Genomic DNA, 72,089 nt, shown 5'->3' on the forward strand with positions numbered 1-72,089 from the left:
GCCATCGTTCAGGTCACTTTAACACACTATCTCCTGTGTTTTCTTTTCTGCTGTGCTGTTTCTCGTTCTCTTGCCTCCTCCTGACACAACCAATCCTACTTGACTGCAAAAGCTCCAAAAAACTTAATTACTTCCTAAACAATGTTTGTTATCTCCAGATAGGATTTTTTATTCAGTTGAAATTATCCCCATGTTGGAACTAGACTCTTAGTGCAGAAAACATTGAATCTGTGATCTTGCCAAATGAGTAAAACAAGAAATATTTGTTTGCTATTTTCAGATATTTTTCATCTCCAGAACTTTTTTAAAAATGGGTGTTTGTGCTCGTCGGGTATTGTATCTAAAATATTTTGAGGGAAAAGATTGAAGCATTCTGGAGGTAGCTAAAACTGATCTGGAAAAAGCAATGACAGCAAAAAGAACAAGAGTAATCACAGCTAGCGAGCCCAATAATGCATCAAACCTTAAGGATTTGTTTAGGGTTACTGATGAACAGAAAGTATCTGTACCATTATTACTAACATGTCCCTTTGCCCTGCTTGTGCTTCCCTTCCCCAACGAAAAACACAGGCAGCTCTACCACAGGGAATTGTCCCCTTTGTCTTCGCCAAGGAGTACAACGTGCATCCTGATATTCTCAGTACAGCGTGAGTATATTTTTCAAACAAAGCATCATAGCTTATACACCATTATTTATATTTATTTTTCTCTTTTTCATTTGCCATCTTTTTCCATTGTTTTCTCTTATTCTCATCACCTGATTTTGGGTTTTGAAATCGCAGTGTCATATTTGGGATGCTAATTGCACTGCCCATAACTCTTGTGTACTACATCTTAATGGGGCTATGAAGAGGAAAGCAAAAAACCTCGGATATTGGAATCCATGCAGACCCCGTCTCTGGGCTGCTAGCTAGTGCATGGAAAAACTGGAAGTCAAAACTTTGAAGGACAGAGAAAAGCAGCCATGGTGAATCTTTCTAGCGAAATGTCTTCTTTTGCCTAGAGAAGTTGTAAAATTAATGTTTGTAGTAAGATTATCAATGAAAAAAATGGTGCCCTAGTTAATTAGCTTTTCTTTAACCATGTTCCCAGACATTTATGTTAGAAGTGCAACACAAATTACAAATGAAAAGAAGGGAAGGGAATTGCTACTGTTTTTTTTTTTTTAATTAATGTGAGTTTTAGCGCTAGCTTTCACGTTTCTTGATTAATCTCATAAATTTTAAAATTAACAATTATATAAATTTTTAATAACTCTGAGAAGATTCAGACTAACATGCTAATTTTATATATTTTGAATAACGAGGTGTTTTTTTATTTTTTAAAAAATTAATTAAAACTCGAGGCCTTTACACACAAAAAAAAAAAAAAAGAGAGAATCCGAGTAGAAAAGAAATAAGAAATAGAGACCCAATATATCCTAGTAACTTACAGGTAAAGTTGGCAAAGGGTTTTTGAGCATCCCATTCAAGAAGTGCTTAAGCTCAAGAGTATACTAGTATATCAAAGTACTTTTTTGTTTAGAAATATATTAAATAATATATTTTTTTATTTTTAAAAAAATATTTTTTACATCAATATTAAAACGATTTAAATATATATATATATATATATATATTTTAATTCAAATTCTTAAAAAACATGATTTTTAAAAATTGTGTTTCCAAAACTATCTTTATTAAATGATGGGTTACTAGATGAGGTGATTAAGAGGGATTAGAGAAACATTAGTCATTGACCTCAAATTAAGATGATAATTAGGAGATACTTTATAGAGCCATATATGCTTTTGGATTGCATGTATATGAGATAGTGCAATTAGGGCCCCTCCATTACAAGATGGGGTTTCGAAATTGATGTGGACTTCCTGGAATAATGGGAGACAATAGTCACATCCAGAGTTTCTCCTTCTCCTCCTCCTCCTTCTTCAACCTCCTAATTCTTTAGTTACACACATGACCTTTTTCTTGACACCTTTCCCTTTCATCCTTGCCCTATGCTTAGTGCTACGAATAAATTAATTTTGAACAAGCATATATATTGTTGTGCTCTTAATTATACAGTAGAATAAAAAGGGTACCTCAAGAACATCATTCCAAATTCATCTTATTTTCGTCCTTCAAATCATTACATTCTTCCACAACTAGAGCATGAAATGCCCAAACCCAAGAGCTCCCCCATGAAAATACCTTCAAAAGGGATCACGTTAGAGACAAGTTTTCCTCCCTCATGAGGTGTAAAGTTTAGCTGCTTAAAGAGATAGATGTCGCTGGTGTCATGCATAATCATTGCTGTGAAATCATGTGCGCATCCAATTTCCTACATGATAATCCTCTTTTGGATGAGGTTTGCATTAAAACAATCTTTTATATATATATATTAGGACGAGATGGAAAAAGAAAAAGACTTCATGAATAATGAAATCATTTACTGTGTGAAAAATACTGTTCTTTTTCTTGAAATCATTGGATTGTCACCTAAGTCTTCGTTTTCTCAATTAATGCTTCAAGTTTAGGTATATGTCTTCATTAAATATAGTTATAAAATGTAATAGTTTTTCTGTATGCAATTTGGAGGTGCAATTAGTCCCATCTCGTTAATTAATAGGTGCTCAATTATTGTAATCACATATTAAAAAATCTATTTGTGTTCGTGAGAAAAAGACATTTTGGAAGCATACATATAGTGGAAACACAAGGATTTCTTTCCTTTTTTTTTTTTTAATAAAAAACCAATATTAATATATTATATAAAATGAATGAACTCATTTGACACGCATGGTTAAAAAAAATGGGAATTGACCCGGTAAAAATTTTAATTTATTAAAAAAAAAAAACATCATTTTTTAAACATGGGAATTGAAGTTTTGAATTTCAATAAATAAGTTGAAGCACCAACGCTCACTTTCGCTGACTCGGCTGCCAATAAATAGCATGGGTTTTGCCACAACAAGATGTCACCATATGCATTATGCATTTGTCAGTAAATTATTGAGCCGTTGGCTTAGAACACTTGCCCTCGTCTGTGGCCTGCTTGAAGAAACTTGCAGATTCTATTCAATGAGGTCAAGATGCCTCTCCATTGCTGTTTTCACCACATTTTTCTGTGCTCTAGTCGGCTCCCAGAAAGCGACTGTTGCTTCACCTTTTAGGATATTTTCTGCTTTTTATATATATATCGTTATCGATGAAAATCCTGGTGAACATTCATTTTCATGACCTTGAACTAGGAAAAACCTTTCCCCAAGAATTTAACTGTTTCCTAATGATAACTGCTACAGAAACAATGACAATATAAGCATATTAGTTTACCTTTTCATTTAAACATAATTGAAAAATACTTTCTAGTTAATTTTGAGATTTTGCAATTTAATGTATTTCATGAACGAACATATAAAAGTGTTAAAGTTGAGGACTAGTAATCCCGAGAGGTAACTCAATTAATCAGATTTTAAGTTTGCTTTCCAATGATCATGAGTTTAAGTTTTCTCAGAGCCATTAGAAACTTACATGCTCATTAACTTCATGGCCTGTAAGATTAGTTGAGATGCGCAAGTTGATTCGAACACTCATATTAATCAAAAAAAAAAAAGTTGAGGACCAATAAGATTTTGAGAAATAGATGATTTGGGTAATAGGAAAAAAAATTCCAATTTTCTTGAATTTTAGAAATTATATTATTTATTTATAAACTCTTAAAACTAGTTATTAGCTTGTATTTTTTCTTGAATCTAATTTATGTCAATCAATACTTTTCTTGGGTCTAATTTTAACTAGTTAATTATAATTTTCTTAGTATTTTAGGTTAAAAGAGAACTCAATGGTAGTGGGACAAATCAAATTCGAAATTTCTTAGTCATGAATTCGAGTAACATAAAAAAAAATTAGGTAAAAAAATTCATAAAATTTACTAAAATTAACAATTTTTATTTGAATTATAAAAAAAAAAAACCTCACCCCTATAAAATAGTAGGTGTTTTGAGATTTTATATTTAACTCTAAGTAGTGGATGTAGTGAGTACAAACACAAGTTCCTTTCATTGATTTTTTGGATTCAAACCTTAAGAGCAACACCCAGAAAAAAATGTATTAAATTTCTTTGAATGCCCGATATAGGGGATGCATTTTTATAATGGTTCACTGAGGAAATTAATCCTAGTTAACATGTAATTAAACTGGTTTAAAAACACATTTTATAGTCAAATAAAAAAAATTCTTAAATTTTATTGGACAACCACTCATAATTTTATCATCTTATTGTGAATCATTGGGTTTCTTTCTTTTTCTTAGTTTATTTGTTATTGTTGTTATTAATCTTTGAAAAAGATACGTTTGATAGAGAGTTTATATCAAACTCAATCATTTGCAGCCCCTAGCGAAAATGAACTTATCTTGTAATGCAGCTTCTTCTTCTTCTTCTTCTTCTTTTCATTTTTTTCCTACACAATTCTATTAAAACATGTGCTTAAATGACCTGGGCTTTGCTGTAAGTTAATTAATTTTATTTTTTTTAATAATATTCAACCAATGCAAGCATGCTTTAAAGAAAGGAAAAAAAAACAATATCAAATGAGAAAAAATCAATATCAAATTATAAAAACAAATGAAAAATAAGCAAAAAAAAACATGATGCCAATCCGTGTTAACCCATAAAACCAATGTCCTGAACCATTTGATTGGAAGCACCAAACATGAAAAAATCACGAAATCCAATTTCTAACAGATCAAATATTGATGGAAAAAGATTGATAAATGATATTTATATATACCAAACCAAGGGAATTGCTATGAAATTTTAAAAACCAGTTGCGAATCTCAAGAATGAGAGAGAAAAAACCAGCGATAATAAGTCCATCAAATCCAAACATGCGCCACCTATTAAAGAAAAGGACGTTGCAATGAATCGAATAACATTGCAAAGGCATATTTTCAATCTCCGTATGATGGCGTAAGCGCCACCGAAGCAATACAGCTTCACCCACGCGTCTGACAAAGTTTTTTTTTAATATTTTTTAATTATTGTAAAAGACTAATTTACCCCTCAAACAACTTTATTATAACAAAAAAGACCAATTTAAAATACAAAAATTCCACTAAATTTTTTATCTGTTCTTATTGCTTTTGATTTTGTTTAAATACAGAACATGTAACAAAAGAATTATATTTTTTATGGAAAAAATATTAAAAATAAAATGAGAAATAATATTCGCAAATTATTTTGTTTCGAAGGAATTTAACTTATTACTATTCATAAAAAATTTCCATATGATTAAATAGTTTTTTTAAGGGCTCTCTGTGTGACAAGATAAAAAAATCATAATCAATATGTATCTTTTAGCTTCGTGACTTGGTCTTTATGTATTTTTTTTCTTATTAAATGCACATATCAAATTTTCAGTTAACAATTATTATTTTTAGTGCTAAAAAACACATTGACATTGCCTTTTTTTATATGATTAAAAAGGCTTTTGATCTTACCTACAATAAACCATTTGCTAACTAACTACTATATATTTCATGCCTATTTTATGACAACCTAATAATTACAGGTTTGCACCTTATTAGCGATGTATGCCATATAAATTTGAGGGTGACAATTAACCCTTAAACTTTTATAATAGTAATAGTGGTGGTGATGGTAGTACAGGTTTGTTGTAGCACTAGGAGGAATAACAATAGCAGTAGTAGTAAGAGCAATAGTTGTGACAGTAGCAGGGGTAGCAATACAAGGAGGAGCAGTAACAGGAGTAGCAGTAGCAAAAGAAGCAATAGGAGTAGCAATAAAAAGGAGTAATAACAGGAGTAGCCGTAGCAAGAGAAGTAGTAGCAGTAACAATAGTAGCAACAACAGTTGTCACAATAACAATAGTAGAAGCAGTAGAAATAGTCACAATAGCAATAGTAGTAATAGTGGTTGAAGTAGTAGTCATAATAGTAGTATTAGTAGTAATGTTACAACAATGAGGATGGATATGGTGGTAGTGATTGTAGTAGTAATTGTAACAGCAACAACAACAATAACAATAGCAGTTGTAGAAGTAGTAGTAACAGTAGCAGTAGCAGTAGTAACAATAATAGCAGTAATAATAGTAGTGAGAGTAGTAGGAGGAGGAGAAACAATAGCAAGAGAAACGATATCAGTGGCAATAGTAGGAGGAGGAGCAGTAGTAGTAATCGTAATAGCAGTAGAAGTAGTAGTCGCAGTAGTTGCAGTAATAGTAAGAGTCGTCACAGTAGTAGTAGTGGTCGTAAGTAGTCGTAGTAGTAGTAGTGGTAATGTCTCAGCAACAAGGATGAATACGGTCTCTCAAGGGTTTTTTTATACTATAAAATTATTGTCCATATATCTTGTATTACAAGGCATATAATCAAAATCATACTTAATATATACATATAATTATTTTACATATGTGTCTTGTATTTATTAACCTAATAATGAAATTAGTTTATACTTAAAAACTAACTAAAGTCATTTGCATTAATAATAAATAAATAAATACTAGCAAATCATATATAAAAAGAGAGACGTTAAAAATTGTCAATAGAAGTGTTGTTACCCATTTTTGACTTCATAAAAACAAAAAAAATAAAACAATAGAAAAAGAAATCCAAAAATACAAGAGGATACACATGAAAAAAGTTTAGAAGATTACCCAAGTTGGTTGTGAAGAATCCAAATGACAAGTGGAAATGTTGGATGACTAAAATGTATATGATTTTGCTAATTGACGACCCAATTCTAATTGTTAAAAGACCTATTCGGTGAATATATTTTTATTTGGAGTAAAGAAAAATAAATTTAGATGAGTAAGGACTCAATAAAGATTTTAAAAGACTTAATTAATTTTACCGAGGACTTAATTGAAATAAAAATAAGTTGTTTTAGTCAATTTGGGTGTTAATTGGAAACAATTGAAGTTTGAGGACTGAAATTGGACTTTGAAAAGTTTAATTAGTCAAATCAGGGGCTTAATTGTGAAAAGATTAAAGTTTGTAGTCAATTAGGGGTTTGATTGAAGAAATTCAAAATCAATGACCAAATTGTAAAAGGCACGAGACTTCAAGGGCTAAAATTGACCAAATCAGAGGTTAAATTGAAGAAAATTAAAAGTTTGACGGTATTCACAAATTCAAAACCTAGGACCAAGATGAAAATTATGCTAAATTTTAGGGTTGATGATTGAGTTTGGCAGGGTGAAATTGCATAAAATTAAGAGTTTGTGGGACAATTATGAGTGAAATTAAAAGCAATTAGAAGAATAGGGTCTAAAATAAAATATGTCATATAATATATTAAAAACCCTAATTTCTAAAGGTTTAATCTAAAGAACACGTCGCTCACCCACTGTTCATCTTATTTCTTGGCAGTTTTGGATAATCGGGTTGACAGCTTTCAAGAGCTCGTTATGGAATTCTAGACCTCCAAATAGCAAGAGGTTTTTTAGGCGAATGGAAGAAGAATATCCCTTTTACAACCTCATTTCCATTTAATTGGATGTTTACATCTCAATTCTTCCATTGAAGTCTCCAACATCTTATCTCTAATCAACCACGATTACATTTTCAAATTCTATGCTGGTCAAGTTGGCACCTTTAAGCAATGAATGTGGAGTTACAGACCTCTAAATGGAGTAAGGATGGATCCAAATGAAAGGTGTGTATCTCTTTTACTAAGTTCAGGAGGTCCCCGATGATGTTTAGATCAGAATTTCATCAGTGAAGCCTCAAAAGTAGCTAACTCAGTCAACCTTGACTAAGATACCCATTTATGCAAAACCACCTAATTTTTCCATGCGTTCACACTTACAAATTCCCAGAGGATTCTTATCAAATACAATAATCTTTCATTTGAAATTATAAGGTGAGAAATGCATTTGTCTTCAAGAAAAAAAACCACATAGTCAAAACCACCATCCCTAAAAACCATTAAAAGACGAAGGTTTCAGCTGTTAACATTTATCTAGAGCTCTCTCATTGTGATCAAGAGACTAAGCTTTGATCAATCTTTGATGGAATTTAAAAAAAAAAAAATCTTAAAAAAACCCTATAAATACCTCTAGAAATCAAAGAAAGAAAAAGAGTGAGAAAAGAGTAAAAAAACATGAGAATATATTTTGTAAAAAAAAGACTACTTTTAAGGTTTAATGACCTAACATAGAAAGTTCTAGCAAGCTTTTGAAAGAATAGAAAATGAAAGCGATAGAAGGAATGAAAAGAGAAGGGAAATAGTAGTCTATAGCTAGTAAGCTTGGAGAATGTATAACCATGTGAAAACTCAAAGGTGGATTCCATGCGGCCTGCCTATTCATGCTTTTTCAATGTTTAATGATGTTTTTTAATCTTTTTGATATTATTTTATGCTTTACCATTTATATGGATTGATGAATGAAAATGTTGTTTTGATTGATTAATCTTGTTTTAAATTTGATGTTAATGTTGCTAGGATGTTTAAAAGGTGTTTATGTGTTTTGTTTTGATGAAGTATAGTGGTTTTGGAATCTGTTAAAGGTATTAATGTCTTTGATGGCTTTTTCTAGGTTGCTAATGCACATTCTTGGTTGTTGAGTCAGTTTTGGATTGAGTTTTGATATTTTTTTCGATGATAATAAAGCTATAGTTTTGGAATTTAAAATCATAAACATATTTTTGATGATTTGAGGTTTTTTGTTAGTGTTTTTTTTCAAACTTTTTTGTTTATGATAATGTGGCTTGTTAGGCCTAAAAGAGCTTGGTTTAGAGGCTTAAAATGTATTTTTTGGGTTTAACAATGTACACTAGATTTTCTAAGTAACTTGGATTTACGTTCTTCATGTTCATCCGAAGAATATTGTCTTGAGTGTTAGTTTTAGATTTTATTTTGATTTTAGTTTTTACAAGTTCTTATATCATCATCAATAAATAATATAGTGTTTTCGTGCATCAATAACATATTTTTATAGGTATTAATCATAGGGTTTTGGTTTTGAACTGAAATTTATTTTGATAAAAATCATGATGTTTGAGTAATAATTAAAGCAAATAGATACTTGAGTTTTTATATATGCTTGATTACAAACAAAACATTGCCTTTTATTGTTTGAAATCTGGTTGCTTTGATGTTTACGTTGTTGGGTTTGAGTTTGAATGTTTTGGTTTAAATCTATGTTCTGGTTTAGTTCTGGGTTAAACATTGGTTTTTGGTTCAGTTAATGGTTGAACGAGTGTTTTTTGGTCGACCCAGTCGGGTCAAAACCAGGTCAAATACGTAATGCTTTGTTTGGTTTGCCATTGCTTTGCTAAAAGAAATTTTGGTTTAAGGGCATGTTTAGCAAACACATCCTTATACTTGTTTTAACAATTTTATTTGGAACAAAAATATGGTTTTGCCAACCATGGTCCTAAAAAAATTCTTTTAAAAATAAAAAGAATGATTTTTACTTGTTACATATAGCTATATCCTTATAAAAATTGCATTTTTATTTGTAAAAATGAGAGAAGACTTTTTTTAACATGATTTTAGAAATATACTTGTGTTGATTTTTCTTTGTATCTTTTGGAATTTACAAAAAGTTTGTAAAATTCCTTAAGAATTTTATCAATATTTCAATAACTCTAAAACTTTAATTCATGAAAATTAATATTCAACATCTTAGTATAAAAGTTGGACCTATAAGTAGACTAATATTTAAATACTAGGAGTTGACTAGAAAATTTTCAGGATTATTTTAAATATTCATCAATTTTAATTTGAAGTATTTTTCACCACAATATATGAGTTGTGGAGAACCTTTTTGCTTTCCAAGATAGGTTAACCTTGTTAGGGCATTTACATTGACCCTTCCATAAGAATTTTATCTGGACATATAAGCCTATAATAAATTCAAAGTGCCAAATTTCTTAATGGGTGTAAATCTTTATTTTGAGCCATAGACAAACTATTGGTTAAAAACTCATTAAAACTTTTAAAGCATAACTAGACTGCAGAATGAAACTTATCTCATGTAAGGTGTGTTAAGAGTGATAATATATTTCCTAGCTATAATCAATTCTTTATTCTTAAAATTTCAGATAAAACTAATACACCTGGATCTCCTAATGATCCTAAACCAAATAATTGAATAACAACTTTTTAAGTCTAACTTTCCGTCATGCAACGCGCACAATTGCAACAAGAAATATGACATGTAACAAGTTATTGCCTTGTGTGAGTGTTTGTGTTTCTCATTTTATATTCAAAATGTCCCTTTATTATTTTTATTTTTAATATAAATATGGTACATCACATCTTCGTTATCATTATGCCCCTTCTTTAGTTAGTGTTATTAATATCATTAAAAATTTACATGCATCATGTGCTTACTGTCAAAAAATTATCTCAACCCAATAGCTTAAATTTTTAGATAAGGTCCCAAGATGTGATTTATATTATTCTCTAATACATTCCTAAAGTAAAAGTCATTTGAGCTTGAAACTTGCACAGGTCCCACACCACATTGTGCTTTTTTTTTTTATCAAATAAATAATGATGATGAGATTTGAACTCGTGACCACTTAGTCATCAAGGTTCTGATACCGTGTCAAGGAACCATTTCAACCCAATAGCTTAAGTTTTTAGATGAGATTGCAATATATGATTTATATTATTCTCTAATACTTCCACTATAAAATTTCTTATTATGCAAGTTTTTCTTCTTTTGAAAATTTACTTTGCTCGATGCATTTTATTTTTCTTAAAATAAGTCCTAAATGTTTTTCATAAATTGGTTTCTATTTATCAGATCATATTCGGTCAACAAAAAATTTTAATGGGTTTATACATAAGATATGAGTGAATTAGATTTAAATAAGTATATACATTTAAAAGAATTAAAAATTTGTTTCATATAATATCATGTATTATTACTGAATTTTTTATTTTATTTTATTTTATTTTTTACCCTAATTTAACCTAAGAAAATCAAAAACAAAACCAAAAAGCAAACATTCTTATAATAAATATGTGATATTATAGAAAAAACATATTTATTAAAAATTATATCTATTATAATATGAGGAAAAAATCAAAATCAATGTAAAAATACGATATTATAAAAACAAACTATCATAATTATTGTTGCTCTTTTATTTGAATTGATTTATTTATAATTTTATCTTTCAATATTGGATTAACTATGAAATGAGGTTCATAATTTATTTGGGTTTGCTTTCTATAATATTATCTTGGTCTCATGCCTTGGGTCACAAGTTTAATTGATTAACCCAAGTTGACTTATGTTATTTTTTATTATGTCCATTTTTTAATTTTTTTTTTCATTTTCATACTTCAAACTGGGTTGATTAGAAATTAGGTGACTTGGGTCGTTAGTTTGGCAGATTAAACAAATTGACTCGAGTTGTTTTTTTTGTTTTTTTTTTAATTATTTTTATTTTTTAATTTCATCCTTTAACATTACATTGATTGAGAATTTATTTTGATATTTTTCTATAGGGTTATCATAGTCTTATAACCTAGGTCATGAATTTAGTATATTAACCTTAGTTGACTTTGGCAGGTTGAAATTGAAATTTTTATGGAGTTAAACTACAATTTCACTAATTGTCTAGGTTTTTTTTTTTATCCATAAAATTGATTAAATCATATCAAGTTAATACTAGCATGGTTTAGATTTTCTTCTATTACAAAACACACTAGCAATTTTTAGATTTTTTTTTATATTAAAAAAAGTTAATTAAACCGGCAAATTAGCACAAATGAATGATTAGTAATAACTAACCTAGAATGATGTTTTTGTAAGTCAACATTAAGAAATTAGAATGGCCAGAACGGGAAAAACAACAAAAGATGATAAATGTATATATGCGTTGACGAAATGATTAGATAGATAATCATTATGTTTTATTTATATATCATATATTTATTAGTGTGATAAAAAAATAATAAAACTTCATCTACCCAACATGGTAGCGTGACCTGTCAAGAGGATGGGAAATATTTATAAGGATTGTATTTACCTTCCATAATATTATTGCAGCAGACATCTTGGTGAATCACAATGTAAAAAGAATAAAAATAGAAAAATAAATCAATCGTCATTTAATTTTATAGTTAGAAAATTCTAATTAGTTTTTAAAGGTTTTAGATAAAAAAAAAAATAGTTATATAATGTGTAACCTAATAATCACTATATATTTTTTACTTAAAGTAAGTTGATAAAATGAGTTCTAAAAAAAAGATAAAATTTCTTGACAAATATCAAGCATTTCCTCAATGTTCTTGAATTTGAAGCTCATAAAACAAAGGTAAATTTATTATGTACCTTCACTAAATATAAATCTCACATGCATAGGAGACTAAAGCACCTTTTTCCTAAAAATTGCCTTGGGAAATACAAGAAATTCAAAATAAATTTTTTTTAAGCTTACATCGGGTAAATTGCTATTTTTAAAATGCAAGACAATCAAGATTTTAGGAAATTCATTTTAGGCATAGATAGCCTCATTTTGATCTAACATTTCTTCTCGCCTTATACCTTGTCAATCATCAATAAAATACCTATAAAATAGTATCTTAGGTCCCGATCACATAAATACATTCCAATTTACTTCATCATGATTTCATGTCAACCATGAGATATACAACTACACAATCACTAAAATTAGTGAAGTGATCTCAAAACACGAAAAATAATTTCTTAAAGAATTTTCATTAATTGATTTTGCAAAGTTCTTAAATAAAAAAAAAATATTGATGCATGCATTATTTTTCTTGGTCACTAGAAAGACAAGCATATATAGGTCAAATGAGGGCGATACAACTTAAAGAATCACATTGTGATAACAATAGTCACATGATGTTGAAACATAAGTGCCTTTTGATAATTGTTAAAAGGAGCACACAACCAGAGCAGTCGTGGCCCAATTTAGTTTGAAATCATCCATGACACTAGTGACTTGATGAAAATCTTTCATAAATTAAAAGTTGTGGAGCATCGTTTCTCCATCAAAATAGATAAAGAGTAGGCAATGGTGCAAGAATACCATATTTGAGGGGAACAGTTAGGCTATATGACAAAGTCATGATTTAAAAAGGTTAGTTGATCCTTTCTGAATGGTCATTAGAGCTACAACTTCCTACAAAAAAAAATAAAGGCCTAATTAATTATAATACATGTTGAAGAATTAATATAAAATCATTCTTGAAGTTTTAGCTTTATTTTTTAGATTGAGATGATTTATAGTATAATATTGGAGTTTTAATAACCAAGCAATCAGAAACTCAAATCTAATCAACTTCATTTTCTTTTCAAATTAAATGAATACAATTAAGTACTTTAAATATATTTGTACAATTTCTAAATCTAAAAGGTTTTTATTTGAGATAGTATATTAAAAAATTAATATGGAATTAATATATAAAATTTCTTTTTAAATCTTAAAAAGTAGTTTGAAACTTTGCACTAACAAAAGCATGCCGTTATCCTCTAGTCTTGCTCACGTGGCAAGGGTGTTGTTAGCTATTTCAAATTGTTACGTAATCATGTTTTGAGAATCCATCGCTTTTGGAGAATGAAGATGAGGAACTCGTTCTAGAGGTTGAAGATTCAATCCCAAAGCTACAATCACTCAATTTGTGTTTAATGGGTCATTTTCTCATGGACAGAGGGATTAATTTCAATGCCATGAAAAACAAGGTGGCAAACCTATAACGTCCTAGGAAAGGAATGTCCATTAGGGAACTTATTGTAGGCAAGTATCTTTTCCATTTTTTTTCCACCAAATGGATATCAACAGTGTTTGATAGGGCTGAATGGACGTTTGATAACCAATTATTGCTTTCGCATTAGTTGAAGAAGGGTGAAGTCTCGAGCCAACTGGCGATAATGTTGAATTCTAGGTCCATATTCATGATCTACTAATAGGCTGCATGTCCATGGCTATTGGATAATAGTTGAGGAATTTTATTGGCGTGTTTTTGGATAATGACTAGAATAATAACAATGGAATATGAAGGAACTTTATGTGAATTCAAGTCCATGCTGATACTAGGAAACCTTTTAAGAGAAAGAAGAGAATATGTAAGAGTGAAGGGTATTAGTCCATGAAACAACTCATGATTGCTTATGAATCAATACATTTCATGATAAGGTGTATAAAGGGTAGGAAATGTTAGGCATCATTGATGATTAATTTTAGTAAAACCTATGACAAGATTTGTTAGGAGTATTTAAAGGAAATTATGTTAAAATTAGGTTTTGCTTCTGAATAGGTAAAGCTAGTGATACTCTGTGTGAAGTATGTTTTGTATTACATATGTTTTTATGGCACATAACTACGAACAATAAAACCTTCAAGTGGTTTATGTCAAGGGGATCCTTTGTCCCTATATTTATTTATCTTGTGCAGTGAAGGTTTTACAGCCCTTTTCAAGAATACAAAAGTATGTAAAAACATACATAGGTGCAAAGTCAGTCGAATAGCTCCATCAATTTCCCACTTATTGTTTGTAAATGATAATTTCTTATTCTTTAAAGTAAATGCATATGAAGGCATAATTGTCAATCATTAGTTACATTAGTATGAGGAAGCCTCAAGTCAAGACATTAATTTTTAGAAGTTGGACATATTGTCTAGTAGAAATATCAAAAATGAATGCATATACCACATATCAAATATCTTGGGTGTCTACTCTCCATTAAACCATGGGAGCTACTTGGGTTTGCCATCACTTATTTGAATGAATTAGATATTTGTATTTTCTTTTATTAGGGACAGAATTTGAAAACAAATTCAAATGGAAGACTCACATGTTATCTAAAATAGGCAAGACAGTTATGATAACTTCAGTTTCCCAAGCACTTTCAACTTATAGTATGAGAGTCTTTCTTATCCCATTGATATTATACAAGAAGTTGCAACAAATGATGAACGGTTATTGTGGAGGAATAATTAGGAGAATGGACGAGGCATGATATGACAAAGGTGGGAAAGACTTTGTAGTGGGAAAGACTGATGGGGGCATGGGCTTTCAACATCTGCATAACTTTAACTTGGCTTTGCTTGGCAAATTAAGATAGAAGTTAGTAGCCATACTTATTAGTGAATTGGATCATCAAAGCTAAATATTATTCAAGATGGGATTTTTTAAATGCCAATCTAGGACATGGACCAAGCTTTTTTTGGCATATCATTCTTAGTTCTCAAGAGGTTATAAGGAGAGGTTGTAGATGACATATTGGTAATGGTACAAAGGTGAATGTGTAAAAGGATCCATGGTTGTCTACAAGTCCTAACAAATTGTTGGAAACACCTATAATTGAAGGGCTAAAATCACTGTAGGTATGTCATTTGATGACCGGAGGGATAGCTTGTTGGGATGAAAATTTGGTAGAAGCATTGTTTTCTCTTGCAGATGCCATTGTCATCCTTAACATCACATTATCAACAAGACAAATAGAGGACAACGTCATGTGGCATTTACCAAAACAAGTGTTTACTCGTGTAAATTTGGCTATCACATTACCATTAACATCAATAGGCCTAATCTAGAAGATCACATAAATAGAGATTAGTATAAATTATGGAATTTAATTATCCCTCCAAGGATTAAACATTTCCTTTGGTGAGTGTGTCAACATTGCATTCCAACTTGCAACAAATTAATTGAAAAGAGAATGGAAGTTCCTGATATCTATGCTATTTGTGAAGGGGTAAGGGAATTTAGAGAACATGTCTTTTTTCATTGCCCATTCACAGTTGCATGTTGGAAGGAGATGTCTATGGTTTTTCATATGGTAGGCACAATCAACTTTCATCAGTAGTTCTTTAGTTTGTTTGCTAGATTAGATAAGGAGAAGATGGAAAATCCTACTACAATTATTTGGTCTCTATGGAATCAATGCAATGAGAAGCTATGGAATAACAAAATGGTGATGGTATTAAGTGCAGTAAGGAGGGGAATTGATTTTTTAAATTGATGGAAAGTAGCTCATGTGTGTCAAAATGGTTCTTTTGTCAATCATTCTTTTATGATACAATGAGAAAAACCAGCACTAGAAAAGTTATGAATGCAAATGCAATGTTTTTTTAGGACATCTCTATAATAGGAGCAGGATATAATGTTAGAGATCATGATGGGGCAATTATATATTATGGAAGCTAAACACTTAGAGGATTATTCACTTCAGCAATAAGAGAATCACTGGTATTGAAGGAGGTGTTGCAAAACCTAATTTCATTAAATATAAAATGTGTTATTGTGGAAATTGATTCAAAACTTTAGTGAGTTTGGTTTGGTGATGTCTTATTGGGTTATGATGAAAATTATCACGTGTTGTATATTAGAAGAACTACAAATATTGTTTCCTTGCCTTACCTATAAATTCTAAAAATCATGATTGTGATATAAGCTGGAGTTTTGTTCTAGTATTTCTTTCCAATGTGAAGTTGATTGATAGTTAATGAATCATACTTTTCCTTTAAAAAAAAAAAAACAAATGTAGTGCTTCGAGGGGGCTTTTATGCATTTTATTTCATTTGTGTTTTTTTTAATCACACTTATTTGATTCTCTACACTACAATATAGGATGAAGCATTTTTTTTTTCAACATAAAAAAAAAATGTTGGTGCTGTTAACGGTTTTTTCATTAAGAAAAATTTCAACTGCAAACTAAAAAGTTTATATTTACGTTTGATAAAAATAAATCAAGAATTATATATGTCAATAAATGATAACATATTTTTATTTCAATCAAAGATTGAGTTAGAAAGGTGGGATAAAAATTTATTTCTTAGAAAAAATAGGTTAAATATTTGTTTTAATTTGAAATTGGGTCCTTAAAGTTTTAATTGATTTGAATCAATAAAAATCAATTTTATTTTACTAAATTGAGTATTAACTCAACAGTGAAACTTATTTTTAACATCTCGAAAGCTCTATATAAAAACAATCAAAACAAAACCTCATGATATCTACATGAATATAAAGTTTAAAATTAAATTGTGTGAGAGTTGTCACGACTTGATTCAGTTAAATTGGTATGTTCAAAGACAACTTGGATAACTGGTAAAAATAATGTTATTTGACTTTTTTAAAAAAATCATGTTGATTTTTTTTATTTAATTTTGAAATTGTGATTTAATGGATCCCGGCTTGATCACTACAAGATTTAACAATTTTACCAATTGAATTTTACCGTCGGCGTAAGACACATATTCCGTCGGTAATTAATTTACTAACAGATTTATCGACGAAAATGCTCTATCGGTGAATCTTTCATCGGTAATTTTTTGTCCGTTGGTAAGAAAAAACATTCATTACTGACGGAACAGACGCATCGGTAATAATATTTTTTATTATCGACGAAATTCCAAAACATTTTAAAAAAAAAATTCATTTTATAAAATTATAAAATAATTTAATTAACATAAATCAACACTGTATAATATATACTCAAAATGATTGGAAAAAAGAATAAGAAAATCAACTCAAACAAATTTGCAACAAAAAAATAAATTCAACTAAAAAAAATTCATATGAAAAAAATGAAGTTGCAATTGCTAAAAATTTAAAAATCCTATAAATAAATCAACTAAAAATTGATCTCATATGAAAAAAAAAATCTCACAACAACATTTATACAATTATTAAGAACAAAAACAATTAAAAATAAAATAAAATAACAAATATAGTGAAAAAAATCATGAAAAAAGAAAAAAAATAAAAAGCTTACCTTAATGTAGTTGCAAGTGAAGCTAAGGAGAGAAAAAAATTTTCGTAAAGCATATTAGTTAAACAAAAAACTAAGAGGATAAAAGAAGAAAGAAGAAGAAGACATACCCGAGCATGGAGGAAAAGAGAAGGAGATAAGGAGAGAAAAGAAGAGAAAGAAATAGATGTTGATGTTTTTTACATATAGTAAAGAAGAAGAAGAAGAAGAAGAAATGAGTTTGTCTCTTGTGAAATAAGCGGATTCAGGTTTTTTATTGGGGCACGTTAGCGACGGATTTACCGATGGATAATTGAATATTAATATTTTTTAATTATTCCATCGGTAATTCTATTGGTAATATTTAATTTAAATTTTTAATTTCGTAAAAATTTTTCAGAAACCGCCAACAATTACCGACGATTTTTCAATCTGTTAGTGATTCCATCTGTAATATTTTAAATGAAAATTTTAAATCAATTAAATTTTTTTTAGAAACCCGCCAAATAACACCGACCATTTTTCAATCCTTCGATGATTTTGTCCGTAAAGAGCAACAATTAACAGTGTAATTGGAAAAATGAACAATTCTGGAGCTCTCTAGAAAATACCGACAAAAAATTCTGTCGGTGATTCCCTTTGTAATTGACATGATGAACAATGTTTACAGTTTACTACAGATTTAATGACGGATTTTGCTGACGGAATAAATTCCGTTGGTAAAAATGACACATCATCATTTTTTTTGCTTTGTTTTAAAAAAAATTCCCACTGTAATTCGCTTGGTATATATCGAGGGAATATTTTCGTCAGAAAAATCGCTTGAAAATTTACCAATAGAAATATTCCCTGGGTATTTCTATTTGTATTTATAGATTTTCTAGTAGTGAATCTCCAAACTCGTGACCCAGATAATGGACTGCATTAATGTGAAAAAAAATTTAATTTTTTTTTTTACTTTTATATAATAACAAAAATAAATGATTGTACAATTAAACATCAACTAAATATCTAAGTATACCAAAAAAGAAATCTGAAAACCAATCTTAAAGATGAGGATGAAAATTTAAAACAAAAAAGAGAGAAAAGAAGAAGAGATTTTATCACTTATTGAACTTTGTATATATATATACTGAACTTTGAACACCAGTCTTAAAGATTTTCGGGAACCTAAAACTAGAAGAATATATAAACAACGCGCGCACTTGTATGGGAGAAGCACATTGCTTCGGACATGACGAGTGGGGTATGTGAAAGGACGTCTATAGAGAGGGACATTAAGCAAAACAAAGCACTAAATATAGCAAAAGAAAAGGCCAGCAACGTCAGTTTTGTCTTCATTTTCAACAAAGTGTGCTGCTGAGAGAGTTGAGGGGCTAACATTTTGACGTCTGTCTCCCACTAACTTGTGTTGGGTCGGCCGTTTCCAAGACAATACTTTGTGGCTTTGTCACGTCCGTATTAGGATCGCTCTGCCCCCTCTATCTCACTTTATTTAGCCATCACTTCACTTCAAAGCTTATATTGTTAAGGGGAAAAAAAAAAGAAAAAAAAAAAAAAGAGTACTTTGAGGAGGAGGAGGAGGAAGAAATGGCAGCACAACGAAAGCATGCGTGTCAGTGAGCATGTTTTATTCCTAGCTGCAATATCTACATGAATAAAAAACAAGAATAAAAACTAAGAGGACCACAAATCACGAATGTGACCTTTGCATTTTTTTTTTTAAACAAAGTTCTGGTTCTCTGTACGTTGGATTCACCAACCTCTGCTGTCTTTTGAAGTTGAAAAAGGTAAGAATCTCTACATGCACGTGAAAAGTGAATTGATTTGAATCAAGAATCATTTGTTTTTCTTTACAGTTTAATACTCTAGATAGGTTGCCCTCCCTGCATCGCAGGCCACGTTTAGACATGTAAATGAATTTTTGTTCATCGTAAAGGAGCTAGCTAGCAGGATACAGCTACACAAAGCTATATTTTTTGTTCAAGTAGCAGGATTTACAGAACATGAAGATGCTTCTAGCAGGAAAAAAGCAAAGTAAAAGAGCTCATGATTTATGAACAAAGAGCATAGGCAAACAACTAAACAAAAGAGTAGATGACTGTCTTAAGATCACAATTCCAAATCATCCAAAGCCACAAAGGTTGAAGGAAAAAAAAAAGAGTGAAAAATGCAGAGAGGGCTGGCCAATTTTTTCTACAGATTTGAAGTCTGGATCATGCTGTCCACATCTTCAAGCAATGCATTATAAAAGGGTTCAAGGTGAGTGATCCTGTAGCAAATAAATGATGCATACGTTACATGCAAAGGTGATATAATTCAGCCTCGGGTTATATTCGGCCTAACCCTAATGAGGATGGTTTGGGCCAAAACACATCAGTTCACGTTAGGTTTGGATGATGGCAGCCAGGTATGTTTGAGTGTCAGTTATGGGCCTCAATTTTGGGTTTGGAAAGCATTGGATCCTGGTTTGGCAAGGCACTAACACAACTTTTAGATTTAGTAATTTTCTCTCGGTATATAAGCTCCCAGTTTGTCGGTAAGACTTTTATAGACGGGCTCATGAAAAGAAATGATCAATTAAAAAACTATTGTCGGTAATTTGGGATATATTAATGAGTTTTTTAATAATAATTTTACCGATAAATTTATTAACATTAATAGCGCACTAAAAGATAATTTACAAGCTTTATTTTATTGGTATTTTCATCAGCAAATATAACATATCACCAACAAAAAAAGGTTATATAACTCATTGATTATTGTTTTTATCTATCAGTATTCCCCTTGATGGATTTAACATTTAATTAACAAACAGGTAGTTTGTAATGTTGTTGGTCATTAAACAGTGGTATTTGCATTAATTTTTTGTCAACTCTCTGAAATATATTGACAAACTAAGCTCGTTCATAAATCTGTCAGTAATAATTCACACACACACACACACACACACACATATATATATATATATATCAAAAATCTATTAAACTAAAGTACAAAGTAATTAAAATCAAATAAATTAATATAAAAATCAATATTTATTGTAAATTTAAACATTTATAAGTTCAAATACAAATAATCTATAATAGAGGTGTTGGAGAAGAAGGAAAAGATGGGTTTTCGCTGGGATTGTTGTGACGTGCACAACATCAAATGACGAAGCTACCTCTTAAAAAAAAAAAGGTTTTTAATTTAATCATAAAATAATGATTTTAAGGTTCAAAAGTCATCACATAGTATTATGGTCATTAAAAAACCTAATGGTCTATGAGAGTCTAGGTAAGGCGACTAGTTATGCAAGGAGAAGATGTATGACCCCTAGTACATCCTGCCTGAGGTAAGCTACATTCTTGATTAATTGTTTTTTTTTTCTAGATCATTTTTCCATCTGTTGGTCTCATTTAAGGTTCAAGATATATTACCTTTCGTGAGAAATTTTTTATCTTATTGGGTTAAATCCTAATTGTTCTATGTCTCAGATTTAACATCGCATTTATTTTCTATTTTGTATCTTTAATACTTGAGGGTATAGTGTAATTTTATACTCCCAAATATTAAAGTCTACAGCTAAATCCTAATACTCTAAATAACAAACTAATTGTTATGAGATTTTTGGTATTTTGATCAAACCTTAATGAATAATCATAAACTCGGTTACAATACCTATTTTCCATTTTTAAAATATGATAAAAATACAATTTTATCCTTTTTAGAAAATTTGCTTGACAAAACCTTTAGGATTTTGTCATATGTATGAAAACAAAATTTTTTTTTTTCTGAAATGAAAGTTTATTTTTGAAATTTTTATTATTATTATTTTTGAAATTTTGGAGAAAAATCAGATATTTTTTATATCGGGTATGTATCTTACAGTGTAAATCTACATCCTAATATTAGATAAATTGTTGGAAAAACATGTGATTGGCTCATAAATAACTTTAAAATGATCCTTGAAATTTTCTAGTTTTTATTTTTATTTTTTTTTTGGATGGGTTGCTCGGGCCCGAAGCCCAAGCCTAGATCAGTCGAGTCAGGTTAGGCCGAAAAAAAGCCTGACAATCCCTTTTTTTTTTTTTTTTTTTTTAAATGAGCTAGACCTAGCCCAACCATATGGGTTGAGCTAAAAGGGGTTCGGCCTATCTTTTTCTCTGCTAGCAATAGTTGCAAGACGTGAATTAATTCACGTGCAAGAGGAAGGGGTGGTTACTTGGCGCAGAGGAGAAGCGTTGTTGCTGGTCTATTAACGTGGTTGAGATGCTGCTAGAGTTGCTTTTTATTTCGTTGTTGGAGGTTATCATGTAGAGGAAGAAGAAGTTTGCGATGGCACTGTTGTTCACAAATGAGGTGGAGAGGATGAGTTAGCGAAGGAGATGCACAGCTGTTAGTGGAGGAGTTGGTGAGGGTGTAGAGGCCACAGTTACGGCGGAGAGAGAGAAGAATAAGGTTGGCATATGCAAATGTAAAAAAACTGGTATTTTGCTCACTTTTAACTTTCCTTTCTTGTTCTTAAATGCCTGAAATTCACTTATATTTATAGAGGGTGAAAAAAAGATATTTTGTGTTTTTGAATGACAAATCTTGACCCTTAATTTAAGTGGGAATGATCTCAACTATTTACTCAAAATCATTATCCTGAGCTGCAAAAATTTGATTGTTAAAGTCATCATCTTGGGCATGATGCAATAACACTGTGAATCACCACTAAGCCAAATAAAGAATTGTTGGCCGCCCTCTCTTTCCAAGTCAAAATCCAACAATATTGTCTTCCATTTTGATATAGGATGTAAATTAAGGAGGTCTATACATAATAATTGACGAGCTTTGTGCCTCCACGCAAATTTCAACAAGTTATTTTGAAGACTTATTGTTAGGTGTAACGTGATATAATTTGCTATTAAAGAGAAGAAAAAACAAAAGAAAATGAATTTATCCTTAGAAAAAGAACATGTAGCTTTTCTCTTAAATTGGATATATACATGCCATTAGTTTAATGCCATAAAAAAGTGAAAATCACCATTCATAGAAAATATTTATGGAATTTTATGATGGGTACAGGCTAATATTAGCAGCCGGCTAGTTTCAAGAATTTATAAATATTATCATCGGAGAAATTGTTGAAAACCTCCTTTGTTGATTTTTCTTTAAGGATGTTTGTGAAAACCCTCTTAGCCATTACTAGTAGGAGTGATATATCCATTTCCTCTCTCAAATCACTAAGAACAAGATTGCAGTGTGCATTATTTTTTTTAAAAGCGTGGTGATGATTGTTTTTTAAAATATTTTTTATTTAAAAATATATTAAAATAATATATTTTTTTTATTTTTTAAAAATTATTTTTCACATTAGCACATCAAAAGTTAATGTCAAAAATAATTTGAAAACACTAAAAAAATATTAATTTAAAGTAAAAAAAAATTTTTAAAAATTAATTTATTTTAAAAACGCTTTTGAAATGCAAAAAGAAATAGAGTGTGATAATAATTAGGTACAATAAATTGTTATTTAAAAAAAAATTAATCATTCTCAATTTTATATTCCAAAAAATATTTAAGAAGTGAGAGTTCAGTATTTTCTTAAAAATTTTATATTCTTAATTGTTCACATAGAATTTCCATCCCAATTATGAAACTTGAGAGATCACTTGAGAAGATTTTACGTATTTTTTGCATAATTCCATTATAAGTTTACGTATTTTTGCTTAGAAAAGGGCAATCTTATATTTAAGTTTCGTTTTTGTAAATCCATAATTCGTGTAAAAAGAGAATTACTAATCTTATTGAGATTTTAAATTCTTAACAATATTTAAATTAAATATTATATAAACAAAATTTCAGAATTGAAAGCAAGCATGTGACGGTGAACATGTTTTATTCCTAGCCTGGATCCCCAACAGCAATGTCTAAAGTTCAAACACAAATAAAAATTAAGAGGACCACAGATCACAAATGTGACCTCTGCAATTTTTTAAACAAAGTTTTGGTTTTCTGTGCATTTTATTCACTTAGATGTAGTTTGGGAATGTGGCTTTTTATAAAATTTAATTTTTTAAAAAAATTATTATTTTTTATATTTTTAAATTTTTTTTGATGTACTATATCAAAAATAATTTTTTTAAAAATAAAAAAAAAAAATACTACTTTAATATACTTTTAAATAAAAAAAAACTTAAAAAAAACTATGCTAATTTTAAAATCCAAGCATGTGGCTATCTTTCCAAGATGATACAAGCACGTGAAAAGTGAATCGATTTGAATCAAGAATCATTTGTTTTTCCTTACAGTTTAATATATACTGTCCTCTTCATTATTTTTTTAAAAAAATTCATTTAAATATATATTAATTTTTTTAATTAATATGAATTCTAGATCAGCTTTTACTTATTTCGACTAATTCCACGAACTCTAAAATTAACAGCCATATAAGTCTCTGATAGTCTCAAAGTTTGTAAGACTCGAACTAATAACTTTTAAAAAACAAATTTAAAATCTAACAAGTTGAGTTATACTCCTCAAAAGTAATATATTACTTAAAATTTGAGTTGACCGGTTCTATTTGTGTCATTTCTCTCAAGATTTCTTGAAGAAATTATTTATCCTCTTAAATATTTAATAATTTTACGATATCTTCAACTTCAATTTGCTACCTTAATTTTACGATATCTTCAACTTCAAGGATGAGACCGTATTTCTTAGCATAATATAATTAATCTTAGCTCATTGACTTTAATGATATCAAAATTAGTGGAAGCCTGGATGGATTAGCCCTAAAACAGGGGGCATCGTCTCGGTTTAGCCATGGCTTTGCTGAAACACTACTCGAAAATACAAGATAGTATTGGATGAGAGTCCCCCAACTAATATGTTTTCTTTCCCACTTAATTAGTATATTCATGTTTTCCATAAAAAACTGATCTTAAAAATAATTTTATAATAATTAGAGAGTAATTAATAATATCATATTAGTTATTTTTAAAATTTAATTTCAAAAAATAGAAAGATAAGAGAAATTATTTGTCAATATATTCTTATTAATTTTTGTTGGTCGTGAATTTTATATTTTTCTCATTTCATTTGTGTTTATTTTTTCTTTTTTCAAAATAAATTTCAAAAATACCTAATAAAATATCACTAGTAATACTATGAAATACAACAAGATTTTCTAAGCTAACACCCAATTTGATTGGTCTTTTTATTTCTCTAATTCCATGCAAATTATTTGAGCATGTCAATTTTAAGTTTTTTAAAAAAAAAAGTAGTTGGGAAAGTCAATTTTATGTCTTTTTTTAAGTATTTTTGTTCAATTTTAAGTAAATGCGCACTCCGAGTTATCATTTAGGCATGTTAGTTTATATTAATTTTTTTAAAAAATTCCATCATAACTTTTTAGTAACCAATCTCGTTAAGTAATAAGGTAATTCAATTTTGGATCTTTAGTTTCCTGTTCTTCTTATAATAATAAAAACAGAGCACTATAAAAAAGGACCTTAATATCAAAGTCCAAAGCCCAAACTAAATTTCAAACTCCAAACTAATTCCAAAACTTCTAAACCGAAACCAAAGCCCACAAGCCTAAAGGCTTAACTGGAAACAAAACGGAAAACGTAAGAAAGGACTTGCTAAGAATTTTTCATCTTTATCTTAGATTTTGATATCTTTGTTTGGGTTTCGATATTTTTCAAATAATTTAATGAAATTAGTAGCAGTACATATTTTCCAAGGATCAAAATGAGAGCACAAAGGGTTTGAGAGTGTGGTAGTTATTATTTTTTAAATTGTGTGTTTGCTTGAAAAAGTATTAAAATAATATTTTTTTTTTATTTTTTAAAATTTAGATATTATCACATCAAAACTATAAAAAATAAGAAAAAAATTAATTTAAAGTAAGAAGAATTCAAATTTTGATAAAACAAAAAAAACAATATGTTAAAATTCACTTTCAAGTGGTGCCTAAAGAAAGGAAAATAAAAAACAAAAACAGAGAGAGGGAAAGCCCAAAACTTTAAACTAATGCAAAACTCCTGAAGCATAACCAAAGCCCAAAATAAATTATTAGATCGAAAATCAAAGCTCAAAGACCTAACCAAAACCAAACCCAAAATACCAAAACGGCCTTAGAACAAGGCATGAAGGATGAACTGATGCTCATTGCAGTAAACCCAGAATACTAAAACTGACACAGTGTTTTGATATGGTTTTCTCAAAGAGAGAGTAAAAAAAAAAGAGCAAGTCACCATGTTAGCTTTCTTCAACAAGGAGACATGCAGTGTTAGGTGCATCATTGCTCTTAAAGAAGCTAGAAGATGAAGACTACTTTCACCCTCCTTATATATGATCAAATATAGTTTCCTAGCCATGGATTACCGCTAATAAGCCCAGTGAGCCCTAACATCAAACTATATTTGAGCCCTTTTTTTTTTTTTTTTCTTCTTTAGAATCCAAACTGAAATTCCTTTGATCAAGCGTACGTAGGCAATGGTCTTGATAGGCTAGAAAAAAGAAACATGTTCTTATTTGTTTTGTTAGCACACATCACGACATCTTCTCTTATAAAGCAGTAGAGGCAGTGGAAATGGCTAAAACCAGCAAATCAAAACTGCTCTTACTTGACAAAGAAGCAGCTACGATGCTCTTTTTCCCTCTTTTTGTAAACAATTTTGTAATCCAACTCCAAGAGCTTTACTGATCAAGTACTGTTGCTGGGGAGAGGGAGAGGGAGAGAGATAATAAATGTGAACATCATCTTATAACCCTTTTCTGCAATTATTTTTCCATTCTCACTTATTCCATCATTTTAACCTCCGCATTACTGGTATTCATAAGCATAAATTTCTCATCTTCTACCATGAGTCTTATTAATGGTTAGTCATTGCACCCCCAATATAATAATTAATTACTTGTCTCGCATCTTGTATTTTTCCACAATAACCCTTTAACAGAAAGATCTTTCCTATCAATTTTTTTGACATTAATAAGATCCAAGGAACATAAGTTAACACTTTAGACTTTCAGCTATTTTGTCATTCATGAAGTTATATGTATTGCCCAAATTGATGAGGATGTACATGCTATTTGAACCCACCTTCCTATAGACCTTCATGGATTGAAAGTGATATTTCTAAATAATGCATGAGTGGGTATAAAAAGATTATTTCTTCAAAATAAGTTGCTACACCCTCTCCCTAACCATCCATCATATCCTTTTTTTTCTTTTTCTGCATAAAATTCATTTTTTTTTTTTGTATTTATGATTCGGAGTATAAGTTTCTTGTACTAGTAACATTGAGCTTTTTTTTGTTTCTGTCATTATTTCAAATTTCATTATTGTGTAAACGGCTTTAAAACAATTTATTTGTGACAAGTTGAATTAAGCTCTAGTTAAGTGTGCTGAGATTTAGGTAGAAAAATATTAAATATTTTGGTGTTAGGGTAGAGCATAAATGAGTTTTTTTATGGTTTATTCTAAAAACTCATACTTTGCCAGTTATATAACATTATTGAAATTGTTAGGCTTCCGTTTTTTCATAGCATATTGCAATTATGACTTAAACCTAATGAAGTTGTAAAAACTTTAGATTGGATTTGGTTTTAAAAACAGTTTAAATAAAGGAAAAATTTGTAAATAAGTATGAATTCAACTTTTAAAGGTTGTTTCCAATAGCAATGAATGTTTTTATAGAGAGAAAGCTTCTCTCCTTTATTTTTCTCAAAATTTCCTTAGGAAATTCACTAAAATGAAGGGATTAATTGAGATAATAGAAGAAAAGAGAGAAATGAAGGGATTTTTAGCTAGGGTTTGTGAGAAAAAGAGAGAGAAAGTTTTGGTTGGATAGAAAAAAAAAAAAATCTTGGAGAAGAATAAAAAACAGTAGACTAACTTGGTTCAAAATCTTTGATTTTTGTTTTGCTAAAAGAGGATGGATTTATCAATGTTGGTTGATGTGTTTGAATGTTTTGTTATGAATTATTGTGTTAATGAAGGAACATGTCTTAATTAAATGGTAGATTTGGACCCTATGATATTTGAAAAGTAAGGGTGTACATTAAATCTTATGAGTTTTTTTGTTATTGATTTATAAACATGAGTTAAATAGGATTTAAAATTAGATCCATAGGTTGTATTGGTATGGTTATGATGGATTATAATCTTGTTGATACATGGAAGGCTGTTAGAGTTGGACAACAAATGGGAGTATCGGGACATAATCAAGCTCCAAATAGGTCTCTATCACCTTAACTTTTAAAATTTAAAATATCATTTAAGTAGTTGATATTTCTTGTAGTATTATTTTTTAATAATCAAAATAATCATGTTGTGAAAAGAACAAGTTAATGAATATTGAGAAATCCAATATATGCATTAGTTATTATACAAGATATTAGAAGACAATATTTATATGGGTGTTTAATGTGAAAGGTTGGAACAAGATGATAAAGGTTGCAATTGAAATGGAATAAACAAGGTATGTTAGTGGAAGTGGAAAAAGGCATTGATTTATAAAATTAAAATGTATGTATATATGATGAAGTAAAATTTTGTATTTCCAAGAGTTAAATATCTCACTTAATAGTCCAAAAGTGGGTCTTTTGAATAGGTAATATTATATTTGGTAGTAAAAGACCGTTTTGAATGGATAGTATTGTATTTTGTTGAACAAGTGAGTATATATTAAAGAATGGATAATAAAAATATAATATTATGATTCATATTTGGATTTGAGACAAAGAAATTGTATAAATATAAATATAATAATATATTTGGGTCAATTGTAAGGTGAATATGAATGATTTCAGGTTAAGATAACCCAATGAAATATGTAAGGTGTTATATGAATATGATTTTGGTTAAAGTGGAATGATGTGTTGGGTTTGTTACTAAAAAACATGTGATGTTTAAGAGTAATGTTTAATTAGTTTGTCATTATGTGGAGACTAACTGGTGGTTACCGACGATCAATATTATTGGATTAGCATGTTAAGGTATGAAGACTAATGTCATTAATGGTTATTGATAACCGACATCATGGTTGTTAAAATCGCGAGTCAACTCGTAAAATCGTACGTTTTTACGAGTCAATATAGGCTTTACGTGCTAAATCGTTCATAAAACTCGGAAATGAGCAAAATCGGATTTTAAACAGTTAAAATCGTTAAAATCGGATGAAATCGCATAAAATCGCGATTTCACCACCGATTCCACGAGTTTGCCCGCAGGAGAACAAAATCCAGTGCATCTGACACGTGTCACCCGCCGATTGGCTTGAACAGACCGAAGGCAATTTATTCAGTAACCGTGACTCACCGAATCAGTCTTCTCTCTTCACTTTCTACTAAAAAGAATTTGCAACTTGAAGCATGCGTTGTCTTGTCTACGGCTTTTAATACTGCTTAATTAATACAATACAGTACACACTAGTTAATAAACTAATTTTTTTATGTCCTAAATGCCTTTATGATCTGAGATTTCTGAAATTAAATGAGCACTTCACGAGATTCTCTTCTTCTTTTTTCACTTATTAATTCATAAGGAAGTACTTAACCATAAAAAATATTTATTTTAATAGAAAAATATGAGAAACTTCATGGATCTTCATGTATTTACATGAACAGTCAAGTTGTTCAGTTTTTTCCCATACTTTTTTTAATTTTAAATAAACCGCCTAATTAAATAAAATTAAACTTTAATTTAGGATAAACATACCAAATTAAAAGAAAAATAACTAAAATATAAACACAAAGAAATATAGCTAAGAAACACAAGCATTTTTTTAAAGGTGCTTGAACTATATATGAATTTTTATTTGAAGCATGAATTTTTTTTTAATATATTTTAAAATTCCTTACGATTTTTTTACGATTTTACGATCCGTTTTTACGATCCGATTTTATGAGCGGCTTTCCGTGCCGTGTTAAAATCGCGATTTTAAACACCTTGACCGACATTATTTGGTTATTTTGTCATATTATGGAGATTAATGGCATCAATAATAAGTAATGACCGACATTGTTTGATTAGTCTATTATAGGTGGGCTAGCCCTTCATTTTTTTTTTTTTTGTACACTTCAAGACTTTTTTACTGGATTCACGTATTCTTAAGTTTTAACATAGTTTTTAAATAATATTATAGATTTTTATTTTAATATTCTTTATGTATATGATATGAAAATAATATTACTAATAATGATTGAAATAAGTTTTTTTTCTTTAAAATTTTTAAATGGATTAATGAACATAAAATTTATCACACTTATGTGTGGACATATTATTTTGATATTTTTTTGTTAGCTTATTAAAATTTATAAAATATTTTTTAAAATAAGAAAAATAATTCCAATAAAAAATATATTATTTATTAAATGAATTGAATTCAATAACAATATATCCCAGTATAATTTTAAGAAATAAAAGGATAAAACAACAAAGTCCCGTGACCCCAAATTTCATGAGAAAAAGATGAGTCATATACAAATAGTACAAAAATGGCGGCAACGTACGGTCCAAAACTCGTCGCCTTCTGTAGAATCTTTAAAACAGCAGTAGTATAGCGACAAAAGGAAACAGAATAGAAAAATAATTGGTGGAAGGTGGGCCATCAAGTGCACGTGGCAAGTGACCATAGGCTCACGTGACACATCCCCCTGCCAGATTTGCTTCGATCTCGAAGAAAAAACTAATCCTAATTTGGTATAAATTCTGAAGAGGTGGTCCCTCAAGTTTTCTGTCGGATCGAAAAAAGTTACAAATACTCCTTCAAATATCGAATATTCAATTATCTTAATTAATATTAATTTAATTAATAATCTTAAAACTATAATTTTGTAGATCCTAGACGACTTAGTTTCTTAATTCCACTCTCGTTTGTTTTATGCATATTTGTGAAATTGTAATTGGTGAAGATTTTTTGTTTGGTTTGGTTTTTATATAAAAAAAAAATTAAATTGATTTTTTTTTATATAAAAAACTGAAATCAGTTCAAATTTTGGTTTCGGTTTGGTTTGTTTTGTTTTTAGAATAAAACCGGTTTAAATTGGCTTGACTTGATTTTTTCGGTTTGGTTCAGTTTTTTCTGAATTGACTTGGTTTTTTTCGGTTTAGATCAGTTTTTTTCCGGCTTGGCTTGATTTGTTTTTTGGATTTTTTTGGTCTTTTCAGTTTTAAGATTATAAAACTGAAACTAAACCGAATCAATTGGTTTTTTTTTTTCACAATTCGGTTTTTTTATTTATTGTTTTTCTGGTTTTCATGGTTTTTTGGTTTTTTTATCACCTCTAATTTATATGGCTTATTTTTTTTTTTTTATGAATCATGGTTAAATTGTGTTTTTAATTTTTTTTATTAAATATTTTTTATATATTTTAAAATTATTTTGATGTAATGATATCAAAAATAAATTTAATAAATAAATAAATATTATTTTAATATATTATTAACTAAAAATTACTGTGAAAAATAATTTTTGCAGAAATCATAAAAGTTATTATTAACTATAAAATTATTGACTTTTCAAATTTAAATCTTAAGGTGAATATTCAAAGAATTCACAATTACGTATAAGATGATTCAAGAACATATTTTATAAGCACATAAAAGATTTTTTTATATCTGATAAAGACACGCAGATATAAATAAACCGACAAAAAAAATGGTTGTGGTAGGTGAGATCTAAAATAGTTATAGTAGTGGTATAATACTATAATAAAGAAAGATTAAAATAGTATAGTAGTGGTATAATACTATAATAAAGAAATACTAAAATAGTATAGTAGCGGTATAATACGATAATAAAGAAAAGAAAAGTTAGACATGCAGTCAACTCGGAAAAGGAAGGGGGCAAGGAGGAGGCAGCCACCTCATGACCGTTTATCTCTATAAAACCCCACACATACCTAGGTATCACCAGAACCAAAACAGAGTAAGTCCTGAGCGAGAGAGAGAGTTTGATTGCAGAGCAAATAGGTGGTGATGCAGCAGAAAGGCAGGGCTTGTAACCGTAGATCCAGGAGCTTTTCAAGATCTCGCATTGCCGTTGAGGGTTGTTAGTTAGCGTTTTCATCACCATCATCTCCTTTCAAAATCTTTTTCTTTTTGAGAGAGAGCCCCCTTCCTTTTCTTCATTATCTCTCTGCCTTGTTCAACAAAGTTCCTTTCAACAATGGCTGCTCATGGTAAAATGCCCTTCTTCTTTTTCTAATGTTTTTTCAAGAATCACTTCTTTTTTATTTTATCCGATTTCTTTGTTAGTCTTTCTGTCTTTGGAACTCGTTTTTTAGGATATTGTAGGTCTATATGTGTGTGCATTGTGTTGAGATTGGACTTATATTGGTTTTTGTTTGTGGGTTTGATAGTGGAAGAACGCGAGATTCAAAAGAAATATTGGATGGATAACATTTCTGATTTGAGTGTGAATGCGATGATGCTCGACTCCAAAGCATCTGAACTTGACAAGGAAGAAAGACCTGAGATACTTTCTCTGCTTCCACCCTATGAAGGAAAAACAGTTTTGGAACTTGGAGCTGGTATTGGCCGCTTCACTGGGGAATTGGCACAGAAGGCCAGCCAAGTTGTGGCTCTGGACTTCATTGAGAGTGCCATAAAAAAGGTGACAGTGGTCCTCCATATTCACAAAGAGCTTTTTGTTTGTGCTTGCTGAACTGGGCGTCTAATGTTTTTTGCAATATTTCTGTCTGAGTTTTATCTGATTTTTTTCCCCATCTGTCGAATCTTCTGTTTGCAGAATGAAAACATTAATGGACACTATAAGAATGTCAAGTTTATGTGCGCTGATGCGACATCCCCAGATCTGAATTTTTCAGAGGGATCGGTGGATTTGATATTCTCAAATTGGCTTCTCATGTATCTTTCCGACAAGGAGGTGAACAGACTTGATCCTTATTCCTGCTTGTCTTGCTTAGTTGTTGTATTGCTTACAGATTTGTTATTAATTCATCTTAAGGCTTCTTGGAATCAGTGGTCAGTGCTTTGATGATCTTATTGGTGTCTGTCACATACATTTGATGAAAGCTTGGTATGATTATGACTGTTGTTGCATCAATCTTTAAGTGAAATGCCCACAAATATCATGTGATTTTTCCCTGGCCTTTTATTTTCTCGATGCCTTCAACTGTTTGTTTTAAAACAATTATGAGAAATGCTTCCAAATCTTCTTTTACCAGACCTTGCTCTTCTGGGACCATAAATATGTAACACTCCTCCACCCTTGTATATTATGGAGATAATAGAATGCAGATATCTTCTTATTGACCTTTTGCAACGAAAATGGTGCTCCTAATGCAGATAATCATTACATATCAACAGTAAGATCTGACCTTTTTAGTTTTAAAAGTGGTGATATAAATGTTTCCTTCCCTTTCCTTTCCATTTTTTTTTAATGTTGGTTGGTCGTAAGGTTCATTGGGTCTTGGACTACAAAATAGGGCAGCCTTCTCATTTTCTTTAAATCCTAACCACCCATTCATGATTGGATGGAACCCAAAACCTGCAGGTAGAAGAAGTATCTAGTTAGATTTCCAAGATGTTTTCAAAGTTGTACTGGTCCATTGCTTCAATTTCTACTTACTAAGTATCAGAGTGTCCCTGCAGCGCTACTTTTTTTTTGGCAAATGATCTACTGGGTTGGTTCTGTTGGCACACAATTTTCATTGTTCTAATGCTGCATTTCTATGTCATAGCTTTTGTATGCCTAACCTAATCCATGCTTGCTAAGTATCTGGTGTATTCTTTGTGCTTGAAAGTTAGTGATCTCTAGTACTTTCTGCACTCTGATGGTGTCTTTATCTGTTGTATATTCTTAACATGGATTGCAGGTGGAGAATCTGGTTGAAAATGGCTAAAGCGGAGATTCCAAGCGAAAATACAACCCAACCCACTACCGTGAACCCAGATTCTACACAAAGGTTTGCTTCTTGTTCAAATTATTCCTTGAAAGGGCTCTTTTATTATCTGAATGTGTGATAAACTAGAAAATTATATTTATATCTGTTATAATGTGGTTTGGTGGCTGGATATCATTTTATTTTCAGTGTTAAATAATCACTCTAAAATGGAATTTTAGTGCCATGTCAGCATATAGCATAAATCTTTCTAGCATGTGAAAATTGGATTTGATTGATGATTGGACCCAAACTTGGGCTGTGTTAAATGATTTGATTTAAGTCATTCTGGTTGGACACATGGGTTTGATAACACCAGTCAGATTGGAATGTTTCTTGAACCAATACGATTCTTAGTTTCAGGAGGAAAATGAATGATGGATGATTCATCACGCCTGCTGTTCCAAAATTATATGTGATTCATGAATCATAATGCAGGGTTACTGCCACATGCAAGATCATTTTACAGTTAACATCTAGGTTTTAAGCAATAACTATCCAGATCTTCATCAAGTTTTGAAAGACTAATTATGAATACTTGGATAAAACATTATACATCTATGCATCATTCCATTTTCTTGGGATTGATTAATGCACACAAAAATGAATTGGTAGAACTATATAATATGTGATGGTAATTTATTTTTTAAAGTACCTGATACCTATTTATATTGTATTGCAGGTGTTTAAAGAATGCCATACATTTGATGGGTCTGGAAATTCTTTTGAGCTTTCTCTAATTAGCTGCAAATGCATTTCAGCTTATGTGAAAAACAAAAAGAACCAGAATCAGGCAATAAAACTGGATCCTTTTGGTTTTGTTTCCTTTGAGGCATAATTAAATGGGTTAATTGACAAGATGTTGTGCTTTGTCAGTGCAGATTTGTTGGATATGGCAGAAAGTCAGTTCACATGATGATAAGGGGTTCCAGCGATTCTTGGATAATGTCCAATATAAATCTAATGGCATATTACGTTATGAGCGCGTCTTTGGTCAAGGTTTTGTGAGCACAGGAGGAATGGGTATGCTGCCTTTCTATTCTTTTCTTTTTTTTCTCTTCCTGCCGGGGGGGGCTATAAGTTGCCCTTTTCCACTAATGCATTCATGCCCATAATGCACAAGGAAACTAAGTTTGAATTTGCAACCTGAAAGCCAAGAAGTTGAATAGACAACATGCTTCTATTATTTGCACTTTATTTATCCCTTCATTTATTGAGAAGACCAATGTAAATATCTTAAGTTTCTGGGAACTCTCTTAATTGTCTATTACACGAATATTTTTATTTTTCAAAGACTTCAATGCTGGAATTCTTCCTTGCACATGTTCTTTATCAACATTAAAAGATTTATCAGATTAGTGCAATGATCTCTTATTCCTATTTCTGCATTACCATTTCTAAATGAATCTTTGTATCTGAGCAGAGACAACCAAAGAATTTGTGGAAAAGCTGGATCTTAAGCCTGGCCAGAAAGTCCTAGATGTTGGCTGTGGGATTGGGGGAGGTGACTTTTACATGGCTGAGAACTTTGAAGCGGAGGTTGTAGGCATTGACCTCTCCATAAATATGATTTCATTTGCCCTTGAACGTGCCATTGGACTCAAATGCTCTGTTGAGTTTGAAGTTGCTGATTGCACTACGAAGACATATCCTGACAATACTTTTGATGTTATCTACAGCCGGGACACCATTTTGCACATTCAAGTAAGTTCTCAGATGTTTCTGCCAATTGGGTTTTGATATATTGAGATTGGAGAGTTGTGTCTTTCTTTGGAAGCGCATAGGTTTCGTTCTGTTTTGTTGGTATCGGTCAGTTTGTGGTGCTGCTTTGAGTGCTGTTTCCTGGAAATAATTTTTCCACTCCGTTATCTTTGTTCTTGAAAAATAGAAGCTCTTTGACCTGCAAAAAGCTGATTTATGTTGAAGCTTTTTATATTACCTGTGATATGAGAAATCCATTACAATTTTCACATGGTGCTTAACTAAGCTGTGTTGTCAGAAGCTGTCTATTTGGCTGTACAATCCCATCCTTATTTATTTTTACTTAATGGACTACCATGTTTCAGGACAAACCTGCATTATTTAGATCTTTCTTCAAGTGGCTGAAGCCTGGAGGTAAAGTACTCATCAGTGATTACTGCAAGTGTGCTGGAACTCCATCACCAGAATTTGCAGAGTACATTAAACAGAGAGGATATGATCTTCATGATGTGAAAGCATATGGCCAGGTCTGTTTGCATCTAAAATTGTTTTTCATTGCATGACATTGTGGTTTTTGGTTCCAAATCCTAAAAATGTCTATCTTGTTATTGATGATCTGCAGATGCTTAGGGATGCTGGTTTTGATGAGGTCATTGCAGAAGACCGAACTGATCAGGTGCTGCACAAATCAACCATAATCTTGTATCCTTTTTTATTTTTGCTGTGCTCTTTTGGCCTTTTAAATTTAACATAATTTATTATTTCTGCCTCAGTTCAACCAAGTTCTGCTAAGGGAATTAAATGCTATAGAAAAGGAGAAGGATGAATTTATCCTTGACTTCTCTGAAGTGAGTTTACTTCATTCTTTAGTCAGGAAGTCTTGGTTGATTTTTCTTTAATTTTATACATCTCATTTTATGCATCCTCTTGATCATTATCGATTCCAGGAAGACTATAATGATATAGTTGGTGGATGGAAGGCAAAGCTGATCAGGAGTTCATCTGGCGAGCAGCGATGGGGCCTGTTCATCGCCAAGAAAAAATAATTCTTGGCTCCCATAGCACGTTGCACTATCCATATTAAATAAGTGTCGAGGACACTAGTTGATCTTTTCTTCGCAGTTGAATGATCCCAGCCGATGGCTAATGTGTGAACTAGTTTATTTTACCTTTTTTTGTGTTGTCGTCATAATAATAATAGAACTTTCCCATCTTTTGTCACAGGAGTTTTAACTTGCAAGATGTTCAATAAGATTGGTTACCGTCTTTCCTGAGTCTATGAAGTTTATTTATACGAATGGTATCTTTTAGTTGCGGGATATGTTCCTATGTGTATTATTCATCCATTTCAAGCTTACCGGCAATGTAATTCAATTCGAGACAGTTTGGTCCACTTGGGCGAGGAAAATGAACATGCTTTAACCAGGATCATGGGGACGGCATGGATGCATCACACGTTACTGCCAAGAAATATCTGCAACTAAATTCATGTAATCAACCTTCAATAAGGAGCTAATTGTTTGCATGTATAATATGGAAAAGTTCTTGAACTTGTCAGTTATGTGATCTGACAACAACTGGAGAAGTTGAGAGACTGCCCTGTGGTTTTTTCTTGGCCAGAAGCAGGAGATCACCTTTCTGTTCTTTCTATCCAGCCTTCACAGATTTCTAAGGAGTTTAGGTAAACGAGGATTTAAGTATCTGGCCTGATGTGGGCTGGTGAACCTAGTAGGTCATCTATCAGTTTCTATACTGCTAAGGAAAACTGAAATAGATTGATATAGTTAGATGAAACACTCGACTTGAAATTGTTTGGTATCCATTCCACAAAATAAGAGGAGTTTTTGTTCTGCGCATTGATCATTTGCTCATCGACTTTTTTGGTGCTCATTTTGCCTCTAAACATAGCTGATGCTATGAGGTAATGCCCATGTCGAGAATCAGCTGTACACATCATGTTCTTGGCATCCCCATATTTGTTGGGTCAGCTTAGGGACAGTGATAGAAAGGTATTGCTGTGATCCTCTAGATGTTAGAGGAGCAAACCCCACCATGAAGAAGTGAAGCCTCGGGAACGGGATTAAGTTCACAGCTAGTTTTCTCAGGTCTGAGTTAAGCTGACTTGGAAAGCGCAAGCAACAAGTAACACCACTCATTGTTCCTGAAATCAGATGATTCAAGTCTCCAAATGTAAAAAAAAAAAAAAAAAAAAAAAAAAACTATTCATCAAAGGAAGTTTCAAAGAGAAATCATTGGGGTGTAAAATGGTCAAAAACCAAACCCAAGATTACAAGTCTTATTTGGTTGCATGAATTTCAAACCACTCTGTTGCTTGACCAGAGCAATATTGTAATCTACTCACAGCTTGGGGTAGTGAGCTTGAGAGTCATTAAGCAAATATCATAGAGTGCCTCATTATCAAGAACCATACATTCGTCAACATTCTCCACCAGTTGATGAACATAGAGGGTAGCATTGTATGGCTCCACAACCGTGTCTGACACTTTGGGAGATGGGAACATAGAGAATGTGAGCATCATTCTATCTGGATACTCTTCTCTGATTTTTTAGACAAGCAAAGTTCCCATTCCAGACCCAATGCCTCCTCTTAAGGAATGACATACTTGAAATCCTGTGTTGATAAGGAAAACGGTTAATATACTGAAAGAAAATCCTATGAATTTTTCAGGGAAAACGTTGTCTAATCTATCAGGATTATGAGCAATTTAGTATCCTAATAATCTTCGACAAACAGCAATATAGGATTATTAAACTACAAATTTGCTTCTGAATTTTTATGTCAAGCAACCTTACCTTGTAAACTGTCACAATTCTCAGCCTCTTTCCTGACAACATCAAGGACTGAATCAATCACATCAGCACCCTCAGTGTAATGGCCTTTAGCCCAATTGTTTCCTACCCCAGATTGCCCAAAAACAAAGTTATCAGGCCAGAAAATCTGTCCATATGGACCGGTCCTGATACTGTCTATAGTGCCAGGCTCCAGGTCCATAAGCACACCCCATGGCATATACCGGCTACTGCTAGCCTCATTGTAATATACATTCACTTTCTCTAGCTGTAACTCTGAATTTCCGACGTATTGGTCGGTGGGATCAATGCCATGCTCATCACAGACCACCTCTTAGAATTTTGATCCAATTTGGTTCCTGTATTGCCCTCATTGAATGTGAAGAATTTCACATATACTGGCCTAAGAGGATGTTTGCAGTCCAAGGGCAAAATGGGCACAAGATGTAGATATTATAACATAAAACTATCTCTCTCCAGGGGGGCTTGAAATGAAAAAGGGGCCATGGTAGGTATTTGTACTTGGACAACAAAACGATCCTCCTCGTGGATCTTTGAAAATTACATAATTGTCCCTGGCTTGTAATGTTGAGATGAAGGGCGGGGATTGAGTTTTTGGTACGTGATCGAATGGTTGAGGATTGTTCATCTGTCTAAAGATGACTTTCGTGTTGTCCACTAATATGGGGATCTATTGTGTGAATCACTGCTACTTGTTGGTGCAGCCTACAACGTTGCCACCTCATCTACGCAGTTCATCTTGTAGATAATGGCTTCGGTAACACTTATTGATCGTGTTTTATAATAATACCTTGAGGATCAATGATCTAATAAAAAAAAAATAACACTTCAATTGTTTTATAGAATTTAAAACTGACATGACTAAGGAAAATCCAAATGTAAATAGAAGAAGTAGTTAGAATTTGAAATAAATTAGAAAAATAATTAAAACGAAAAAAATATGCTTTGCGTTTAATTTGAAAGTCTTTAAACCATGACTAGTTATACCGAGATATCCTTCCTATATAATTAGGTCTGATCTAATAGTTGGATATTAAGTTGTGATTGTTTTGTTAAAACTATACGTTGGATGAACAACATATTAATTATCTTATTATAAATATATTCAGAGTAAAATACTATGTTACACATGACATTATTCAATATATTAAAAGAGCTCAGTGTTCTTATTATTATTTACCTTGACATAAAGTTTTCTGGATTAGCTCTATCATGCCCTGGACACTAAGACCAAACCAACGTGTCTAGCTGCAGATCTAGATATCTAGGTTTTATTAACTAATTATAACTAAAAATGATAAGTGTTTAACCTAGTTTCTTCAAAATTGTTTTTGCCCAGCATAATTTGAGGCCAACTTTATGGGGCTTGATGAGCACCTACGTTTAGGGCTGAGCATTTTCGGTTTGGTCCGGTTTTGGACCAAAATAAACAACCAAACCATTTTATTTTTTTTTAGTTTTTGAACCGAACCGAAAACCGGTTCAAACCGATTAATTTCGGTTCGGTTTTCCCCCCTTTCAAACCGGTTCAAATTGAACTGCAATGCCAAGATGCCATCCTATAAGAATCAACAACGTTGTTCTCGTTGTTACAACTTCTTGCAAAGGAAAAAATAATTGCAAAAAAACAGTATCAATTCGTAGCAATCTTCTGGACACTCTTTAGCTTCTAGACCCGAAATAATCCTTCTCTAGCAATCGAGGTGGGATCTGTTAAAAGCCATGACCCATGAAGGAGAATCAAGTAAATTAATGGAAGAATCATCAGTCATTCATCTTGACATAGCAAGTTTGAGAGATGAGAGATGAGAGACAAAAAGCATGGAAGATTGGAAGAGAAAAAGACAAATTTTACTCAAATATTAAAAGGAAATATTAAAGCTTTATGCCTTTACCTGTAATCTTTACCTTTCCTTCACGTTGAGAGATGAGAGAAAAAGAAAGCATTCAGGCTGTGAATGAAGGGACCCTTCAATGTGAAAGCATTTAAAGACTTAAGGAGGGGAGATGGCGGCTGTGTGCAAGGGAAAGAAATGATAAAGGTCTGCTAGGGTTGTTGGCAAATGGGAGGGAGGGGTGGCCCGCACTTGGTTTATTGCTTTTTTTTTTTTTTTTTCATTTTTAAACCGAACTGGTTCGGTTCGGGTTGGCCGGTTCTAGCACACCAAAACCAGAAATCGGACCGGACATTTTCCTAAATATTTTAACCGGTTCAATTGGTTTTTTGTACCGGTTCGGTTTTTTCGGTTAATTTTTTTCAGTTTCTCGGTTAAATCGGTTTTTCGATTTTTTTGCTCACCACTACCTACGTTTTTCATTCATTAAACATCAAACCATAGCATTTAAGAACAAGGTTAGCGAAAGCCAAGCATAAAACAGTTGTGCGTATTGCTAAGGAAGGGGACGAATTCACAAGCATAAAACATATTTTCTTTAAAATTTTCACCTTATACCAAACACAATCTTAAAAACTTCCAAAATAATCTCTACCATGGTTATAAAATCTAGACTAGTATGGCGGTTTAGTTTAAAATTTAGATTACTCTAGCTTTCATTAAAAAAAAAAAAAATTCAACATGTCAAGGTAACCATGATCCAATGATAAGAACTTAGAATCAAATGGTTTACTCTCTATGTGATTTCAGGATCGAGCCCTGTTGTTTCTAATATTGATGGTCATTCGAGGTTTACTTGGTCGTTAATTTTATGACTTGTAGAGATTAATCGAGATACATGCAAGTTAGCCTGAACACCCCATTAAAAAAAAAAATACTAGTTAACGTTTTTGCATTTAAGTTTTTTTAAACAATATCATTTTGATTTTCCCTCATTTCATTATTCGGCCTTATCTATAGGGCTACACTTTATTCAATATGAGAGTCCATATTAGCCACGGCTAGAGTCCAAGTTGCTCGTGTTGGGCTTCTAATATTTTAAAAATATTCAACGTAAGCCCACCTCATTCCTCATTCTTCAAGACCATACCATCAATCCACTAGATTTCGTCTCAAAGCCAACTTCCTTTTAATTACAATCCGTTTGGAACCTCGAGATTTGGCTAGAATTGATTTCATTTATTTGTTTTTAGTGTATGTTCTTTATTGTGATGGAAGAGTTTTCCAAAAGTAATTTTTAATAATTTTTTAAAATATTTTTTCCATCAATATATTAAAATCATAAAAAATATAATAAAAAACAAGAATTTGATATTGATTTTTAAAAACATTTAAATGCACTTGAAAACGAATTTAAAAATACTATTAAAATCTCAAACAACATTGCTAAATCTTATGTTTAAAGCTAACTCTTCATTGAAGAATTAATTTCAAAATTTTAAAAAATCCAAAATTTCAAAATCACACCCACACAGGTTCGATGATTTGCTTAGAATTCCAAACAATGAACTATGTCTCCATAATGTTACATATATAAAATTGTATGTCCTGATCAAAATATCTCCCCCACCATACAAAGTTCCTAAGGTGATCTAATAGAAAGGGATGCAAGTATGAATTTCAATTTTAAATTAATTTAATATTAAAAAATTAAATTAAAAAAAATTCAAGTAAACAAATGATTTGAGTCAATACGAGTTAATTTGTCAAACTTGAGTAAAGAAACAGAGATAAATCTATATAAAACAAATTAAAAAAATTATAAATTTTAATTTTAAATAAACTAAATATTAAATGATGAAATTGAAAAAAATAATATTCATTTAAAAAACAAAAAAAATCTAAGTTAACTTGACTAAACAACAAAACTTCACGATCCAAGTTATGAAAGTGATTAACCCTAAAGAAAGCAAAAAAAAATAATTATGAAATTCAATTATCAATAAACTCAATATTGAATGATCGAGTTGAAAAAAAAATATTTAAAAAAATAAAAAAATAACCCGAGTCAACACGCTTTAACTCGTAAAACTCGCAACTTGGGCTATAAAATTGAAAAGCTTTATAAAAAATAAATTAAAATAAATCATAGAACCAATACCCTATAAATCTATTGTTAGAGAATGAAATATATATAAGAGTTCTATTTTTTTTTTTTTTAATTTTGAGGATAAAAAAGGGCTTTTAACTATCCATTGCTACGTACAAAAGTCATTTCCTTTTAGTATATTTTAATAAAAGGCGGGTAGAAGAGAAAAATAAAAGAAATGCTAAATAAAAAAGGGAAGATAAGTGACCACACAAAGTTTCGGGCAGAGGAAGGAGTTGCAGCTTATCCCTGAATATCTGTCAGCCAGTAAGAAAATTAGTTCGAAGTTTTTTTCTTTTTTTGCAAATCTTATTATTACCTGTGATTTATACGACGGTAATATGATAATATTACAAAATTGTGTTTATCTTGTTATTTTGTGAATGTTAAGATTAAATTCAACCATTTCATGCAAATAAATTAAATTAGAAATCAAATAAATTAAACTTTAATTTTTACATAACATAGAATTGCTGGTTAATAATATATATAAATGTTGAAGAATACAGTTGAAATTATATTTTTTTAAAATTTATTTATTTATTTTTTTATATTTTTAAATTATTTTGATAGGTAGAATTTAAAAATAATTAAAATTTTATTATTGTAATAAATTTTTAATTAAAAAATATTTTAAACTGTAACCTTTATCAAAATTCTAAATATACTTAAAGTCACATAAGAATTAAAAAAAAAAAAAAAAGAATGGACCACACCGTCGTACAACATACGCGCCACCCCACGCTCACACGCCTTTCTTAGGTTTTATGCTTGAGACAGATAAAGCATGTACCATAGCATGGCCCATTAGCATGTACCTAGCTACTAGCTAGCCTATTGCCTAGAATTTGAAATTCCATTTGCAAGGATTAAAAATTAATAATTTGGGATTTAAAATAATCTTGTGACGGAATTAAAACAGAATATTCTACCAATAATTCCAGTACTAAGATTCTTGGAAAATCAGAATTAAATTTTATATTTCAGCCGCAAATTCTTGTATTTGCATTTGTCAGTTTTGTTGATAGAAAGGCATATTAAAAAAACACATTTAAACTTAAGAATCATGGTTGATTATTTTTTTTATTAAAAATTTAATTGAGAATTTTAGGGGACCACAAATATGTTTTGAGAAAATTATATAAGTAATTTACAATAAAAAATAAATAATAGAGATATTTATTTTCTTTAAATTTATCATGAGTAATTTTTTCTTTCATGAAAAAAATTATATGTCAGGTTCATTAATAATTATCAGTTAAAACAATCACTAATATTACCATAACAAGCTATAAGCTTATTATGCAAATTATGGAACAACCAAAAACAAGTTTTTTAAATATCATCTTATTAATTTTATTTGTAAAAAAATATTATAAAAAAAAAACTAAAAAAAAGAGAAAAAATACAGGAAAAGATCTTTAAAAATTAGCTTAGGTTTTACTTGGCTTAGAAAAACTAGTAAAAAAGAAAAACACCCAAGTGCATCTAGGTTTGAAAAGTCGAGCTCGCACGTATGACAATTGTTTTTTTTTTTTTATAAAAACCAGGTGGATGATATGTCATCCACTTGGATATACATCATGTCATTCATTGATAAATATTATTTAAAATATAATTATATCTAATTGCATAGTAAATTATAGATTACAACATTTCTTTGAACATATAAAATTATTCCTAAGTTATGAAAAGTCACATTCCTTATAATCCACATCAAACTTGTTTGTTTTCTCAAGCTTAAGTACATATAAAAATTATTTATAAAAACATTAATTGGTTTCACGTTATCAGTATTTATACTTACATAATTTTTTTTTATCTCGTATTCAAATTGTTTGTGTTTTATATCAATTCTACCTCTAATACTAAATGCAGAATGATCAATGCAATTCGGAAGGTGGGATAATTTTGGATAAATCAAGATGATCAAGTTGGTTTTAAAAATATACGGGCAAGGGAGGGAAAAACAAAAGACATTTACATGACAAAATGGTTTACTATATAGTACTTAATTAAGGCCAAACGGAGAGAATTCGCCATTGATTTTGGGTAATATTATATTTCTTACAAAAGTATCCTCGAAGAAGCTAAATATTTTCACTACTATAACTGGGGATCTCTTTGTAGTTCTTGCTAGTTTTGGCACCGTTCGAAATTAAGAGTCCTTACCCTCAAATCAAGAGCCAAGTAATGAGGAAGACACAAAAATGTAAAACAGTGGTTCTTGATTCGCGTGTCTGCTTACTAGTTTAAATTGCTCGAAGCCATGGAAATATTGCTGTGGCCTACGAGCTAGTAACTTGAAGGGAGTGCAAGCAGGAGGAAGCCACAGTTGAAATTCTCACTGCTCTATCTGAAGCTCTAATGGAAGTTTGACATGAAATTACAGACAGAGGTCAACCTTATCCTTGCGTTTAACTAGGGAAGAATGTCATGTGTAGCTTAGAATATACTTCTCTCTCTACTAGGGATGGATCTGCTTATAGCTATTGCTAGGTGCAGTGGGTTTAGGGTTCCAGACATTAGGTCTGTAGAATCATTTTTTATCAAATGTGGAGGTAACATTTACGTCCTCTCTTGATATATTATTTGGTTAATTAACCTTCATTTATTTCCTTCATGAATGCTTGCTAGGGTTTCGTGAACAAAAAATGGCTTTTTGACTCGCTTTTTAGAAACAAAGTTGTGGCAATAATTACGCAATAATGATGATATCCAAATTTCAATAAGGACAAAAGAGTTTCCAACCATCCACTTAAATATATAATGATAATTTCATTTATAATGAAAGAAAGAGAGGATACATAGATATGGCAGGAGGGAGAGGGATAATTCCAAAATGAGGGACAGTAGCTGTGGGAGCACGTAAAAGTATAACATCATTCTAGCTGTAAGAGCATCTCCCCAAGTGTCAAATTGATAGTATATATATTTTTTTTTAAAAAATAGTATAAATATAGTTTTTTTTAATGTATATTCTAGTGGTAAAAACTTATTTAAAAGAGTCAATTGTATTTTAATATATTTGATACATATTTATTTTAACAATTCGATATAATTAATTAACTTGACGAGTTTAAAAGTAATCTAAATTTTTTTAATTATTTTAATATTAAAAGATAAAATTAAAAAAAAAAAAAACTCAAGTCAATCCAAATGAATTAACTCATCAAACCCATCAAAATACAAGGTCATAAAATCAAAATAATTTCATAAAAAACACACAAAAAAAAAACATATATTGCAATGAATAGTGTTTTTGCAGTTTTGCAAGTAGGAATAACATTTTGTAATAGCAATGATAAAATAGTATTTTGCTTAGCACTTTAATTCCAACATATAAAATAAGCATTGAAGATATATATATATATATATATATAGCCAGTGTGGAGATGCTCTAACATGACCCGTACTCATATGTGAACGTTAGTGTTGAAATTTTTGAAAATATACATGTGAAGGGACAACTAGGAATGGATGGGACTGTAAGAAATGTGGTGAGTCGGCAAAAAATGTACAAAACAAGAGACAATTCACGATCTATATATGTCTCTATTGCAAATAATACAATGGGCATATACTATATGTACAAATAGAGGGAAAGAAAGAGAGAGATCATTGAGGGTTGTAGGGTTAGAAGAGATAACGCAGACAGAGGAAAGGGCGAAGGAGGCAGGAGGAGGAGAGGGGCAGTTCGGATTTAGAACAAATGTGAAAGGCACGAGACATGAGGAGAATAATAAATGAGAGGTAAAGAGAGGGTGACGAGGCTTATGATAACCCTCATGATCGTCACGTCGATTTCAGTCGCCAGTCCCAATAATCCTCCCAGAATTCCACGCTTCTTCTCTCAGCTTTTTTGGCTTTTCTCCTCCCCGCTCTTCTACTACGACACCATTGTATTTTACTTTCTCGCACTTGAAAACACAAAAGATAGTGTTTCTATTTCTCACTCTAGCTAAAATATAGCATGGTAAACTTCATGTCTTGCTCTCACTTTTGTTTTTGTTTCATAATAAACCAATACTTGTAACACCATCTCTTGATTTCCTTGCCTATATATCTCTTTGTACGTACATGTAGATGTGTAATTAATGATCAATCCACATCTCTTCAAAGTACTGAAACTCAAATTCTGCTTCAATGTTTTTCTTAAGAGAAATTAATTACTTCTTTACTATTTCTTGATCAGCAGCTGATCACTCCCTACATTTTTAACTAGCTAGGGCAACACTACCCTTTACTATATATAAAGAACATCTATTCCCTATATTGTAAAGGTAGGAGCAACATTTCTTGGGTCACCTCTAGCTCTATACTATTCCCTTGCATGCTCCTTTCCTGTTCCTGCTAAACCAACACCATATTTTTCAGCCCCGTCATCTCAACACGCATTTCCTTTTGAGGAAAGGAGTGCGAGGGGATCTTTAAGAGAATCTACTTTACTCCTCTTCTTCTGGTTTCACTATCCAGTTCTATAGCTAAATCTTTCCATTCAGTTCTCTTTAACCCTACTCCTATTTGTCCTTCAAGGTTGTTTTGCGAAAATGTGGATGATGGGTTACAATGATAGTGGTGACTTCGACATGCCAGATTCTTTCAATGACAGGAAGCTTAAGACTCTAGTTCCGAGGCCACTACCCTCCACAAACAACACTTCGACTGCCTCTGGCCCTCCTTGCCCTGGCAGCCGTCTTCATAGTACCGATTTTCTTGCTCTAAACCAGTACCATCTGGGACTGGGTATGGATCTTTCTTTTCTTTTATATCTCTCTTTAATTAGGTGTGATCAGTTCCTGATTGAATGTTCGTTAAAATATTGAGAAATGCTTGTTTATTCATTTTTGCTTTTGTAGCAAGTATGGTTGATCAAAGCATAAGAGAGTTCAACACACAGCCAGTTGTCATGAGCTCAAGATGGAATCCAACACCAGAACAGTTAAGGACCCTCGAAGAGTTGTATCGAAGAGGGACTAGAACACCCTCAACCGACCAGATTCAAGACATAACTGCACAGCTTCGTAGATATGGAAGAATTGAAGGAAAGAATGTATTCTACTGGTTTCAAAACCACAAGGCGAGAGAAAGACAAAAGCGTCGACGTCAAATGGAATCTGATTCTCTTGATGATCATCAGCAACATGGACATGGTGTTGAAATGTTTGGAAGGAAAGAACCAGGTAAAAAGACTCCAATATAAACAAGACTTTCTAGAGTTATCCCAAATCTTGGGCTTGAAAAAGAGAGAAATGTTTGATACGTATGGCTTTTTGTGAATTCCTTTTTGTTGTTATTTAGAGAAGTTTGAGATCATCAATTTCTTGCTTTTTAGCATTCCAATTGTTGGTTTTAGAGAGAGATGTAAAGTTTTGTATTCTTTTTGTTTTTCCTTTTGTCTACAGGAGCAAGTATGACAGGTTACGACGGTGAACAGACCAAGAACTGGGCTCCCTCTACAAACTGCAGTACACTATCAGAGGTCTATTCTTTGTACTCTCTATATAACCTTCCTTTCTCTTTCTTCATAGAATAAGATTCTCTTTTTTCTTAATTTAAGTATATCTTTAATCTCAAACAAGGGACATAACACAAACAATCAAGAAGGTTTAATAATGTCGTTATGATTAGAAGTGCATTTTTTTTTAAATTTTCTTTTAGGTTTATAGAGTTTAAAAAGGTTGTGTAGAGAGATACGCAAAGGGAATTGAAGAAAACAACAAAAAAGCTCTGTTTGTTGGGAAATGAAAAGGGCTTAAAAGCTGCATTCTTTCCTTTCTGCCGGGGCTGCTGTTATAAGACTAGCTTGCGTTGTTGGTCTTGTGCTTATCAAGCATTTAAGGCATTGTTTTGGGCACCCATTTTTATTCCATTGAGTAAAGGGGCATCCTGATAGTGAATGTACAAAATGCCAACCCTAGTAGGAACTTGGCTTCTCACACACTTCATGATTTCTGAACTTTTTTTTTTTTTTTTTTAAAGTTGAGGTTTGAATTCCAGATATCCCAACCGCAACCCCTTGTTATTTGAATGCTATTACATCGCTAGTAGCATGGATTCATGTGCAAACAACACAAGAGTTAAAAGAATAATGTTCAAGCTTGTTGCACTATTCAAATTCTCTTTTGATAGTAAGAGAATTCTTTCTCTGGAACAAGAAAATAAGAGAATTCATGTTTTGAATGGTACTCTTCATTAAATCTCAGGAATCTGTTTCAATATCAAAGGCATCAAAAGCAGCAATGGCAGAGTACTATAGACCAGATGGATGGATCGAATTCGATGAAGGAGAAATATTGCAGCACAGAAGAAACCTCATAGAAAGGAATGCGACGTGGGAGATGATGCCTTTTTCTTGCCCGTCTCCCACCCACCTCTTGAACACTATATCTAGCGCTACTGCTGCAACTATAGCTACTACAACTGCGTCAACACAAGGAGCGGCGACAGTAAGAACAATGGACCCAACAAAGCTCATGAACGCTCATGACCTCAACATCTTTATAGCACCTTACATAGAAAATGGGCATCATGGAGCCCTTATTAACCACTTCAATAACAGCGCCATCAACGAGGGTGATGAATATTGCAGACATGGCAATGACGAATCTCAAACCCTTCAACTATTTCCTCTTCGTAGTGGCGGTAACGGAAACAATATTGAAAGAGATGGCAATGAGGTATCGGTTTCTGCTGCTGAATCCTTGAACGCTAACGACTTCGCTCCTTGCCAGTTTTTCGAGTTCCTTCCACTGAGGATCTAATGACCAGCCAAAGCAAGACTTTTTATTTCTGTTTTCACTTTATGAGTAGTTTTCTATGTATGTAACATGATGGTGGTAGGGGTTCTGGGGTTTGGATATTAATGTAATGTTGTTGGAAAATGGGAAGAACTGTTTCCTGTTCAGAGATCAAGATGCTGCGTTTCATGGCATTAGTGCAATGGTCCATGGAGGACGAAAAGGAAGGGGGTTGCCTTAAAATGCATTTGGACACTGTATTAACGTTGAATCCATGAAGAAACATCATGTTGACAGGATAGCTAAGGAGGCCTTGTTCGAGTAACTTAAAGCATGTTGTTCGATTTTCTCGTAAGATGAAAATGAAAAAAAGACAGCCAGTACAAACCAATACGTGATAAATTATTAATCTTTTAATGGAAATTGATAAAGAAACGAGTATCTGCAGTTGGGTATATTCCTGTAGCTAAATAGAACCTACGCACTCTCTTAAGCTGAAAATCAAAATAGAGAGAGAGAGAGAGAGAGTGGAGCTTCTTTCTTTCTTTCTTGCATGCTCCTTTGCCCTTGTACCTTGAAATTAGAGATGGGTAGCTGCCTTTTCTCCCTCTAGACCAAAAGTAGAGTCAAATGCAGGCGTAAGAGATTCTACAACCGAGTAAAAATGTGTACATATAGTGGGAATGTATGTGTAGTCTAAGAAGGCGTATCGTGAACAATTAATGTAAAATAGCCTTCATTTTTGCCTCACTATTAAATTTTCCATGCATTTTAAATTTTTCACAAACAATAAAACCAAATTTACTTTTTATAAAATCAAGCATCAACCCAATATTTAATATTATGATGATCTCATATAAAATAAATCAAAATAAATTATTAGGTGCAATATTTAATTAACATATTGTGAAGAATGAAATTAAAAAAACAAGAATTAAATGATAAGAATAAAAAACATTCATGCATCAAGTTAGAAAGGGAAAACACTATTAAAATCCACCCTTTTTATGAGGGCTAAACAATGTTTTTTCACACCTCTTTTAATTTAATATTGTCTCTAGTGTTTTCACCCAACAAAAATTGTTTGATATTTAAAACACAAAATTCATTCACTTTTGTAATTATAAAATTATTCTTTAATTATTAAACCTTTGAACTAGACATTAAAGGAAGATGGTCTTTTCATTGTGCAATTGTTTTTTGCAAATTATATAGGGTTAGATTGATAAAAATATTTTCACAAAAATTACTAATTTAATCCTAGATTAAAATAATATAATGCCTACTACTCGGGGGCTTTTATGTATTTTTAATTTTTTAAAATAGTATAATTACTTTGATATCCTTTTAAAACAAAACCAACATAACTCTCACACAAGAGCTTTGTTTTTCATTTCAGTTTTATTGTAAATTCTAAGACTACTTAGGGGCATTGTTGCAATTTACATTAATTAAATATAATTTAAAAACTTGTTGGCAAGTGAAAAGTCTGGGCAGCCTATGCACTACTCAAGCAATGAGTGTAAGGTCATTGGACCATCAAATGTTGACTTCTGACGCAACGTTTGAAAGGTCTTGGTGCCCTCGACATAATAAGACAGCGTGTGCCCTTAACACACATCGATTTTGGACTAACTTCTTCTTTTTTTTTATCTCTCCCTACCTTAAATTTCATACCAGCCCCTTTAAAAAAACAAAACCAACACCGACAATTTATTTCCCTTATATATATGATCCCTACCTTTTTTATTACTATTTTTTATTTTTAATAAGCTATAAATTATTATTTTTTTAATTTCACCATCTTTCATTGTTTTCTTTTAAATTTGCCCCATTTTGTTGATTGATATTTGTTTTTCTTGGGATCATACTTTAGAAAAAAAAAATAACAATTTCATCCTTCATGGGTTTAGTTTTCTATCAAATATGATTATTATTCTTTTTATTATTATCAGTTCCTTGCTAAGGTATGTGAGCTTTTTCTTTTTTCAATGACCATATAAAAATTTTTTTTTTCTTAAAAGTTTGATTTATTTTTAATTTTATCCTTATTTAACATTTTTAGATTTATTTTTTTTTAAGAATTTTTTTAGGTTTATTTTGTTTTTTTTTTTCTTCAATTTGGTTGTCTTTCCGATCTTGTACCAATGATCATGAGGTTTGCAGGTTAATGGTTAACTCAGATTTTTTTCGTTGTTATGGCGTTAGTCTCGGGTTCATGATCAGAATTATTAGTTTTAACATAATACAAGAAATTTAAAGATATATAAACTGATAAACAAAAAACAATTGTCAATGCTAATTAAATATTCAATTAAAAAGCTAATTTTTGGTATAATATCAAAATAAAAATAAGTGCAAAATAATTTAACTTTGAATTTTTCCTTTTCTTTTAACTTATACATTTTTTTTTTTTTTTTTTATCATTAATAAAATATACATGGTTTCTAAATAGATATAAAAGAAAATCAAAACACTCCTAATTGGTTCACCAGACACAAAAATTTTGTTTTTAAAAGCAATCAATTTTTTTCTCAACCTTAATCTATTTTTTTCAAGAAGATGAAGAGCCAGTAAAAAACAACTATATAAAACTCATTGACACCAAGGTAAATTTTTTTTATTGCTGGAATGTGGATAACCCCTCTCTCTCTCTCTCATTGACAGATTTTCAAAGGCCTACAGGATCTTACTACTGTTTCGAATTATTTTTAGTTAATTTTCCTTCTCTGTTGCTAGCCATAATTTCTAATTTGTTTGATGTTCTGTATCATTGGCTGTAGTACTTCAAGCCTAGAGAAGCAAGCTAGTGAGTTGTAAAACAAAAGATTAACCAGGCAAAAAACAAAATCAGCAGATCACGAAAACACCATAATTCACAAACCAGCAAAATCTTGTTTTGTTCTTTTCTTTGTTTCTTGGACAGAAGATGAGACAGGTGATTGGGTTGCTGTGTGGAATGAGGAATGTGGAAATGGCAGGGAGTGAATTGACTGAGCAAAGAGGGCCTCAAGGATACAGTCTGCCATGGAAATTGACAACACCTAAGAATACTTGACATATGGAGACGGGCAGCCTGTGGACCAGAAATTTCCTTCATATATTTAAAGCTATCATGTGATCTTTCCCTTCCCTTACGCCTTGTATTTTTGAGCTCTGTGTCATGTGAATGTGATCTCCTGTTCGATTATCATGAGGTCATGATGTCATGTCTCATTCTCTTCTGCCCAAAAGCAAACTTGATCTGGCTTCTCCTTCAATTTATTTACAGGACGTATGGATTTTCTAAGGACAAAGCTTCGGCGGACTTCAAACTTCAAAGTGAAGAATACTATATGCCTGCATTTGGGATTTATTTTATTAAAAAAAAATACAAATCAGCACCTAGCTAAGCTAATTATTAATTATCCCATCATTTTATGTTGTTGGCGCATAAATAAGCTACGGTAAAATAGTTTTTCCAAGGGGGAAAGGATAAGCTAAATCAGTAAGTGTTCTAAGAAGATCAATAATGCCATTTGATCAAGGGTAATGTATTCTTGGATGATGCTGCAATAAGATTGTTAGAAATATTCAGTTAGAATTGTTTTTTTTTTTTTTTTTTTAAAGTAGGTAGTTTTTGATGATGATAGATCAATATTTATTTTATAAGTTCACTTTGAAATCTATATTTATATACGAGATATGTTAGTGTATATTCTTTATAGCCTATTGATTAATTACATGTGACATTGATCTTGTTCAAGTAATACTTGTCAGATGACATATACACTGAACTAACCTATATGAGAATTTCATATGAAAAAATTATTTATATTTATAGAAAGGCTCACATGATGGTTATGTGAGTGATACTTAGACTAGAGATAATTAAGTTATCTTATACAGGAAATGTTATTTTTTGTTCATGCTACATGTTGTCTTAATTAATTAAGAGTAAAGAACGAGCAAATATTGGGTATAACATAAACTATATGAAGGTATTTAATAATCCATGCACATCATCTTAGGTGAATGAGGGAGAATGTTTTATTTGTTCTCAAAAAATTTTGATTGTAAATTCTTGTGCAAAGTGGAATAATATTTGAAAAGAGTTTTAAAATTTATTCAAATAATCGATAATTATGGTGGTGAGAATAAATATGATTTGACAAAATAGACACATTTCATGCTATAATATCTAAAACAAAATATTATTTATGAATGAATAATAATTACACTAAGAAACTGGTTACTAAAAGGTTAAGTCAAATCACTTATAATTTTTTAATATTTAAGAGATCATGACAAGCTACTTGAGATTGTACTTGATCTTCAAATATAATCAATAAATTATTTAATTGATAATAAATTAATTAATTTAATTTATTTAATCCTATTATAATAAATTAATCCTATTTATTTATTTTATGATATTTTCATGTTTTTTTTTATTAATATTTATTATGTTCATGATATTGAAAATAAAAGTAATAATTCGTGTCGACCTATCACACACATTGAGTAAAATAAGAACACATCCTAGTCAACTATCATTCTATTATTTTAATTAAATGATTAATTAGTTTTAATTGAAATTACTTGTGCTTTACTATTGTTATTATATATAAATAGATAAATCAAATGTGCGGTTATAATAAATTTTTATCATTTTTGAGTGACACTCATTATATTTATTTTGTGAAACAAAAATATTTCCCGATTTGTTAGAGTAATTACTATCACCTATCACCTGGACAAATAAAGAAACACAGAAAATACTAGGTTAGAGTAATATTATGTTCGAGCATTTGATTGTTAATATGATGGTTATTGAATGCTTATATATTATTAACTTCAGAGTTTGTATGATTAATCGAAGTGTGCATAAGCTAATCGGGACATCCACGTTGATGATAATAATAATAATAAAAAAAAACACACAGAAAATACTATCTCAACCAGCTAGTGAATATAAGAGAGGAGAAATAGCCGATGTTCACAGAACAACTTGTGGCAATCAGCAAGGATATGGACATGTTCCTTTCTTGAGAATCTGCTACAAATACTTCGAATAGTTAGCTACTTCGCTAAAACAATACATGAAATCAAACAATATAATTCTTTCAGGAAATATGATATAATTTTTTTTAGGGGTGTTTAAAAAAACCGACCAACCGATTAAACCGAGAAAAAATTAACCGAAAAAACCGAACCGATAGAAAAAACCGAATAAACCGATTAAAAATTTTAAAAAAACCACCCGGTTCGGTTCGGTTCCGGTTTTAAAAAGCTTAAACCGATTGAACCGGACCAAACCGAACCGGTTTAATTAAATCTAAAATAAAATATAAAAAAAAACATCCTAAACCTAAATAATAAATACCCTAACCCTACAAAACTTTGCCAGCCGCCGGCCCCCCTCCAAAACCTTTCCACCCCACTCACCCTCCCCTTTTCTTTTCCCAAACTTCCAGCAACCCCATCCCTCCCTCCCCACTCTCTCTCCCTCCCAAAACCTTTCGAGCTGCTCACCCTCCCCTTTCCCCCTTCCCTTTCCATCAACCTCATCCCTCCCTCCCCGCTCTCTCTCCCCCCTTCCTCTTTTCCAGTGGTGCGCTGATGGACTGACCTGTCTTTCAGGAGTTGCTGAAGGTTTAACAACACCTTATGTGTATGTATGAGCTTCTAGTCCAAGGCTCTTCTTTGAGATGAATCTACGATGAACCGTCCATACCTCTCCGAAAAGGTTGTTGTGAAGAGTAAATAGAATTTGGTCGATGTTTTCCTCGGAAATGAAGGATGAAAGGCTGGCCGTGTGAGTTTTTGTTAGACATCTGTACAACACTGTTCAAACTTATCTTTGAGGCTGTCTGTACAAGATAGGAGTTCAGTAACTATAAGAAATCACCACTGTGTCGTTGATTTTCTAATGGTAACAAACTCTATCCCCGTTTCATTTTCCCAGCATTCCTTCTTCTGAAGGGACTCGTGATTCTTGTGTGAGATTCTATATGCATCAGATGGTGCGTGATTCTCAATAACACTATATGGACCAGTTTTCTTTTATTTAATTAGTTTCGGTTTTTCTGGTTTCTAAGGCTAAAAAATCGACCCGAACCGAACAAAACCGGTTCGGTTTGAACCGGTTTTCGGTTCGATTCGGTTATATTAACAAGAAATTATATTTTTCCGGTTCGGTTGAATTTTATGTTAAAACCGGACCGTGAACACCCCTAATTTTTTTCAGTCGAAGTTGTGTAAAATTAAGGGTATCAGCCTAGTAATCAGATAAGTTATTTGGTTGCATTTTCATCCATTTGCTTTTCTAGTATCTCTTTTATGAACCTTTCATGATTTCATACAACGTCAAGCATTAATTTTATGAAATTAAATTATAATTGTTTATAAAAATAAATAAAAAAATATAAACTAAATTTGAGAGAAAAAAAAAACTAAATCACTTTGCTATTTTAAAAGGGTTACATCCAAAAACCAAGAAAAAAAAGGATAAAATAAAAAATAAAAAATGGGTAACCAAAGCATCATCATCATGTGCCATTTTATAAAAAAAAACCTCTCATTGTGATGATTTTAATAACACCAAGAAAAATCATTGTTAGATAATAGAGGAAGTCATATTTGCCTCCATAATATAGTAGCCTCCTTCACATGTTGCCGTGTGTATTACACGTTCCAGTCACTTTTCCGCCTCAGTCTCTAGCTTGGCATAAACAAAAAAAATTGAATATTTGTTTCAATTTCAAATTGGATTCCTAAAGATTCAATAGTTTCCAATAAATAAAATTGCATTTTATTTGTTTAAATTTAACATTGACTGGTATCTTGGAATTATTTTTTTTAGCACCACGGTAACTCAATATTAAGCCAAATAAAACAAATCATCAAGTCTAATTCCATATCAATAATATGTAAAAGGATCAAATTAAAAAAAATTAATAACAAAATAAGTTGAAAAGGGACTGAATATTTAGTCCTTGATTTGGATAAAAAAGTGCTAAATATTCGATTCAGTTTCAAATTCAATTTTAAAGCTTCTATTATTTTAAATAAATAAAATAAAATTTTATTTTATTACATCAAGTATCAAACACTCTCCAGATTATTTTTTCAGCTTTGCAAAAACTCAACATCAAGCTAAACTAACCGAAACAAATAATTAAGTTTAATCTCATTTTAGTTTTTTTTAATGACGTTGTAATTTCTTTTAATAATGGCTACAAGTCCTAATTAAGACCCAAACAAATCAGTACCCAATTAGATTTCTTTTCAAACAAGTCAATCTCCTACATTGTTAATAAGAAGTTGTTGGATGCAACAAAATTTACGAAACATAATCCAAGCCCCGACACAACAAAAAGTAAATGAAGTTAAGTTGCCTTAAATTTACTCTCTTTCAACAACTAAGCAGTTATTTTATTGGCGATTTGGTCTTGAAAAGGAGTCACCTGCAGCTAAGATGTGATATATATATATATATCTCAAGGGGCTAGCCATTTACTATGAAATAAACTAACACTTGTGCCAAATCAGTACAGACAAACATTTCCCTTTCCAAACTGTTTTAGCCGAACAGATTTATAAATTATGATTATGAACGTCCTTTCATAAACCAGCCCCGACAAGTCAATCCTAGACCTAACTAACCTGAAATCAAAGTTGGGCCGGGTTTATGAAAAAATTAAAAAATTAAAAACCCGGCTAACCCGGTAAAAAACCTAGTTATAATCTATTACTATTTATTCTTTTTAGCTAAAATGATATCATTTTGATTTATAAAAAAAATTAAAGTTGACACGGTTAAAACCTGTGACTCGAGCTTAGAATCAGATCAACTATCAGACTGGGTTTGAAAACACTAATTAGAACAAGGGTTTCAAACTCTTATAGGGGAAGTAATACCATCTACATATTTTGCCAACACCAATATGATAAAAGCAAACCCGCAAAGCCATGCTTAAATCCTTCTTGGAAATTGACCCGGCCAAGATATTAGGTCTTGAGTTACACGAATTGATCCAAGTCAATCCGAATCAACCCGGAAAATTAACAAAGAAATTTAATTTAAATATTTCAAAAAATATAAGTTATACATGCTATATATATATATATTCTATCGAGTCTTAAAAAAGACATGAAAATAAAAATTACCATGTTTGGATTAAACTCAGAATGTAAAGCCCAACTCGAACTCAAAGCTTGTGCCCGTCCCACACTGTAATAGTATGGAAAGTCCCTAACTTCTGCTTCTTTCTTGCCATCAATGTATAAGAAACCTTGGCATTTTTACCTGCTCACGATAGAATTTGGTTAAAAATTGAGACAATAGTTTTCCTTCTTCTAGAATGTAGTAACACTATAATTTGTGTAATGAAAAATGAAAAAAATAAAAACCCAAAGCTCATCCCTAATATATAATATGATTTTTAATTTTATCCCATGCTATTTACTGATCAATTTCATTCGAAATCTATACATGATACTATATGTTTACAGTCACAACACATGAAAAAAAACACTCGACAATTCTTTGATGGGGAAATTGATACAATTAGTTGGTCTGGTAAGAATTAAAGAAAATATAATGTGTTGCTAACAAAAGAAGAAGTTTTCCTGAAATAAACGAACTAATGTGCATACGTAGAACTTTGAGCCTGGCCCATTCATGTCCAAAGAAAAATGGATTTCACTTGAAACGCATTTATAATGAACATAAGTCAAACCTTAGGTTTTATGCAGATCTGATGACTAGCAACAAAAGCCAAAGATATCCAATTGCTACGAATTGACAAGGAGAGAATGAATTGGCACCAAAGACGAGCAGAGAGAGAAAAGAAAAAAGAAAAGAAGAAAGAAAGATTAAGACACCAAATATATTTTGAAGCTCTAATTACATCATAGTACCATTAAAAATATTTTAACAAAACAAATTCAATTATATTAAGAAAAACTATATTTCAATGTCATAATAAGTTATATGCACCGCTTAAAGGTGACTAGAAATCCTACTTATTCAAGCCTAACTTGAATGGATAGGTTTTTTTTTTCTCTCTCTTTTCCTTTTCTTTCTTACCAAGCTAGGATATCTCTACCACACATCTCCGTACATTTTCTTTCTCAACAAGCATCACATAATACACACACAAAACGTTTTTAGGACATCAAAACAATTTTACGCCAATTGCAACACTACTTTATGCAAGGGCATGTTGTTAGTTATAAAGTTCCAAGCTTTAAGTTTTAGGAATTGGACTCCATACACACACATATAGACTAAAATAGTTTCTTGCATGCTCTACAAATTCTTTTCACATATATTTTAGCCTTGTACAATGACAGGCTTGAGTATTAGAAGGTTTTCTATTCTCACAAAAAACTAGTTTTTTTAAGCAAACGCCAACTAGACTATGATAAAGACTAGTAAACATCACATAATACAACTATGCAAAACCCAATTCTAGTTTGAAGCTTTTCATGACTTCATCATAATTAAAAAAAAAAAGTTAGATTAAAATAACATAACATAACGTTAGTAGAGTGAGGATTTAGAATATCCTACTATTTCCTTTGCAATCTCTGATGGGGAGAAAATCTTCTTCCTTGGTCTTTCGTATGAATTGTTGTAGTTGTTTGTCAAAACAGGGACTTTGTATATTGATTAAAGTTGTTTTTTAACCTTTTGATTTATAAAAAACACTATATTAGAAATAATCTTTGACTTAAATCAAAATCTTATTAAAAAAATTGATTCAAAATTTTAATATAATCAAAAGTTAATATGTCTTACTTTTAATGTATGGTTTCTAACTAATCATTTTTAATGTAAGATTTAATAATGAAAATGATAAGAAAGAAATTGTAAATATGGATCAAATAGTTAATGATGATTATTAAAGATATGAAATTATAATATGTCATTTTAAGTTAAAATTTGAAGTAAATTAAGGATAGAATAACAAATGATAATGTTTTTATTGGTACAAGAGAGGTTATAAGACCCCACCCAATATAAGGGGCCAGTTCACATGCTTAGGCATCAGTAGATGCTCAGCATCCTAAAATTAAAGTATTAATTAACTGTGAATGTAAGTTTTCTTAGATTTATTTTAATATTATTTGATAAATGTTAAAGTGTTATAGAAACTAGTTAATGTGGCAATGACACTAGTGCTTTGGTTAATAGACAATTGAAAAAACTAGTTACCCTAGTAAATAGGATTGGCGCCCTAGTTAATGGACAATTGTAGAAACTAGTTCTTGGATTAATGAGACTAGTGCTCTGGTTAATGGATATACATTGATCATATTAGGTGTTATATAAATTTTCAGGTACCACAAAACTTTACACCGAGTAGTTGATCTCATACTTGTAGTTTTCTTTTCTTAAAATCAAATACATATTTTGTTATGCAATATAATTTTGTATCAAAGAAGAAGTATTTGACTTTAAATTAGTTTCTTTTGAAAATACATGACTATAGTTATATGGATTTATTTGGCTTTAAAAATAAATATGTGTCTTGAATTATGTTTTAATTAAATTATTTGTCCCATTATTTGTAGTAATTGTTGAAGGATATAATAATTAATTAATTTGAGTGATATTGAAGAAGAAGAAGTTTATTTTTATGTTTGCCTTAATATAAATAAAAATATCATGGATGATGATAAAATATTAAATTGTTTTATTGTAAAAATTGATTGAGTCAATATCTTGATATTAAAAAATTAAAGAAAACTTTACCAAAATTTAATAAAAATAAATAATTATAAAAAAACTTTTCCCTATACAGTCAACAATAATATAATGTAATATAATATATATTCATAGAACATCGTGTACATAAAATGTAAGGTTATTACTCGCAGATTACAAAGTAAATAATATAAAAAATTATTAAAATTAAAATAATTAATTCCTACAAAATTTTATGTTTTATAATGAATAAGTAATATTAATTTTTTTTATTTTTTTATTTCTATTTATACATAGCGTAAAATCCTAAAATAACGTAAAATAACATATGCAACTCACTCCCAGACTATATAGTATTGTATTAATCTTTTATTTAACAAAAACACTTTAAAATAAGTGATAAATAACATAAGTTACTAAAAAATGAATACTTCAAAATTCATTAAATTATTAAATTTAATTATTAGTTATTTTTCAATATTATTTTTTCTTTAATACATTATGTTATTTTTATTTTATTTTTAACAAATAGGGATAATATTACAAAAGGTGATATTTATTAAAAATTTGATTAATTAATATTTTTATTAATTATGTTTTTGATATTATCTTATTTTTTTTTTATTCATTTGAACAAACATTGATTTGAAACAAAGGCAAGATTCATTAAAAATGACTTATACAAGTCTTTTAATGTCTGGATTATTAATTTATATTCAAGTTACAATGAGTTTAATTATGCTTACCAAATTTATATAAAAAGCTTTTAATAAAACATATTTATTTAATAAACATTAAAATTCATTAATTTTTAAATAACTCTAAATAACATATTATACATTAAGAGATATTATGATTTACTTAAATAACACACATGCCAAAAATAATTCTTTTGTAAAATTAGGAGTTCGGCTTGATCGCTTTTACAAAGCGGTAAAAAAATGAACGTGGTGTGCGGTAAGAACATTATTTATTTAAATTTGTTTTAATATATTGATATAAAAAATAAATTAAAAAATATTATTTTAATACTATATAAAATAAAAATACTTTAAATTACAATATTTCAATAAATTATATCCAAACTCGGCAAAGTTTGACAATCCATCTTTTGTCAATCAAACGAGAATCTTACTTCTAAAAACGGCATCATTAGTAACAATTATTTTGTTTGTAAATAATTAGCCCATAGGGTAAAGTAATTCCCCAGCGAATCATTTTCCCATGCAAACGAATCATAGCCTGGTAGGTAACAAAAACGAAAGTTCTTTAGTGGGGTACAACTGCTTTTGGGCTTACCTTTACCTTTTCCTATCTTCCTCCATGTGCGTTGGCATACATAAACTCTAACATATTTTTTGTTAATATATATTTTTTCGTGTTGTTTATAATTATATTCAAATAATATTTTTTTAATTTTTTTAAAAATAATTTTCACATCAACATATAAAAAAAAGATACAAAATATTAAAAAAAAATTAAATTTAATAAAAAAATTTCCACCTATCCTCAAAAACCTTTTTGGGTATGTTTATTTTGGTGGTTGAGATTGAATTCTGTACATGAGACCCACCAACCCTGTTTGTTTTTTTTAATTTTAAAAGTATATTTTTAAAAATTTCAAGATTTTATTTTTTTTCTTTACTTTAAATTAATAATTTTTGGATGTTTTCGAATTATTTTGATGTGCTAATGACAAAAATAAATTTTTAAAAATAAAATTTTTTTATTATAATACATTTTCAAGTAAAAAATACTTTGAAAAGTAATCGCTACCACACTTTCAAACACACCCTAAAAAACAAGAAAACTTAGCTTTTATTATTGAATTTTATGTATAATTAATTATACTTACCCTCAATTTCAACCACAACTAGTAAATAAATTTGCTAATCACCTTGATAAAAAAGAACAAGATGACATGGTTATAAAGGATAGCCAATCTTGCTCTCTCATGAACATTTTCTAGGCGTTATTTAAAATTGTGTTTCAAAACATATTTCATAAAAATTTAAATTAAATTTATATTTAAAGTCAATTTTTTAATGTTTTTAAATTATTTTAATATATTAATATTAAAAATAATTGTTTAAAAATACTATTTTAATATATATTAAAAAAAACATTTTAAAAACAACTTCACACGTATCTTTAATAACACCGCCTCAAGTCGGTCTTACTACTACGTGACAAATGGTTTTTCTTTGTAAAAAGACACTTGCTTTTCATCGTTGGAAGCCAGAGGGAAAAAGCAAAGAAATGGAAAATGTAGTTGCAGGGTGACTCTGTTGAATTAAACTCAACCTCTAGATGGTCAAGGAAGGCAACCACCAGCTGCCACCGACCAGCCACCAACCGACCAGCCGCCAGCCACCAGCCGCAGCCGCCAGCCGCCCCCACAGCCGCCAGCCGCCTTCACACTTGAAGGTTGAATTTTCTTGTTTTGATTTCGTGTATAAATAGAGTGCCCAGCTTATGTTATATGTGTGGAGAGAATTGAGAGAAACACTAGAAAGAGAAAGAGAGAGAGAGGGCGTGTAATTGTTAAGCTTTTGTGTTTAATTGTAAGCTTCGGATTTTGTAATAAAACCAGTGTGTTTTATCCCCTCTGAGTGTTTCAAAGCCACCACCAGTGGTTTCTCCCACCAACAATTGGTATCAGAGCCCCGTTCGTCGGAAAACAGAAGTGTTTTGGGGTATATCCGAATTTTCAAATTTGTCCAAAACAAGTTTTGATCATTCCAAAGTGTAGAGCTCATCAAGACGAACTCACTGCCGCAAGAATCAGCCTGATCGGAGGAGGAGGTAGCTCACACGCGCCGCCTGAAGATTCTGCCCAGAAGACCACGCGCAGCCACGCGCGCCAGAGGTTGAAGACGACTGACGTGCACGCGCGCCATATTCAAGCCGCGCCGAGCCGTTCACGCCGAGTCCAGCCGAGCCACAAGCCGCGCCGCACTCCGCGCCGAGCCGAGCCGCTTTAAAGCCTCAGCCGAGCCGAAGGAATATTCCCCAGAATATTCCACAGAATATTCCCGGTTCAACCCAGCGAACCGCCCGCCGTACAGAAGTGATGTTTTGACCGGTTCACCCATTTTCTGACCCGATTTCAACAAAGTCAGACCGGTTCCCTACTATTTGGACCATTCCGGATCGATCTACAGTGTCCGTTTGGCCAAATTCGGCTTCCAGAAGGCGATATAGTCATTAAAAGAGCAAAATGACTACAGAAGGTACACATACACTCATCCCTAAGCTGACCAAAGACAACTATGATAGTTGGTGCATCAGATTGAAGGCATTTCTTGGGTCACAAGAGTGTTTGGATATTGTACAAACTGGTTATGATGAACCAGAGTCTAAAGAAAGAGAAGATGCTTTACAAGAGGCTCAGAAGCAAGCCTTGAAAGTCAACAGAAAGAAGGACAACAAAGCCAAGACCATCATCTACCAAGGTCTTGATGAAGATACGTTCGAGATCATAGCTTCCGCTGAAACGTCACATGATATATGGGAGGCTCTCCAACAGAAATACAAAGGTGCTGACAGAATCAAGAAGATTCGTCTTCAATCTTTGAGAGGTGACTTTGAGTTATTGCAAATGAAGTCCTCGGAGTCTATTTCTGATTATCACACAAGGATTATGGTGATAGTCAACCAGATGAGGAGAAATGGAGAAGCCATCATCGATGCTCGAATTACTGAAAAAATTTTGAGATCCCTAGATCCAAAATTCGACTTTGTTGTTGTCGCAATTGAAGAGTCCAAAGAAGTGGACAAGTTGACAGTGGATGAGCTTATGAGTTCCTTGCAAGCTCATGAGCAGAAGATTGTAAAGCGAAATGGAGATAAGGCAATTGAGCATGCCTTACAAGCAAAGCTGTCCCTCAATGACAGATATGAGCAAGGGGAGACTTCATCAAGTGGCTACACCACTCAAGGAGGAAGTCAACAATCCAGAGGAGGATTCCAGAGATTCCAAGGAAGAGGTTCTTGGAATACAAGCTTTAGAGGAAGAGGTGGTAGAAACACCACCAGAGGAGGCCGAGGACAACAAGCATTCACTCCCAGAGGAAGAGGAGGCGGTTACAATAACCGTGACAAGAGGAATATCAAATGTTATAGTTGCAATCAATTTGGGCACTATAGCACTGAATGCAGAAGAAAAGCTCCGTTGGAGATACGTGAGCAAGCTAACTATGTAGAGAAGGATGACAGAGAAGAAACTGCATTTCTTGTCCAACAAGGACTTGATAAGAAAAAGGAGGACATATGGTATCTAGATACTGGAGCCAGCAATCACATGTGCGGCTACCGAGAGTTATTTAGTAATCTAGATGAGACCAAGCAAGGTCTAGTTACTTTTGGAGATACCACAAAGGTTCCATTCAAAGGTAAAGGCAACATCCCAGTCAAGATGAAGAATGGCGATTCCAGCTACATCGCCGATGTCTATTATGTCCCAGCCATAAAACAGAACCTAATCAGCTTAGGTCAACTTTTGGAGAGAGGCTATACTTTTTACTCGGAGAATTGTCATCTAGCAATTAGAGACAACAATTGGAGATTAATGGCCTACGTGAAAATGTCCAAGAATAGGATGTTTCCTTTGAACATCCAGTATGATGAAGCAAGGTGTTTGAGCGCCATCACCAACAGTGAAGAATGGCTTTGGCACCTAAGGCTTGGACATCTGAATTTCACGAGTTTGAAGATGCTAGCAAGCAAGAAGATGGTCAAAGGTTTGCCTCACATTGATCATCCAGATGAAGTCTGTGAGAGTTGTGTCCTCAGCAAACATCACAGATCCAGTTTTGCTAAAGAAGTCAACTGGAGAGCAAAGAGGCCACTGGAGTTAGTACACACAGATGTGTGTGGCCCAATCACGCCTATGTCGACTGGACAAAATAGGTACTTCCTCACTTTTACTGATGATTTTAGTAGAAAGACGTGGATATACTTTCTGAAGAGGAAGTCAGAAGTATTCAATTGTTTTAAAGATTTTAAAGCAATTGTGGAGAAGCAAACTGGTTATACGATCAGAACAGTGAGATCTGATCAAGGAGGAGAATATACAGCAAACGACTTTGAAGCCTATTGTACACAACAAGGCATCAGACATCAGACGACACCAGCTTATACACCACAGCTGAATGGTGTAGCAGAAAGGAAGAATCGCACGATTCTTGACATGGCCAGAAGTTTGCTCAAAGCAAAGAAGCTGCCCAAGCAATACTGGGCTGAAGCTATATCATGTGCAGTGTATCTGTTAAATCGCTGCCCGACCAGAAGTTTGCAAGGTGTTACTCCAGAAGAAGCATGGAGTGGTCACAAACCAAGTGTTACTCATCTACGAGTCTTTGGTTGTGTGGCATATGCAAAGATCCCAGATGCAAGAAGAAGAAAGCTCGATGATAAGAGCGAGAAATGCATCTTTGTCGGATATGGTGAAAGAAGGATGGGATACAGGCTATATAATCCCATCACGAAGAAGGTGATTACAAGTAGAGATGTTATCTTTGAAGAAGATAAATCTTGGGCATGGAATGATGATCAAGAAGCAGTCAGATGGATCAACACTGATTTGATCCTTGAAGGTGAAGAAGTACCAACAGTACTTATAGAAGAACCGATTGTGCCAGCAGCTGAACCACAAAGTCCGGTGTTTATACCAGCAGCTGAACCACAAAGTCCGGCACACAGATTCCCTGTATTCAACAGGAGGAACACACCAGGAGCATCATCATCAACACCACCATCAGCATCCTCGTCAGAAGGACCAAGAAAGATGCGGAATCTTGAAGAGTTGTACGATACCACTCAGGTTATGGAAGATACAACTCTGTTTTGTTTCCATGCAGATAAGGACCTACCAGAAAAGAAGAAAGCAATAGGTGTCAAAAGGGTCTACAAGCAGAGAGAAGGCATTGAAGAGAGAAGTGTTCATGCTTGGCATGATATCTCTCGATTGAGTTTAAAGGGGAGATTTGTTGAATTAAACTCAACCTCTAGATGGTCAAGGAAGGCAACCACCAGCTGCCACCGACCAGCCACCAACCGACCAGCCGCCAGCCACCAGCCGCAGCCGCCAGCCGCCCCCACAGCCGCCAGCCGCCTTCACACTTGAAGGTTGAATTTTCTTGTTTTGATTTCGTGTATAAATAGAGTGCCCAGCTTATGTTATATGTGTGGAGAGAATTGAGAGAAACACTAGAAAGAGAAAGAGAGAGAGAGGGCGTGTAATTGTTAAGCTTTTGTGTTTAATTGTAAGCTTCGGATTTTGTAATAAAACCAGTGTGTTTTATCCCCTCTGAGTGTTTCAAAGCCACCACCAGTGGTTTCTCCCACCAACAGACTCGTCACAGGGCTCCATTTGGGCAACAGAGTACTGGAAGGAATCCACTACGGCATGTGAGCAGGTTTTCTTTTCTTCTTCTTCTTTTTTGTTCTGCGATGCAGACAATATCTCTCCGACACGACCTTGAAAGCGGTGCAGTTTCTCCGTCGTCACTTTCCCTTTTGCACAGAGCAATGGTTGAAATTAGAGGTATGGACAGTGAAGAGAGAAAGGACTTTCGCTGATGTAATTCTGACCTCAATCAATCAAATTGGCCCCCTCTTTTCAACCTAATTATTCGCTTTTAAAAAACAAAACAGTCAGTAAGACAGTAAAATTTGCTACTCCTCTACTTTACCGTCGTGTTTTTTTGCTCTATAAAAACCATGCTAATTGTAAGTAACTTAGAGAGGGAGAGAGAGAGAGCTCTTTCTTCTTTGCCATCCTCAACTCCTTTCTGCGTGTTCATCAGCTTCCCTCAGTCTTCCACCATGGCAGTAATGCTGAGATCTCTGCTTGCTCTTTTGCTCTTCACTTCAATATTCTCCCACATTTCAGGTACTAGCTTGTGCCCTATTCACTTCCAAGTCCTTTTTTGCCTGCCTTCTTTGGCCGAAGCAAAGATCTAGCTTTTAGAAATTTTCCTTTAATTTGTATGTGTTGTTATTTATAGTTTGGCCTAGACCATACCATATTGCCTCTAACTGCAGAATATTATGAGCTTATGTGCTCTCTTAGTTATTTCTTAAATTGTTGATTTAATACCTTCTAAATATTTTTCTTGTTGCGTAACGTAGAGGTCTCATCAACAACAATAACACTACACAACAAGTGCGCGCATCCAGTGTGGCCAGGTATCCAACCAAGTGCAGGAAAACCCATATTGGCCCGTGGAGGCTTCAAGCTCCCACCCAACAAGGCATACACTCTCCACATCCCACCACTCTGGTCCGGCCGTTTCTGGGGTCGCCATGGCTGCTCCTTCGATGCCTCCGGGCGTGGCCGCTGTGCCACTGGAGACTGCGGTGGCTCCCTCTACTGCAATGGCATTGGAGGCACCCCACCTGCCACACTAGCAGAAATCACCCTAGGCAATGAACAAGATTTCTATGACGTTAGCCTTGTAGATGGCTACAATCTTGCAATCTCAATAACCCCATTTAAAGGATCCGGGAAATGTAGCTATGCAGGGTGTGTCAGTGACTTGAACTTGATGTGTCCATCAGGGTTACAGGTCAGGTCAAGAGATAACAGGAGTGTTGTGGCCTGCAAGAGTGCTTGTTTTGCTTTCAATTCTCCAAGGTATTGCTGTACTGGTAGATTTGGAACCCCGCAAGCTTGCAAGCCGACAGCCTATTCCAGGATATTCAAGGCAGCTTGCCCTAAGGCCTACTCTTATGCCTACGATGATCCTACAAGCATTGCAACTTGCACTCGTGGGAATTATTTGGTCACTTTCTGTCATCACCGCTGATGTGTGAAGGATTTGTGTCTTCTGATCACTTCAGTTAGGAGGCTGTCTTCCTTTGGCTTATCAATGTAGCTAGTATTACATATGTTGTTGCTGCTGAGGTCAAGGGGCTTGCTTCAGTGTATTGTTCCAGTACATAATGAATTATGTTATATATCTAATTAATATATATGGATATTGAGATTATGGATGCCTAATTTCTTCTCTGCTTTTTCCCTTCATTTTTACCTGCAATTGATTTATTTTTTAGTTTTAGATTAAATTTTTATTGTTTTAATATGTGATTTAAAAAATAAAAAAATACAATTTTAATTTTAAACATTTTAAAAAGTTAAAAATAGTATCCAACGCAGCATTCCACATGCCTTTGCTTTTATAGGGAGTTTAAAGGGATTTAGAAAGTTATAAAAGTGTTTTTTTTTAATAATATATATTTTTTAAAAAAATTATTTTTAACATTAATATATTAAAATAATCTTAAAAAATAAAGTAAAGAAAAAAAATAATAAAAAATTAAATGTTTTTAAAATTACTTTTGAAACCTCAAAATAAATGAGGTTTTAATATTGTTTGTAATTGTGTCCCATTTTTCTTAAAAAAAATTGAGGTTCTTTTATTTTAAATGTTTATAAATTATTTTTTATGCCAATATAAAAATAAGTTTTTTAAAAAAATAATAAAAATATTATTTTAATATATTTATAAAATATATTTTAAAAAACAATTATTATCATAATATCTATCATCACCGAAAGTTCTATTTCTGCCTCTTAAGTGCAAATGCAATTTGTTTTCACTTTTTTCTTCTGAATCCAATTTAGCATGATGACATGAACAGTTGAAGAACTATTTTGCATCATTATTCGAACGTCTTCGAATTATTGCTTGGATGCATGTGCATTAGAATGTGGAAGGCAGGTGGCTTAATTTTTTGTATAGATTATTTCAAATGAAAGGACGTAAATCGTTTGTTACTTTATTTCTTCTGGAGACATTTAATCAAACTTTTTTCTTTTCTTAACGACATTGTTAGAGAATCATAAATGGTCCCTGTATGCCTAGTGTTAGAGACCATCCAGCCAGTTTCAACGATGGCTCTGGTAGCAACAAGTTCATAAACGGCAAGAGATGCCACTCATGATTTGTGCTAGCTTGTGTCGACAGGAGCATCCCGGAGCCTCCCTGTATGCCTAGTGTTAGAGACCAACCAGTTTCAACGATGGCTCCGGTAGCAACAAGCTCATAAACAACAAGAGATGCCACTCATGGTTTATGCTAGCTTTTGTTGACAGGAGCCTCCCCTGTAATGGAGCTGGGCATCTTTATTGTCAGATGTTTCCCTCAGGAAATAATGAGGCTTTCTGTTTTTTACAACATTGTTAGAATCATAGATGGTCCCTGTATGCCTAGTGTTAGAGACCGACCAGCCAGTTTCAACGATGGCTCCGGTAGCAACAAGCTCATAAACAGCAAGAAATGCCACTCATGGTTCGTGTCGGCAGGAGCCTCCCCTGTAATGGAGCTGGCCATCTTTATTGTCAGATGTTTCCCCTCAGGAAATAATGGGGCTTTTTGTTTTTTACAACATTGTTAGAATCATAGATGGTCCCTGTATGTCTAGTGTTAGAGACCGACCAGCCAGTTTCAACGATGGCTCCGGTAGCAACAAGCTCATAAACAGCTAGAGATGCCACTCATGGTTTGTGTCGGTAGAAGCCTCCGCTGTAATGGAGCTGGGCGTCTTTATTGTCAGATGTTTCCCCTCAGGAAATAATGGAGATATGGTGAAAGCGTGACAGAGAAGCACGAGTGACCATGTCTTCACCTTCGAATACAGTGTGCTTTTTCCCTGTATATACAGATTCTTTTCCTATCATGTCTCGTTTTTCAATGTTTGAGCCCTTTGTTTTTTGGGACACAATACGGCTCCTTTGTTTTTTTACTTCTCTTTTTCTTTCATCTTTGGCCTGCACAAATTTATTGGTTAATTAAAAAAAAATAGTAATTACAAAAAATCTCCAATAATTGATTATGCTTCATTTTATATTTGTTCGAAGGTTTTTGAGTCCAGAATTTATTTAAAAAAAGACCTCAAAATCTCACTGACAACACATTCGATCCTCACCTTGTTTAGAAAATCTCGGAATCCATTTCTCTCACTCTTTGCGCCTAACACCATTTCTTAATCTCCCCATCATCAAGGCTGATTTGATGGCAAGGCCGCATCATAGAGTTGAACTCATAAATCACCTTCGAGGATTGCTTTAACCCTAGCTGGGAAATCTTGAGGTCGCCCTTCTGTCAGCATCCCTGCCATGGCTTCTTCCACAATCCTGATAAAGCTGTGCATTGGGGATTTTTACATCAAGTTGATTTCCCTTAATAGACGTCCATATAGAAAGGCTAGCCTCGTCTTCTTCCAATGGGCAGAATCGATGCCCAAAGAGGAGGCTACTCGCTCCCCTTTCTTGATTTCTTTCTTCAGATTATCCCTAATCATTCCATAATTTTTTTTTCTACATATGTTGTAAGTTGCTGCTTGAAAAGCAGAGCGGGATACTTGGCTTCAACTTGCCGTAGGTGTTCCACGCCACCATTATTGATTGAAGATGAATTTGTTACAAGAAAATTAGTGTCGTCGGAGTTTACAGTCGGCAGTGAGCAAAGCTAAAATAATGTTTGACAGGAAAGAATATTTTATTAAGTATTTTATCCTTAGTATATACATTATCTCTATTATATTTAAGTTTACAATTCTGATTACAAGTTTATTTAAAGACTTACAGTTTTAGATAATCAATAAATTAAATTAATTTTAAAAAAACTTATTATAAATAGAAAAAGTAATTATACCAACTTACCTGGTTGATCGTTTATGAACCGATCAACTGAAATCTGGTTTATTTTTAATATTTCTCTTTAAACTTGATTTTTTTTTATAACTAACAATATATATCTTATCTTAGCAAAAAATTATATTTGAATGGCTTTATGAAAATATTTACAACTTGGTCTTGAGTTTTTATATACTTGACTTCAACCTTTTGTTTTTGTAATGCAATCTTGTGGGTAGTGGAATATTATGTCAATATTCTTATTTTCATCATGAAATATTGGATTCTTTACCGAGATAATGATGGATGAGTTGTCCACATATATTTTTGTAGGATAATCTTGTGATATTCTTAACTCCTTCAATAATCTTCTTAGCTAATGAAATGACAAATACATATTGTAACATCTACATATTCAGCTTCACAAGTTGATAATGTAATTATAAATTGTTTTTTTGAACTTCATATGAATAATGTGTCTCCAATGTAGAAGAATAAACTTGTAGTGCTTTTTTCTATCATACATATATTTAGCCCAATCACAATTATTATAACCCACAAGTTCAAAACTATTATAAATATTCTTAGAACAAGCCAAAATCAATAGTACCTTTGATATATTAAAGAATTCAAACCCTGAAATGTTTTTTTTTTTTTTTTTGTAATTATCCCTTTAAAAAGAATACCCCAATGAAGAACTCATTATACAAAATGCAAAATGAATCTTCTCACAAAACACTATGAACTTATTCTTCACAAAGCTTTTTTTCATTTCTTTTTTATTTCACCCATATATGATGAGATTGCATGTCAATTTGTTAGTTAAAGGTGAGATTAAAAGATACAGCATCAAAGTGTAAAAAAGAGCAAAGAAAATGGGTGGCTTTTTAAACTTTGAGAGTAATGCTTATTGTACTCCTTATATTTTTCAAGTCATAAGACCCTTCAATTTTTGAAATTTCAAAACAAAGTCAATTTTAGTTCCAAGCTCTATTTTTATTATTTTCAAGTCCCAGGTTTGAGAGGGAAGAAAGAGTCATCAAATTCATATGGTAAATAGAGAAAATTGATGTTGACACCGATTTTATTGGTCAAAATGATCAATCCTAGTGTAAATGGGTTTTATTTGGTGAGAGAAGTTCAAATTAGATGTTTTTTTCACCTTCATATTACCTAAAAAATTAGATCCAAGCTTGAAAAGAATTTTAGTTTCAAGTTGATTTCGAGTTTTTGTGTCACTTTTTAGGTTTCTTAAGGTCATTAATGATTTTAACAGGGTGTTTAGGGTGTTTTAAAGATGTTTTAGGTCAAAATGAGTTTTTTGGTGAAAAAATCATCAATTTTTTTTAGCCATTACAACAACTAAAATTTATGGAAAAACAAATGATATAGAGAATGCATTGTCTAACTTTATTTTTTTAAAAAAAAAATTTAGATTGAACAACATGTCATCCGCTTTATTTATAATTAAAAAATTAAAAATTCTTACAGAGATAAAAATTAAAATAAAAAATAAATTAGAGTACAGTTATAAATTTCTTAAGAAAAGACCACCTTACCTTCTCGTTAATTTTGTCAAATAACTATTCTATATTCATAGAGCTACAGTAACTTCTCCTCTTCCTTCTCCTTCGGGTCTTTGTTAATGTATGTAAATGGTTATGCTATTTAAAACAGTAAAGGTACCGTAAATAGTTGGATCCAATGTAGTCTAACTCTAAGAAATCTATCCATGGAGTCATCCTGCCTCTTCCTAAAGGAAATCTGATTCTTTTAAAAGAACTCGCATCCTTTTGTCCCTCTCTTCACATTTATTCCATTCTCTTCTTCCTCGTAAACGCCTACCATATATTCTTGACTTGATTACTAAGCGAGTCAGTTTTCGAAAATGCCTGAAAATTAAGGGCAAAAACGCCTGGTGGC

At 31.8% G+C, this 72,089-nt stretch overlaps 4 protein-coding genes and 1 pseudogene across 4 annotated transcripts in view; 4 read left to right on the plus strand and 1 right to left on the minus strand.

The window, feature by feature from the left end:
- The window catches only part of LOC118046261 (probable auxin efflux carrier component 1c), a 4,019-nt gene extending 2,867 nt beyond the window's left edge, over positions 1-1,152 (plus strand). Inside the window, exons 4-6 of the mRNA XM_035055090.2 lie at positions 1-12; positions 571-647; positions 783-1,152. The exon at positions 1-12 is cut by the window's left edge and continues 146 nt beyond it. Of these exons, the coding sequence (XP_034910981.1) occupies positions 1-12; positions 571-647; positions 783-849 (156 nt within the window). The 3' untranslated portion in view covers positions 850-1,152. The remainder of the gene's footprint in view (positions 13-570; positions 648-782) is intronic.
- Positions 1,153-31,509: 30,357 nt separating this feature from the next.
- On the plus strand, positions 31,510-36,549 carry LOC118046260 (phosphoethanolamine N-methyltransferase 2). Its single transcript, XM_073403708.1, has 11 exons — positions 31,510-31,846; positions 32,027-32,280; positions 32,416-32,651; positions 33,535-33,595; positions 34,254-34,364; positions 34,453-34,594; positions 34,995-35,275; positions 35,638-35,799; positions 35,895-35,948; positions 36,046-36,120; positions 36,220-36,549. The coding sequence occupies exons 1-11, from the start codon at positions 31,834-31,836 to the stop codon at positions 36,316-36,318; spliced, it is 1,488 nt and encodes a 495-aa protein (XP_073259809.1). The 5' UTR covers positions 31,510-31,833; the 3' UTR covers positions 36,319-36,549.
- A 184-nt stretch (positions 36,550-36,733) lies between these two features.
- LOC118046311 (tubulin beta-6 chain-like) lies at positions 36,734-38,732 on the minus strand (annotated as a pseudogene).
- Positions 38,733-46,054: 7,322 nt separating this feature from the next.
- LOC118046267 (WUSCHEL-related homeobox 1) lies at positions 46,055-49,264 on the plus strand. Its single transcript, XM_035055093.2, has 4 exons — positions 46,055-46,834; positions 46,948-47,271; positions 47,494-47,570; positions 48,295-49,264. The coding sequence occupies exons 1-4, from the start codon at positions 46,639-46,641 to the stop codon at positions 48,850-48,852; spliced, it is 1,155 nt and encodes a 384-aa protein (XP_034910984.1). The 5' UTR covers positions 46,055-46,638; the 3' UTR covers positions 48,853-49,264.
- A 16,987-nt stretch (positions 49,265-66,251) lies between these two features.
- Positions 66,252-67,518, plus strand: LOC118046276 (thaumatin-like protein). The gene is made up of 2 exons (XM_035055104.2): positions 66,252-66,419; positions 66,659-67,518. The coding sequence occupies exons 1-2, from the start codon at positions 66,353-66,355 to the stop codon at positions 67,333-67,335; spliced, it is 744 nt and encodes a 247-aa protein (XP_034910995.2). The 5' UTR covers positions 66,252-66,352; the 3' UTR covers positions 67,336-67,518.
- Positions 67,519-72,089: the final 4,571 nt, after the last annotated feature.

The sequence above is a fragment of the Populus alba genome, chromosome 12, assembly GCF_005239225.2.
Source record: "Populus alba chromosome 12, ASM523922v2, whole genome shotgun sequence".
Taxonomy (NCBI): Eukaryota; Viridiplantae; Streptophyta; class Magnoliopsida; order Malpighiales; family Salicaceae; genus Populus; species Populus alba.

What these genes read in the sequence shown, in the direction of transcription:
- LOC118046276 (XM_035055104.2), top strand. Translation starts at nt 66,353, where the DNA reads ATGGCAGTAATGCTGAGATCTCTGCTTGCTCTTTTGCTCTTCACTTCA. An exon ending in AATATTCTCCCACATTTCAG is followed by an intron (nt 66,420 to 66,658) that starts GTACTAGCTTGT and finishes TGCGTAACGTAG; the next exon opens with AGGTCTCATCAACAACAATA.
- LOC118046260 (XM_073403708.1), top strand. An exon ending in TGTGAGCACAGGAGGAATGG is followed by an intron (nt 34,595 to 34,994) that starts GTATGCTGCCTT and finishes GTATCTGAGCAG; the next exon opens with AGACAACCAAAGAATTTGTG. An exon ending in ATGTGAAAGCATATGGCCAG is followed by an intron (nt 35,800 to 35,894) that starts GTCTGTTTGCAT and finishes GATGATCTGCAG; the next exon opens with ATGCTTAGGGATGCTGGTTT.
- LOC118046267 (XM_035055093.2), top strand. Translation starts at nt 46,639, where the DNA reads ATGTGGATGATGGGTTACAATGATAGTGGTGACTTCGACATGCCAGAT. An exon ending in CCAGTACCATCTGGGACTGG is followed by an intron (nt 46,835 to 46,947) that starts GTATGGATCTTT and finishes TTGCTTTTGTAG; the next exon opens with CAAGTATGGTTGATCAAAGC. An exon ending in GTTTGGAAGGAAAGAACCAG is followed by an intron (nt 47,272 to 47,493) that starts GTAAAAAGACTC and finishes TTTTGTCTACAG; the next exon opens with GAGCAAGTATGACAGGTTAC.